The following is a 72,089-nucleotide window of genomic DNA, read 5'->3' as shown; positions in this document are numbered from 1 at the left end:
TAGTCAGGAAAGGGAATAGAAGACTCTAGCCAACTTTCTTTTTCATCTAAGTGATTATGAAAATAGGTTTATGTATGATGGATGTTTTTAGAATAAACAACAAGTACTCGAATGGCTGAGTAAAACAACTCATATACAAGGATTTGAGGAGAGGAATCGAAGGCTTAAGACCATCTCCCTTTTTGTATAGTTTATTGTGAAAAATGATTTGATTAGGTTATAAGTTTGGGAAAATGACAATTGTTCGACTGACCGAGTAAGAGAACTCGTATTCCAACAATTGGGGAGAGGAGTTGAAAACTCAAAACCATCTCCCTTTTCATTTCGCTTATTATGAGAGTGTTTTGATTTAATCGGGTTGAGAAGTTTGTAAAGAAATGACGAGTGTCTAACTGACCGAGTAAGAAAACTCATATTCAAGCAATCGAGGGGAGGAGTTAAAGGCTTAAAACCATCCCCTTTTTCAATTCATTTATTGTAAGAATATTTTGATTTAATTGTGTTTAGGTGATTTAGCAATGATGATTATTTGACTAACTGAGTAAGAGAACTCGTATTCAAATAATCGAGAGGAGGAATTGAAAACTCAAAACCATCCCCCTTTTCATTTCCAAACGAAATGGTATTTAATTGTGATTAGGTATTTTAATTTAATTTAAATAAAAAATACTCGATGTTGGATCGAGGTTTTAAATTTGTTTTTACGAATGAAGTGGATTTTATTTAGTGAATCGGTCATATAATCGATCAATTAACAATCAACTAGGTCTCATTGTAAGAAATCCCAAGAGTAAGCTATGTGAGGTTGACGGCGATGCTAAACACAATCGACTTACAAAGGGTATTCGGGAAATGGACTCGACATTGAGTCTAGAGGTAAGTGGCTTACTGAGATTATAATGCTTGGATTAATTATCAACCGTACATCCTTGAAAAACATAATTTTTAAATAATTGATGCGAATAAATTAATCAAGCAAATGCAATATAAGTAAATCCTATGAACAAATGACCACTAGGATAAGTTAAATAACAACAATTAAAAAAAATGAAAATTATTAATTACACAAAACAATTAAAATAAACCTTAATTACTTGGTCAAATATTAATTAATTAATTATATCACCCAAAATGTCTACCTAAATAGAATAAAAAAATAAGTCATATACAATAATAAAAAAACAAAGCAGTTTTTTGACAGGAAATGGACTTTCTATAGGCCTAATCAAAGTTTATAACAAAAGGTGCCTCCCATTCGAAGATGGGGTGTGGAGACCAAAGGAATGGACTGGGCCCGGACTGGAGGCCCACATCCTGAAATAATTCTATACACGTCCAAAAATGGGAAGGAGAAAATCAACTGACCTAAGGTCCTCAAACGTGACCGCCCGATCCTAGGACCTAATCTGGTCAAAACCCAACCTAACGACCATGATACACTGGAATATCAGAATATTGTGGGCCTCCGCGCACGCTACCAAGAGGCCAAGTCACAGACCCGGTGACAAGTGCCCCATTGGTGAGGACACTTGTCACCGCCGCATCGGGCCAACAAGAAATACATAACTCCCTGTAGAAGGCCTCACGTCTCATTTCTAAAAACGAAACTTCTCTCTAAAACCTCTCTCTAACTCTCAAAGCAAATATGCGCTCTGCAACTCCTTCACCCTTCCCCGGCGAACCTACCGGAGAAGATGGCGATTGCCGACCAATGACGACGGCACCACCTTCTTCTCCGAGGAACCCTCTGATCGCGACTTTATAAGTCTATTGGGGTACTAACTGCAAGTGCACAATCTTATCGCGTAGTTTTAAAAGATATCGATCCCACAGGGACTTATGAATCGATATACCGTTTTCTAAGGTTACTTCGTAAAGCTAAGGCGGATGATACTTTGATGATTTGGGGGAGAAGTAAAACTAAAATTGGATCTAATTTAAATATCAATTAAGCGGATATCGGTATGTAGTTCGTCGTAATTAGGGAATCAAATCTTCGTTGGTTTCTTGGTTTTAAAATAAATCTTTTCAGTAGACACTATTGATTAAAAGTCTTATCTCAAACTCTCGCTATGTTGAATAGACTATGACTTTATATTAACGTAGCTGTCACTTATTAGTTAAGTCCAAAATCACTTTTTGAAAACAACAGAATCTATAGAAACTCTTTTCATTAAAATAATAACCGTTTAAACACCCTCGTCTCAAACTCTCGCTCTATTGACTTAGATTATATAATTAAACTTAAATGCTTAACTTTCGTCCTCACATTTAACCTTTAAAAATACTTTTTGAAAAAGATTAGAATTTAATTAACTCTAAAAATTGCTTTCGCCCTGATTTAGAATTAATGTCCAATTTACACTGTCCAGTTAAAAACTCAAACCGTCGTTCTATTGATTTTAACTTCTTTATGTCTTTTACTCTCGTACAAAAACCTTGGTATTAACTCTGTAAATTGAGACCATAAAAAGAGTGACTTTATTTTTAAATACAATTATACCAACTTAGTTTTGATTCCTTCATTCTGCTTACTTTACATACCGATATCTAAATTATTTAGCCGGACATGCTAAACAGGTCTAAACAATTATCATGCTTAAATAAAACCATATCAGGCAAACAATATAAATAAACAGCAATGCAGAGCATATATAAATTAAAACAATAAATTAAAGAACCTGAATAATTAATAGGAATCTTGAACACTCCACCACATACCGGTTGGATTTGTTCTTGCGCTCTTCAATCGGACAGGAAAATAAAAGCAAAGAGATAAAAAATACTATGATCTAACGTAAGGTTATATCCATTAAAAGATACACAATAGCTTCCGGCGTAGAAACTATTGTGTGAAAAATTAATTAAGTGCTCTGAAAATTGACTGGAAAAGAAAAGGAAATAAAAAATTGCTAATAATAGAAAGCTGTAGAAAATTAGTGTTGTAAATGGTTGCACGGTGGAAAGGGAAGCGAGAGCTTCAGGGTTGGATCTTTGGTTCTATTTATATTAGTCCCCTTTGTAACTGTTTTCCCAAAATGCCTTTAGTAAGTAAGCTTCACGTTTCAACGAGTCAAGCGGAAGAATAGCTTCAACGTGCCTCTGTTACGGTCAAAAAGCCAAAAATATAGGAGTGGGGTGTGACGTTTGTCACACCATGTGTTACGCCCGTAACACAAAGTAGCAGGGCGTAACGCTCGTCACACCTTGTGTGGCGGTCGTCACAGCTTCAGCGCTCCTGGCTTGTAATTATGGGTTGGGCTTTAGTGGAATTTTCTTTCATCCTCTTTTTCACCCCCCTTTTCTTCTTTTTTCACTTATGCTTCAAATAAGTTACCTGAGACAAATAGAAGGGAAAATACCACGTAATATCGAATAATATGAAATAAATTGAAACAAATAATAATTTAATTTAATTAAAGCGAGTCCAAAAATGTGATATTATTTCATATTATCAAACTCCCCCATACTTAGACCTTTGCTTGTCCTCAAGCAAGATACATAGTGGAGTAACCGGTTACTTAGAAGTAACCTGAGTTTAATCTCGACATCAACAACTACCGTCACAACCTCAGATAACCCCACCTTATGCAAACCAGTTCGAGTAATGCTATTATAGCTATCCTAGTTCCTTTACTCTTATTTCACCCGTTTTCATTCTAGCGAAATCACATTAAGCCCTTTATCTTTTCGCGCACATAGTGGATTAACCGGTTAGTGATTCTGATCCCCTTTTTAGCTTGAAGTTCTGGTACATAAGTTGGATAACTTCGTTATTTAGTCCATTGCAGATTGTGGGGGATCGGACCGTAGTCCGCCCTACCAAGTTCAGCACCAGATACCTGCTGAACCAACTCATAATGGATCTTTCGTACTATGCTTTTGTGTGATCTGCAACCTTTAGATTAAATGACCTGGTAAGGATCACCTAACTTAATTAGTGCATTTCCTGATATATATATATTTTTGTTATTTTGGGAATCACTCACTTATATTCATCGGCTCTCCACGTAGTTTGCTATTAAGATGGTGCTGACTTCTTGTATAAACTACTCAGGGTTACTATAAAACTAAAAGTTCAAGGGATTGGTATAATAGGTACTTTTCTGATCTAACATGTTGAGGTTTGTTTAAAGCGTTGGTATGGTAATAATTTTGTCTTGATTTCACTCAAGTTTGATAAAATAAGCAACCTTTATATTTACTGAGTGTGTTGAATTTTTGTTATGGCTCAAGAAAATTGAGGGGAATAGATAATAAGAATTTTTCACACTAGGGACTTAACTTAAAATAAAAATATATTATAATTTTTTTTTTTTTAAACTTGAAAGGGAAATAACAATGAAAGGGAAAATAACATACTTGAAAAGGGAAGGTTGAAAGAACAAGGTTCCCCCCCCCCACACTTAAATGAAACCTGCTGAGCAACTCAGTGAACCGCTGGTCGGTTATTGCATTCCTCGCTTCCTGTTGTTGTTGCATCTGGCGCATTAGTTGTATTACTTCGTTGTTATGCACTTGCGTGGCATCAAGCTGTTGGGTTTGATGTTCAATAGCGTCCATGATGTCTTCATTAGTTGCTGGCCTTCTTCTTCGACGGCGTCGGGAGGATGTAGCATTATCGGAAGGGTTGAGCGGGATTGATTGTTGCTCAGGACCTTGATCCCCTTGCTCCATTTCTTCAAACTCGTCTGGAGGCGGGTTTGCGTGTGTAGGCTCGGTAGCTTCGGGAGCATTCAGATCGTAGATGAAGCGGTTGGGGTTGGTGACATCTGTGAGGGCAATGTTGGGTAAAACAACACTTAGGACTTCTTGGTTGTTTACCATAAGATAGTATCTTCCTCCTACCTTGTTTTTGATTAGGCGGTTGGACTGACAATAGCTTATATCCATAAATAGGGGTGGCAGAGATTGTAAATTTTGGAGTCGGTCCCCTAGATTTAAACCAAGTGCTATTGTGGTTATTAATCCTCCAATCACAAAAGGTTGACGGCCTCTAGCACATAGGGTGCGGATATGATGAAATAAGAAAGAAGCAGCGTTTTCCTTTGTATCCAATTCAAAGACGCAGTGGAGGAAGAATAATTCCTTGGCGTTGACTTTGCTGTTGTTCGGTCTTCCAAAAACTGTGTTTTGCAGGATGCGGATAAAATACCGGATGGTTGGGTTATGTATATGCGAAGCAAGTAGTACATCCCAGTTGTTGGTTTCCACACCAGATATTTTTCTAAAGAGGTCGAAGGCGTTTATGTGCCACTGGGAGTTCGGAGGGATTCTTGGGTGGACTCGGTCTCCTACAGGGAAGTGTAGCATGGCACTCAATTGGTTCTGGGATAGTGAGTATTCGGTGTTGAACATGCGGAAGGTTGCGGTGCCGGTTAAGTACTCGTCTTCACCGGTAGGAGTGTTGTAAGAATAAGAACTTAAAAATTCTAAGGTGAGAGATGGGTAGGTAGGTTGATTGTGTGTGCATAGAAAGGTTAAATCAGCAAGGCGGAGCATCCATTGTATACCTTGAAGTAATCCTAATTCTTGTAAACAATTTAAATCAGGATACCTGGTAGATACGACACCTCGCTGTTGGAAACGCTCGAACTGCTCCCTTTGATAATTATCATCTTCGGATCGGAAGATGATATTTCCGAATTGTTGGTTTCCCGCCATACTGATAAGTGGGTTGAGAGGAGAAGAAGGGATGAAAAAGGATTTTGATAGAGTGGTTTGTTGGAATGATGTAGAAAGAAAGGTATGGTGGATATTTATAGGAAAAGTTTTGGAAGTTTGAAAGGGAGTGGGTGAAAAATAAATAAATGTGGTTTAATGTGAGTAAATGGGTAAGTGAATGGGGAAGTAAAAAATGGGGTGGTGTAACGGTCGTGTCCCCAACGGTTACTAACGTTCACCTAGTCTGAAGGTGTCACGCTCGTGACAGGGGTGTTACGGGCGTCACAGACACTTGGTGTGACGACCGTGATGGCGTGTGTGACGCTCGTCACACAGTCAGCTTGCATGGGTGCTTCATAATTTGTTTTTATTATTATATTTTATTTTCGTTATTTTGTTTTGCTTATGCTTATTTTATTTTGCTATTGTAATGCTTTTAAATTGCCTTGCATGCTATTCTACTACCATAATATATGTATTTCTTTAACAGGCATAGTAATTTATTAGCATATAGTGGATATCATTACTTGTAATTATAGAAATTGCATAGATCAAAGTAAAATAAACCAATAATGCAATAGCTTCATAAAATAATCATAATGTAACATTGGAAAACAAAAGCAAACATGCGAAAGAAAAACAAATACTAATATAAAAATAATGTGAAACAAAACTAATAAATAGCCTAAACTAAAACTAAGTAACTAAGAAAAACAACTTCTAGCCACTTGCAGGATCTCTGGCCGGAGGAGCAAAGGAGTTAACACGGTTTAGCAACTCGTGGAATTGATTTGTCATACTGCTCATGTATCCTAGAAATTCTTGTCCCATATTAGCTAACTCTTCTCTGAGGGTGTCTTGTTCTGACATCAGAGCTTGAATGGTGGTGTTATAATTAGCTCCGGGCATATGATGTCTAAGATCGGGTATTGCCGACTCTTCGGTCGGGATAGGTTGAGGTGGAGGGTCAATATCATAATAACCAGATGGTGTCTAAGGGTCAGACTCAGCATAAGGAATCTGGTCGTCACAAATCTCATAGTCCTGGATGGATTCAGTAGATCTAGCAGGAGAAGGTATTCCATTCAGGTTGTAGAGCCAGTTATTGCGGTTATGAACACTAGTCCTCGGACTAGGCAAGGTGAATAGGCAAAGAACTTGGTTGTCAACTATTAGTTCGAACTCTTCAGGCCCGAGGTTTGCTATAAACATAATGTTGAAAAGGAAGGGTATACTCATAGTCGCAATGCCACCAAAAGGGCTTAGGTCAAGCATAGGTTGACGTAATCCGATAGCATTACCAATCATGGTTATCAATCCGCCTATTTGAATCGGTGCTCGTTCATCTTGGATAAGGCGGTCAAAGTTCGCCAACATAAAAGTGGCACCATTCACTGGACGGTTCTGGGAAGCACAAAATATGATGAAGAGTTTATCACGTGATACTGTAGTAATATTTGACTTCTTCCCAAAAAGGGTGTGGGCCAGGATCTTATGGAAATAACGAAAGGTCGGGTTATGTATGTTTCCAGAAAGAAACTCATGTTCCTCGGGGTCGTCATTTCCAGTCAAACTTCCCCAAAAATGTTCAAGTTCTCTATATTCAAAAAGGTCTTCTTGGCTCACTGTGAATGTATCAAAAGAGGTAGGGAAACCTAAAAGGTTAGTAAAGTCTTGAATGTTAAACTGATACTCCATGTTGAACATTCTGAACTGAATGAAACCTCTGCTTATTCCTTTTCCATGACTGGGTAGATAGATCAGGGAGCTAAGGAATTCTAGCGTTATTCTCCGGTAAGTGACGAATTGTCTTCGAATAGGAGTGGTTTCCCACCCTATTTGACTCAGCAAATACATGACACTTTCTCTTAGTCCAAGGGCAGTCATTGCCCAATCATCAGCATACAAGCTAGGTAGCATCTCTCTCACTGCTAGTTCCTCAAACATTTGTTTCTGAGCTTTCCCTCTGAATTTGATACCCATACGATCAATTTGTCCCATCAGGTTAGTGTTATCTAGAGAAAAGAAAAAACAAGAGTTTTAGTCAGGATTTGGCCAAATGCCGAAAGAAGAAAAGAAGAAAACTTTTATACATTAAAATAAAAAAAGAGTGAATACTAAATAAAATTTAAAAGAATAATCAAAGAAGAAATAAAAATAAAAATATTTATGGGTTGTCTCCCACGAAGCGCTTTGTTTAATGTCGCAAGCTCGACATAAAAACCATCAAATATAATCTATAAATTCTGGAGGCATTACGTCTAAGTGCAGGACTTGCGAATCTTCATTGTTCTCTGCATAATGATAATGTTTTAGGCGTTGCCCGTTTACGATAAATGGTTCAATGGATTTTCCTTTAATTTCCACCGCTCCACTGGGAAAGACATTGGGGACTTGGAAAGGGCCTGACCATCTAGAACGTAGTTTTCCTGGGAATAACTTAAGTCTAGAGTTGAACAAAAGGAATATATCGCCTTGTTTGAAGATTTTTCTTGATATACGTTTATCATGCCATTTTTTCGTTCTTTCTTTGTAGATTCTGGCATTTTCGTAGGCGTCTTGTCGAAGTTCCTCTAATTCGTTTATGTCAAGAATTCGCTTTTCACCAGCGGCCTTATAGTTTAAATTTAGATTTTAAATAGCCCAGTAGGCCTTATGTTCTAATTCTACCGGGAGGTGGCAAGATTTTCCATAAATAAGCTTAAATGGGGTTGTCCCTATGGGAGTTTTGTAAGCGGTTCGATATGCCCATAGAGCTTCAGATAATTTTGATGACCAGTCTTTCCTTGAGGTGGCGACTGTCTTTTCTAATATTTGTTTAATTTCTCTGTTAGACACTTCCACTTGTCCACTGGTTTGAGGATGGTAAGGTGTCGCTACTCTATGTCTTACACCATACTTAAACAGTAGTTTTTTGAGTACCTTAGATATGAAATGCGATCCACCATCACTGACTACTATTCTTGGGACACCAAATCTTGGGAAAATTATATTCTTAAAGAGTCTAGTTACTACTCGTGTGTCGTTTGTTGGAGAAGCTATAGCTTCAATCCATTTTGATACGTAGTCAACCGCTACGAGTATGTACTTGTTACCGAAAGAAGGTGGAAAAGGTCCCATGAATTCTATTCCCCACACGTCGAAAATCTCTACTTCCAAAATGCCCTTTTGTGGCATCTCGTCACGTCTAGATATGTTTCCTGTGCGTTGACATCTATCACATTTCTTGATAGCCGCATGCACATCCTTCCATATGTTTGGCCAATAAAGACCGGCTTGTAGGATTTTAGAGCAGGTCTTGGATGTACTTGCATGTCCACCATAAGGAGCGGAGTGACAGTGTTGGATTATATTTTCTATCTCTTCTTCAGGTATACACCTACGGAAAATACCATCGGGGCCTCTTTTGAAAAGTAAAGGGTCATCCCAGTAATAATGTTTTATGTCATGGAAGAATCGTTTCTTTTGTTGGTATGATAAATTAGGTGGGACTATTCCGGCAGCTAAATAATTGACGAGATCAGCGTACCATGGTGTAACAAATATAGCTAAGGTGGTCTCTACCTGTTTATCAGCTTTATTTTCTTCCAAAGTAGCTATAAGTTTATCGTACGAGAAATCATCGTTGATCGATGTTTTTTCCGGTTCCAGGTTTTCAAGTCTAGAGAGGTGATCTGCTACTACGTTTTCAGTTCCTTTCTTATCTTTGATTTCCAAATCGAATTCTTGTAGCAACAAAATCCACCTTAGGAGTCTAGGTTTAGTGTCCTTTTTTGTTAAGAGGTACTTAATGGCGGCGTGGTCAGTGTAAACGATTATTTTAGCTCCGACCAAGTAAGAACAAAATTTATCTAGTGCAAACACCACTGCTAAAAGTTCTTTCTCAGTCGTGGCGTAATTCATTTGTGCTTCGTCTAGGGTTCTACTTGCGTAATATATGACGTGAAGCTTTTTATCCTTTCGTTGTCCTAAAACAGCGCCTACGGTGTAGTCACTTGCGTCACACATAATTTCGAATGGTTCATTCCAATCCGGAGCCTGCATTATGGGCGCAGAGATCAATGCTTGTTTAAGCGTTTGAAATGCTTCTAAACATTTATTGTCGAAGATGAATTCAACATCTTTCATCAATAATCCGGTTAAAGGTTTAGTTATTTTAGAGAAATCTTTAATGAATCGTCGGTAAAAACCGGCATGTCCTAAGAAGCTTCGTACTTCTCTCACAGTTTTCGGAGGTTGAAGGTTTTCGATTACTTCTATTTTGGCTTTGTCTACTTCAATTCCTCTATTTGATATGATGTGTCCTAAAACAATTCCTTCTTGTACCATAAAGTGACATTTTTCCCAATTAAGTACTAGGTTTACTTTTATACATCGTTCTAGAACTCTTTCTAGGTTTTCAAGACATTCTTCAAAGCTTTGTCCGCATACGGAAAAATCATCCATAAATACTTCCATGATGTTTTCGAGAAAATCGGCGAATATTGCCATCATGCACCATTGGAAGGTTGCAGGAGCATTGCACAAGCCGAACGGTATTCGTCGATAAGCGAAGGTACCAAAAGGACATGTGAATGTTGTCTTTTCTTGGTCATCAGGATGAATTGGTATTTGAAAGTAGCCTGAGTACCCGTCTAGATAGAAGAAATGAGAATGTTTTGCTAATCGTTGTAACATCTGGTCAATGAATGGTAAAGGGAAATGATCTTTTCGGGTTGCTTTGTTTAGTTTCCTATAGTCAATGCACATTCTCCATCCCGATTCGATTTGTTTGGTTATAGTTTCTCCTTTTTCATTTTCAATAACTGTTATACCTCCTTTCTTTGGTACTACGTGTACAGGACTAACCCATTTGCTATCAGATATAGGATATATGATACCTGCCTCTAATAACTTTGTTACTTCCTTTTTCACTACCTCACTCAGGATCGGGTTTAGTCTCCTCTGATGTTCCCTAGAAGTTTTACAGTCTTCTTCTAGCATGATGCGGTGCATACAAATAGAAGGACTTATTCCTTTAAGATCGGTGATGTCGTATCCTAGTGCGGTTGGATATTTTCTTAAGATATGTAGGAGTTTTTCGGTTTCGAGTTTTCCTAGGTCTGCATTAACTATCACTGGTCGTTCAAGTTCTAAGTCTAGGAATTCATATCTCAGATTTTTGGGAAGTGTTTTCAGGTCGAGGTTTGGTTTCTTAAGGCATTGCGTAGGATCCGATGTCATTGCTAAACATTGGTTAAGTCTGTCTTCTACACGATAGTAAGACAATTTGTCATTTTCTAACTCTGTTTCTTTTATGCATTCATCGATGATATCCATGAAGTAACATGTGTCATCTATTGCAGGTGCTTTCAAAAATTGGGAAAGAATGAACTCAATTTTCTCTTCTCCTACTTCGAAAGTGAGTCGTCCTCGTTTTACGTCTATGATCGCACCGGCGGTTGCTAAGAATGGTCTTCCCAATATAATGGGTGTAACTTCATCTTCTCTTATGTCCATAATTATGAAATCAGTTGGAATGTAGAATTGACCTATGCGCACGGGAACGTTTTCAAGAATTCCTACAGGATATCTAATGGAACGATCTGCTAATTGCACAGACATTTTAGTTGGTCTTAATTCTCCCATTTCTAGTTTCTTGCATATGGATAAAGGCATAACACTGATACTTGCTCCTAAATCGCATAGAGCTTTGTCTATGACAAATTTTCCTATGTGACAGGGTATAGAGAAACTACCAGGATCTTTAAGTTTAGGAGGCATATTCTGGATTATAGCGCTACATTCAGCAGTGAGTGTAACGGTTTCGCTATCTTCAAGTTTCCTTTTATTAGAAAGAATTTCTTTTAAGAACTTAGCATATGAGGGCATCTGCTTAATAGCTTCTGTAAAAGGAATTGTGACGTTTAATTCTTTCAGTAAGTCAACAAATTTTTTAAATTGGCCTGCATCTTTGGTTTTAATAAGCCTTTGAGGGTAAGGGATAGGTGGTTTATAAGGTGGTGGAGGTACATAAGGTTCTTTCTTTTCTACGGTTTCCTTATTACTCTCCTCCTTTTCCTTAGGTTTATTTTCTTCCTCAGTTGACTTTTTAGAGTTTTGGTTTTTAATTCTTGGATCAGACGGTCCTTCTACCTCTGTTCCACTTCTTAATATGATTGCATGAGCGTGGCTTTTCGGGTTAGGTTGGGGCTGTCCAGGAAATGTACCAGTTGGGGCAGAAGTAGGCGCTTGTTGTTGAGCTACTTGTGATATTTGTGTTTCCAGCATTTTGTTATGGGTAGCCAGGGCATCTACTTTACTTGCTAGTTGTTTAATTTGTTCGCTAGTGTGTACATTCTGGTTTAAGAAATCTTTATTGGTTTGCTGTTGAGAAGCTATGAAGTTCTCCATCATGATTTCCAAGTTGGATTTTCTAGGAACATTATTGTTAAGTGCAGACGGGGTCGGCTTTTGATATCCAGGGGGTATAGCTGGGGCTTGATTGGGAGCTTGTCCTGGTGCGTATAAATCATTATTGCTCTTATATGAAAAATTAGGATGGTTCTTCCAATTTGAGTTATAGGTATGCGAGTAGGGATTTCCTTGAGCATAATTCACTTGCTCTGCTTGGATTCTTGTTAGGAGTTGACAATCTGCAGGAGTGTGACCTTGGATTCCACAGACTTCGCAATTTTGAGCTGCGGCAACCACGGTGGCTGGAGGTGATACATTTAAACTTTCAATTTTCTGGGCCAGAGCATCCACTTTTGCATTAACATGATCAAGGCTACTTATCTCGTACATGCCACTTTTCGTTTGAGGTTTTTCTACCATTGTTCGGTCGCTTCCCCACTGATAATGGTTTTGGGCCATGCTCTCGATAAGTTGATAAGCATCGGCATAAGGTTTATCCATAAGCGCACCACCTGCGGCGGCGTCTATTGTTAACCTTATGTTGTATAAGAGACCATTATAGAAGGTATGAATTACTAACCAGTCCTCTAAACCATGGTGTGGACAAAGTCTCATCATGTCTTTGTATCTTTCCCATGCTTCGAAAAGAGACTCGTTATCTTTCTGTTTAAATCCATTTATCTGGGCTCTCAACATAATTGTTTTGCTTGGAGGAAAATATCGGGCAAGAAAGACTTTCTTCAACTCATTCCATGTGGTGACTGAGTTGGAAGGAAGAGACTGAAGCCATCTTCTAGCTTTATCTCTTAACGAGAAGGGAAAAAGACGAAGTCGAATCGCCTCTGAAGTGACACCATTAACTTTAACAGTATCAGCGTATTGGACAAATACAGATAAATGAAGGTTTGGATCCTCGGTAGGATTTCCAGAGAATTGATTCTGTTGCACTGCCTGCAACAGCGAAGGTTTAAGTTCGAAGTTGTTTGCTTTGATTGTGGGTGGAGCAATACTCGAATGCGGCTCATCTTGCGATGGAGTGGCGTAATCTCGAAGAGCACGAGCTGGTTCTGCCATCTCGGGTATCGGTGAAGGAAGAAGATTTTTGAGGTCGGGCACTTCGATAGGAGGGAGATTGTTTGCAGCACGATATTCTCGAATTCGTCGTAAGACTCAGAGATATAGTTCAACGTCGTTGATTCGTAAGTAAAACGGCTCGCCTTGTGAGCGAGTGTGTGTCATACAAATCAACGAAAGAAAGAAATAAAAATTGCCTTAGTCTCTACAGCGTAACAGAAGGGTTACGATATCGACTAAATAAAAGTCCCCGGCAACGGCGCCAAAACTTGATCACGACTTTATAAGTCTATTGGGGTACTAACTGTAAGTGCACAGTCTTATCGCATAGTTTTAAAAGATATCGATCCCACAGGGACTTATGAATCGATATACCGTTTTCTAAGGTTACTTCGTAAAGCTAAGGCGGATGATACTTTGATGATTTGGGGGAGAAGTAAAACTAAAATTGGATCTAATTTAAATATCAATTAAGCGGATATCGGTATGTAGTTCGTCGTAATTAGGGAATCAAATCTTCGTTGGTTTCTTGGTTTTAAAATAAATCTTTTCAGTAGACACTATTGATTAAAAGTCTTATCTCAAACTCTCGCTATGTTGAATAGACTATGACTTTATATTAACGTAGCTGTCACTTATTAGTTAAGTCCAAAATCACTTTTTGAAAACAACAGAATCTATAGAAACTCTTTTCATTAAAATAATAACCGTTTAAACACCCTCGTCTCAAACTCTCGCTCTATTGACTTAGATTATATAATTAAACTTAAATGCTTAACTTTCGTCCTCACATTTAACCTTTAAAAATATTTTTTGAAAAATATTAGAATTTAATTAACTCTAAAAATTGCTTTCGCCCTGATTTAGAATTAATGTCCAATTTACACTGTCCAGTTAAAAACTCAAACCGTCGATCTATTGATTTTAACTTCTTTATGTCTTTTACTCTCGTACAAAAACCTTGGTATTAACTCTGTAAATTGAGACCATAAAAAGAGTGACTTTATTTTTAAATACAATTACACCAACTTAGTTTTGATTCCTTCATTCTGCTTACTTTACATACCGATATCTAAATTATTTAGCCGGACATGCTAAACAGGTCTAAACAATTATCATGCTTAAATAAAACCATATCAGGCAAACAATATAAATAAACAGCAATGCAGAGCATATATAAATTAAAACAATAAATTAAAGAACCTGAATAATTAATAGGAATCTTGAACACTCCACCACAGACCGATTGGATTTGTTCTTGCACTCTTCAATCGGACAGGAAAATAAAAGCAAAGAGATAAAAAATACTATGATCTAACGTAAGGTTAGATCCAGTAAAAGATACACAATAGCTTCCGGCGTAGAAACTATTGTGTGAAAAATTAATTAAGTGCTCTGAAAATTGACTGGAAAAGAAAAGGAAATAAAAAATTGCTAATAATAGAAAGCTGTAGAAAATTAGTGTTGTAAATGGTTGCACGGTGGAAAGGGAAGCGAGAGCTTCAGGGTTGGATCTTTGGTTCTATTTATATTAGTCCCCTTTGTAACTGTTTTCCCAAAATGCCTTTAGTAAGTAAGCTTCACGTTTCAACGAGTCAAGCGGAAGAATAGCTTCAACGTGCCTCTGTTACGGTCAAAAAGCCAAAAATATAGGAGTGGGGTGTGACGTTTGTCACACCATGTGTTACGCTCGTAACACAAAGTAGCAGGGCGTAACGCTCGTCACACCTTGTGTGGCGGTCGTCACAGCTTCAGCGCTCCTGGCTTGTAATTGTGGGTTGGGCTTTAGTGGAATTTGCTTTCATCCTCTTTTTCACCCCCCTTTTCTTCTTTTTTCACTTATGCTTCAAATAAGTTACCTGAGACAAATAGAAGGGAAAATACCACGTAATATCGAATAATATGAAATAAATTGAAACAAATAATAATATAATTTAATTAAATCGAGTCCAAAAATGTGATATTATTTCATGTTATCACCCTCAACGAAACCACCGAAACATAAACACTAACCCCCCTATTTTTGGCCCAGGAACACAAATCTGGCCTTGCTTTACTCTAAAAATCCCTCAAATAACCGGATCAGAACTTATCCACACCAAACTAACAAAACCTAGACAAAAAGATCAAAGCCTTTAGGCCAACACAACGAGATCAAAATGGCTAAAGAGGAAGCTTAATAAATGAACCAAAGGTATTCGAAGCTACGACAAGGGTCTTTCGGCGTGATTCTGTTGGTCTCGTTCGGAGATAAATCGCCGGTGATGCTTTCTCCTCCACTCTCTAGATAAGTTTCCTCCTTCTAGCTTCGATTCACTCTCCTCTTTCTATTTTTTTTACTGCGTTTCTGGGTCTGAGCTCGTTTAGGTTAGAGTTTCAGTATGAAAATCTAGCTTAAAACTTGAAATTCTTGAGCTTTAGTGAAAAAGGTTCTTAGGGATTTTTTAGCAGAGTTACGGTAGGTCTCCCTTTTCACATCGGCGTAATCGCTTGTATTTATAGGGTGATTGTGAAGGATATTCCGTGAATGATGAGTTGGTAATCTTAGGATGAATTTGTTAGGAAATCCTCTGTGTATCCTAGATTTTGTGGGGACCATAGTCGCACCTCTCACGGAAAATTCTTTCATATCTTTCCGTTGGGTGATTTCGTTTTGGTGGATTCGTTTTGGATTTATGTGGTCCCCTTGTCCTTGATCGTAATCTTCTTAAAACTTTAATTAATTTTTTTTAAGGTTTTGATGCTAATGCCTTGTTTTCCTACAGGTTGTCTTGATTCAAGAAATGATATGGTAATGGTTCTACAAAGGCTCCGTCTTCAACGGCTGGATTTGCACCATAACGCCTTGGTCTTAACATAGGATATTCATACATTAGGATGTAATACTTGTATTTTCAGACAATATGTGTAACGCTTTTTGGATTAAACTATTCACATAACATCTGCAAGATCCTGGATTTAAACTTGTGTGTGTAATTATTTTTTTAAAACGCTCAACTCTATAGTAGAATCTTATTGAAAAATGTTTGGAGCACAATAAATACAAGAATGAACATTCTAATTTTGGTTGACCTAGTGTACAATTATCGGTGAAAAAAGTATAACAAAAAGGAATAAAATAAACAAGACGTCATAGCGTTGAGAGCTTATTTCCAGCATGAAGTCAACAAAGGACCATGGCACATAAGTGTGAGTAATGTAAAAGTCGAGCTTCAAAATGTTATCAATAATAACGGTTCTCACCTGTAATTAACTTTGGATTAAACCATTCACATACATTCTTCAAAATGCAAACATTAATTTAGAAACTTATGATGGATTAAAACTTGGCATAATTATTTGGGAGATGAAAAAAACGGTGAGCTTGCAAACTTGGCTTGATAGGAAATTATCACGGTGCAAAATATCACTTAACAACAAAATGAATTTACATCATTTATTTCCTGCCAATAAGAAAAATGGATCAAGAAAAAATGTACTCGGTTTGTGTCAACGTTATGACTGAATGTGTCACCATGGTTGAAACCTGGACCCAAAGGCCCCACGTGTAACACCCTTCTAAATACCCCAAAATATTCAATTAAAATAATAACATATCAATCAGAGTAATTATGCACCGAAGGGTGTCACACAATCATTTCACAACAATTATCAAAATATCCTGTCATGCTCATTTATTAAATCAAAATAAGACTCTTTTGCATAATTCGCAGCGGGTACAAAACATCGACATTCAAATCATGTACTACATTACATGTAAAGTTGAATCAACAACTAAATTAAAACATAGTCAAACATTCCCTCCCGATGTTACATCTACCAGAGCATGACCCACTAAGGACGACACTAGACTCCATAGCACTAGCTTCTACTCAACTCACTGCTCGTTACCTGAAAAATAGATGTAAGGGTGAGTTCCTCAATCAATATAATAAGCATTATAGAACAACATGTAATGCTAAGTAAATAACACATCAATTCACCCTAATCAGACTACGCACTCAGCAACGGCAATATCCGTTCAAACATCATATTCAACAGTAACATATAGCATATGTATAATCTCAACCATACTCAACATCAACAACACAACACATAACACACATATAATACTGGAATACATCCATTCATATTATATGCCATACATTCATTATGAAATGAGACTCCACACATGCGGTACCGACTATTCTTGAACATACAGTTCAAGCTCACCGATCAAATCCAGATACGGCTACTAAGCTCACTAGTCCCACTCATTTGAGATCTAATGACTCACTCACCAATTCCTCACCATGGGAATTAGCTACAGCCCCGAAGGCTAGACTATGCACACTAATCATCTAGCATGCAAACATCAACAACAAACCCACCATGGTTCACTCACTAATTCCTCACCATGGGAATTAGCTACAGCCCCAAAGGCTAGAATAAGCATGCTAATCACCTAGCAATGCAACAACAACAGCAACAATTCAAGAATAGACATAAGCTCCCACTCTAAGCCATAAAACAGTCTATTCACAAATGCATACATAACTGATACATTCACAGCATCATGCTTATCATCACACATCATTAATACATTCTATCACAAAAGCATATCACATCATGCCACATAATCAAATACAGTATTAGCACACTCTACTAATACCTATACTACTCAAAACAACGGAAATGATCCCTGCTACATCATACATCAGCTAAGTACATCACTCAGCCTAAACAACCAAAAACTGCACAACAACAGCACAGAAAATCACAATTCTGCCCATACGCGTATTGCCTATGCCCATACGCGTATTGCCCACGCCTGACCAAATCCATACGCGTAATGCCCACGCCCATACGCGTATGCTACGCGTATCACATTCCCATACGCGTACCAACAGAGACCAAAACACGTTCAAAACATCATCTTCCTCATCCATACGCGTATTGCCTAGTGCCATACGCGTACCAGCCATCTCATACGCGTATTGCCTAGTGCCATACGCGTATGACCAGGAACCAGAACTCTCAAATCTGCAATGGCTTTCTCTGTTACGAGATCTATCCAATTTACCCTTCCACAGTCCAAATTTCACACAATATTACACATAACATCTAACACGAATCATACATTTTCGATTTCACAAGTTGTTAACCTTTCTACCTCTAATTCCTACGAATTTCTCATCAATCATCACCCAAATTCGTTCATCAATAAGTCACAAGTTCATCACATATACCATTCAATCAGAGGCAAATTTCAATGGTTTCTCACTACCCATCACATACTATCCCATAATACCCGTTAATCGATGATAAACCCCCCTTACCTGAGTTAATCCGGCACTTCCGTTAGCTTCAAGCTTTTCCTCTTCTCTTGCTCTGCCTCTTTGCCTTTTTCCACTTTCAGCCGCTTCTCTGTTCCTTTTCACGTGAAAACCCTTTTTACCACAAATGGGACTTTTTATTATTCCAACTTATTTTATTCCAATAAAATAATAATCCAATAATGATTATTCCAAAATAATAATAATAATCCAAACTTCCAATTATTCAATTAAATTAATAAATAAAATATTAATTTAAATTAAATAATTATCTTATTTTAATTGGGGTGTTACAACTCTCCCCCACTAAAAGAGTTTTCGTCCTCGAAAACATACCTCAAGCGAACAACTCCGGATAAGACTCCTTCATCTGGCTCTCAAGTTCCCAAGTCACATTGCCACCTGCTGGTCCTCCCCAAGCTACCTTCACCAAGGCGATCTCTTTACCCCGCAACTGCTTCAACTCTCGATCCTCGATCCTCATAGGTGATGTTTCCACAGTCAGGTTATCTCTCACCTGTACATCATCTATTTGGACTACATGCGACGGATCATGAATGTACCTCCTCAACTGAGACACATGAAAAACCTCATGCAAATTCGCAAGCGATGGCGGTAAAGCGATACGATAGGCTACCTCTCCTATCCTCTCCAAAATCTGATAAGGACCAATAAATCGAGGTGTCAACTTCTTCGACTTCAAAGCTCGACCAACACCAGTTATCGGAGTAACACGAAGAAACACATGATCTCCCTCTTGGAACTCAAGTGACTTCCTCCTCTTATCATGATAACTCTTCTGACGACTCTGAGCAATTCTCATTTTCTCCTGAATCATCTTAATCTTTTCCGTAGTTTGTTGAACAATCTCCGGTCCAACCACAGCACTCTCACCGGACTCATACCAACATAAAGGTGTCCGACATCTCCTACCATACAAAGCTTCAAACGGTGCCATACCAATGCTCGAATGAAAACTATTGTTGTAGGTAAACTCAATCAAAGGCAAATAACAATCCCAAGCACCTCCCTTTTCCAAAACACAAGCTCTCAGAAGATCCTCTAATGACTGAATCGTCCTCTCAGTCTGACCATCAGTCTGCGGATGATATGCAGAACTCAATCTCAGCTTAGTTCCCAAAGCTCTCTGCAAACCTTCCCAAAATTTCGATGTAAATCTAGGATCTCTGTCCGAAACAATACTCGACGGAATACCATGCAAACTCACAATCTTCTCAATATACAACTCGGCTAATCTCTCTAACGGATAATCCATTCTGATCGGAATGAAATGAGCCGACTTCGTCAATCTATCAACAATTACCCATATAGCCTCAAAATTCTTACTTGTCCTCGGCAAACCAGAAACAAAATCCATACTGATACTATCCCACTTCCATTCTGGAATAGCCAACGGTTGCATTAGCCCAGACGGCTTCTGATGCTCAATCTTTGACTTCTGACAAGTCAAACAGGAATAAACAAAACTCGCAATTTCTCTTTTCATTCCCGGCCACCAAAATAGCTTCTTCAAATCATGATACATCTTCGTAGCTCCAGGATGAATACTCAGGCCACTACGATGTCCTTCCTCCAGAATACTCTTCTTAAGTTCGGTAACATCCGGAATACACACTCGATTACCAAATTTCAAGACACCATTCTCATCAACTCTGAATTCACCACCTTGACCTTGATTCACTAGAGTCAGCTTATCAATCAAAAGCATATCGGATTTCTGACCCTCTCTGATCTCATCCAAAATACCATTCGTTAACTTCAACATCCCCAATTTAACACTATTGTGAGTACTCTCACACACCAAACTCAAGTCTCTAAACTGCTCAATCAAATCCAATTCCCTAACCATTAACATAGACATATGCAATGATTTCCTACTCAATGCATCAGCCACTACATTTGCTTTACCCGGATGGTAATTCAAACCAAAGTCATAATCCTTCAGAAATTCTAACCATCTCCTCTGTCTCATATTCAGCTCTTTCTGATCAAACAAATACTTTAAACTCTTATGGTCACTGAAAACCTCAAATCTTGACCCATACAAATAGTGCCTCCACAACTTCAGAACAAACACCACAGCTGCCAACTCTAAATCGTGCGTCGGATAGTTCCTCTCATGAACCCTCAGTTGTCTCGAAGCATAAGCTATAACCTGCTTATTCTGCATCAACACACCACCTAAACCCAACAATGAAGCATCACAGTAAACCTCAAATGATTCCGACGAACTCGGTAATATCAGGATAGGAGCAGTAGTCAACCTTTTCTTTAACTCTTGGAAACCTTCTTCACATTTTGAATCCCAAACAAACGCTTGCCCCTTTCTCGTCAACATTGTCAACGGTAACGCCAACTTAGAAAATCCCTCAATGAACTTCCTATAATAACCTGCAAGTCCAAGAAAACTTCTTATCTCAGAAACTGACTTCGGAGCTTCCCACTTAGACACCGCTTCTATCTTAGAAGGATCAACAGCAACACCACCTCTTGAAATCACATGACCAAGAAAACTAACCTCTTCTAACCAAAATTCACATTTAGACAGTTTAGCAAATAACTTCTTTTCTCGTAGAATTCCCAAAACCACTCTCAAATGCTCAGCATGCTCTTCTTCAGATTTCGAATACACCAAAATGTCATCAATAAACACTACCACAAACTTGTCTAGGTACGGATGGAAAATCCTATTCATATACTCCATAAATACTCCAGGCGCATTAGTCACACCAAAAGGCATTACAGAATACTCATAATGTCCATACCTTGTTCTGAAAGCAGTCTTCTGAATATCTTCAGTTTTCACACGTATCTGATGATACCCAGATCTCAAATCTATTTTGCCGAACACACTCGCACCAACCAATTGATCCAGCAAATCATCAATCCTCGGCAAAGGATACCGATTCTTGATCGTCACTTTGTTCAGTTGCCTGTAGTCCACACACAACCTCATAGTACCTTCTTTCTTCTTAACCAACAACACTGGTGCACCCAACGGTGACACACTCGGACGAATAAATTTCTTATCCAACAGATCTTCCAGCTGACTCTTCAATTCAGCTAACTCAACAGCAGACATACGATACGGAGCCATCGATATCGGTCTAGTACCAGGTACCAAATCAATCGAGAACTCAACTTCACGCTCTGGCGGCAATTCATTCACTTCTTCAGGAAACACATCAGGAAAATCACACACCACAGCCAGATCACAAATCACCAGTTTATCTTTAGCTTCCAAAGTCGCTAACAGCATAAACAACTCTGCCCCATCTGCTACTTCCTCATTCACCTGCCTCGCTGATAGAAACAAATCCTTTCCTTCTTCAATCTCAGGGAATATCACAGTCTTATCAAAACAGTTGATAGAAACTCGGTTAAACACCAACCAATTCATACCCAGGATAACATCAATCTGCACTAGTGGAAGACACACAAGGTCTATCCCAAAGTCTCTACCAAAAATACTCAAAGGACAACTCAAACAAACTGAAGTAGTAGTCACTGAACCCTTCACAGGAGTATCAATCACCATACTTCCAAGCATCTTAGATATCTCTAACTTAAGTTTCACAGCACAATCCAAAGATATAAAGGAATGAGTAGCACCTGTGTCAATAATAGCTACAAGAGGAAAGCCATTAATATAACACGTACCTCGGATCAAACGATCATCTGCAGAAGTCTCAGAACCCGATAAAGCAAAGACCTTGCCTCCTGACTGATTCTCTTTCTTCGGCTTAGGACACTGTGGACTGATATGACCCACTTCTCCACAGTTGAAACAAGTCACAGTCTTCAACCGACACTCTGCAGCCAAATGACAACCTTTTCCACACTTGAAACACTTCATCTCAGCACTGGTACACTCATGAACACGATGTCCAGCCTGACCACATCTATAACACTTAACAGGAGCACTAGAGTCTCCCCCACTAGGCCTCTTCATCCCACTCTGCCGCTGGAAACCTTTGCCAGCTGCATACGGTTTTCCACGATCAATCTGATTCTTACCTTTCCTATCAACCCTTTGCTGATAGCTCTCTGCTCTAGCCTTGGAATCCTGCTCGAAAATCCTGCAACAGTCAACCAAATCAGAAAACACCCTGATCCGCTGATATCCAATCGCCTGCTTGATCTCGGGACGCAACCCGTTCTCAAACTTCACACATTTGGAAAATTCCCCAGTAGCCTCACTATAGGGAGTATAATACTTTGACAGCTCTGTGAACTTAGCAGCATACTCAGTAACAGACCGGTTACCCTGCTTCAATTCCAAGAATTCTATTTCTTTCTTTCCTCTGACATCCTCTGGAAAGTACTTCCTCAGAAATCTCTCTCTGAATACAGCCCAAGTGATCTCAGCATTTCCAGCAGATTCCAACTCAGTGCGGGTAGCAACCCACCAATCATCAGCTTCTTCTGACAGCATATGCGTACCGAACCTGACCTTCTGGTTATCGGCACACTCAGTTACTCGGAAGATTCTCTCGATCTCCTTCAACCACTTCTGAGCGCCATCTGGATCGTATGCTCCCTTAAACATTGGAGGATTGTTCTTCTGGAACTCACTCAGTTGACGAGCAGCTCCCATTCCCACAACATTCGGATTTCCTCCAAGTACTCCAGCTAGCATACCCAGAGCCTCAGCAATTGCAGCATCATCTCTACCTCTTCCAGCCATCTCTATTCTGAAAACCCAAACAAACTAAAACAATGAGTACTGATAGGTTACACAACACCTATACCGTACAGGGGAAACAGAATAATTACGACTCGACTCGACCGACTATGCTCTGATACCACTAATGTAACACCCTTCTAAATACCCCAAAATATTCAATTAAAATAATAACATATCAATCAGAGTAATTATGCACCGAAGGGTGTCACACAATCATTTCACAACAATTATCAAAATATCCTGTCATGCTCATTTATTAAATCAAAATAAGACTCTTTTGCATAATTCGCAGCGGGTACAAAACATCGACATTCAAATCATGTACTACATTACATGTAAAGTTGAATCAACAACTAAATTAAAACATAGTCAAACATTCCCTCCCGATGTTACATCTACCAGAGCATGACCCACTAAGGACGACACTAGACTCCATAGCACTAGCTTCTACTCAACTCACTGCTCGTTACCTGAAAAATAGATGTAAGGGTGAGTTCCTCAATCAATATAATAAGCATTATAGAACAACATGTAATGCTAAGTAAATAACACATCAATTCACCCTAATCAGACTACGCACTCAGCAACGGCAATATCCGTTCAAACATCATATTCAACAGTAACATATAGCATATGTATAATCTCAACCATACTCAACATCAACAACACAACACATAACACACATATAATACTGGAATACATCCATTCATATTATATGCCATACATTCATTATGAAATGAGACTCCACACATGCGGTACCGACTATTCTTGAACATACAGTTCAAGCTCACCGATCAAATCCAGATACGGCTACTAAGCTCACTAGTCCCACTCATTTGAGATCTAATGACTCACTCACCAATTCCTCACCATGGGAATTAGCTACAGCCCCGAAGGCTAGACTATGCACACTAATCATCTAGCATGCAAACATCAACAACAAACCCACCATGGTTCACTCACTAATTCCTCACCATGGGAATTAGCTACAGCCCCAAAGGCTAGAATAAGCATGCTAATCACCTAGCAATGCAACAACAACAGCAACAATTCAAGAATAGACATAAGCTCCCACTCTAAGCCATAAAACAGTCTATTCACAAATGCATACATAACTGATACATTCACAGCATCATGCTTATCATCACACATCATTAATACATTTTATCACAAAAGCATATCACATCATGCCACATAATCAAATACAGTATTAGCACACTCTACTAATACCTATACTACTCAAAACAACGGAAATGATCCCTGCTACATCATACATCAGCTAAGTACATCACTCAGCCTAAACAACCAAAAACTGCACAACAACAGCACAGAAAATCACAATTCTGCCCATACGCGTATTGCCTATGCCCATACGCGTATTGCCCACGCCTGACCAAATCCATACGCGTAATGCCCACGCCCATACGCGTATGCTACGCGTATCACATTCCCATACGCGTACCAATAGAGACCAAAACACGTTCAAAACATCATCTTCCTCATCCATACGCGTATTGCCTAGTGCCATACGCGTACCAGCCATCTCATACGCGTATTGCCTAGTGCCATACGCGTATGACCAGGAACCAGAACTCTCAAATCTGCAATGGCTTTCTCTGCTACGAGATCTATCCAATTTACCCTTCCACAGTCCAAATTTCACACAATATTACACATAACATCTAACACGAATCATACATTTTCGATTTCACAAGTTGTTAACCTTTCTACCTCTAATTCCTACGAATTTCTCATCAATCATCACCCAAATTCGTTCATCAATAAGTCACAAGTTCATCACATATACCATTCAATCAGAGGCAAATTTCAATGGTTTCTCACTACCCATCACATACTATCCCATAATACCCGTTAATCGATGATAAACCCCCCTTACCTGAGTTAATCCGGCACTTCCGTTAGCTTCAAGCTTTTCCTCTTCTCTTGCTCTGCCTCTTTGCCTTTTTCCACTTTCAGCCACTTCTCTGTTCCTTTTCACGTGAAAACCCTTTTTACCACAAATGGGACTTTTTATTATTCCAACTTATTTTATTCCAATAAAATAATAATCTAATAATGATTATTCCAAAATAATAATAATAATCCAAACTTCCAATTATTCAATTAAATTAATAAATAAAATATTAATTTAAATTAAATAATTTTCTTATTTTAATTGGGGTGTTACACCAGGAATGAAAGAGGCACGACCAATTTAAAATTTATGTTTTTTAGCAAAAGCCATACAAAAACCGGCATAAATCATCAAACTAAGACACAAACCGCATACCTGAAGTAGTTAGATGAAATGCGCACAGATGGGGGAAAACAGGTGGAATTCTTATGGGACCAAGGGCTTAGACTGGAATCAATGGTCATAAATAAATGCAGGTTCCATCACCCCGCGTAACTGAAAACAAATTATGAAGGATGAAGAATTTAAGGTTTGAGAGACTACTCAAAAAAGGCTTGACATGATTAGGGTTGATGAATTTTTGATCAAGTAAAAGCCTTCCCCCCATGTTTTGAGTCTATGTCTCGTGTTTTTTTGTTATGGATGCTTAACGAAAGTTTTTAAACTACCCGGGCAAAATCAGGGTATGACAAGTACCACCTCCCATGGTTCATATTGTTCCTTAAGTCGAAACACATGTCTGTCATGCTGGTCATAGCGAGACTATTGGTGTTTATGAAAGAATGGACGAGTTCCAAGATCAGTTTCAGGATATGCAAAAAAAGATTCAAGCTTTGAGGGGGAAATATCTGTTTGGGAAGAATGCTCATGATTTGTGTTTAGTTCCTAGTGTGAAGATTCCGCATAAATTTAAGGTTCCAGATTTCAAAAAGTATAAAGGTAACTCAGGTCCTCTGAGTCATCTGGTGATATACACTCATAAGATGTCAACTCAGACTGATAACCATTAATTGATGATCCATTACTTTCAGGATAATTTGACTTGTGTTGCTCTAAAATGGTATAATGGACACGATAACACTCAAATCTGAACGTTCAATGGTCTAGGTAAGGCTTTTGTTCGCCAGTACAAATATAATGCTGGCATGGCATTGGACAGAGATCAACTCTGTGCTATATCCCTAAAAGATAAAGAAACTTTCAAGGAATACGTGTAGAGATGGCGCGAGATCGCTGCACGGGTCAGTCCTCCGTTGGAAGAAAAGGAGACGACAAAACTATTTTTGAAGACGTTAAGGACGATTGAGGATATAGCCTAGTGAATTTATTGAAATGGTAAATATGGGATAAATATTAGAAGAAGGTTCTTCGTGAAGGACGATCGAAAGAAAATGGTTAGGCGGAGAGTTCTAGAAAGTATGGGAATGGGTTACCCAAGAATAAAGAACATGATGCTAATGCTACCTGGAAAGAGAAATGTAGGAGGCTTCCTAGGAATAGTCAACGGCATCATCATGTGGCATCTGTAACTTCAATGATTAATTATGCTCTGGTTGTTCAAGCAGCATCGGGTTATCAACCGCGTTTCCAAAAACATACAAATCAACAGAATTAACATAATTGTGCCCAGAGGCCTGCACAATTTGACCCAATTCCAATGACCTATACAGAGTTATTTCCTGCTTTAATTCATAAGAATTTGTTGCAAACAAGAACTTCACTAGGTATTCCGAAAGAGCTTCCGTGGTGGTATAAACTGACCAACATTGTGCATTCCACCAAGGAGCACCTGGCCATGATATTGAGAATTGTTTCGCTTTGAAATCTAAGGTAAGACGGTTAATACAAAGTGGTATCTTGTCATTTGAAAATTCTAGTCCCAATGTACAAGCTAATCTATTGCCCAAACATAGCAATGCAACTGTGAATATGGTCGAAGGATGTCTAGGAAGGTACTGAGTTTTTGATGTCAATCTAATCAGAATATCCTTGGTTGAAATGCATACTACTTTATGTGAGTTGAGCTATTATGAGCATGACTATGCTTCTTTCCATGTTTATTCCAGAGATCCCCGAGGATACGTTGTTGTGAAAAGAGACTTACAAGAAATGATGGATCAAAACATTATTCAGGTTACAAGGGATATAAATGAAGATGAGCATGAGGTGAACGTTAAAGTTCCCCGTTTAAATCTCCCGGAACCGATTGTGATTGCATATAATGGTCAGAAGATTGTTGTTTCTCCATTGGTTATTCAATTGGCGGGTCCTATGCCTTACAAATCTGATAAGGTTGTTCCTTACAAGTATAATGCTACTATGGTGGCAGACGGTAAAGAGGTGCATATTCCTATTTTCCCGTATGTTGTAAACAACGCCGATGTAAGTGGTGTAACCCAAAATGGTCGGGTATTTACTGCTGCAAATCCTATAGGAAGTGAAAATGTGGTGATAGAGAAATCAACTCAAGAGAAAACTTCTGTTATACAAGTTGGCCAATCCAACATTGGGAATCAAAATGTTGATCAAGACGAAATTCTGAAATTGATTAAGAAGAGTGATTTCAATGTGGTGGACCAGTTGTCGGACACCCCGTCCAAGATATCCGTATTGTCTTTATTGATGACTTCAGAAGCACACCGAGAGGCTTTGCAGAAGGTCCTAGAGAAATCCTATATGGACCATGACGCGAAGATCGATCAATTTGATGGAATTGTGGCCAATATTACCGCATGTAAAAATCTGAGCTTCAATGATGAAGAGCTTCTCGACAAGGGGAGGAACAACAATTTGGCCATGCATATCTCTATGAATTGTCAAGAAGATGCCTTGTCTAATGTTCTGGTGGATACTTGGTCTTCTCTGAATGTTATGCGTAAGTCCACGCTATCTAAGTTTGCTTACCAAGGTGCTCCGATGAGATTCAGTGGAGTTGTTGTGAAGGCCTTCGATGGCTCAAGGAAGACCGTAATTGGGGAATTTGATCTCCCAATAAAGATAGCCCCGTGATTATTTCATATCACTTTCAAAGTGATGGATATTCATCTCTCAAACAGTTGTCTCTTAGGACGTTCGTGGATTCATGAGGCCAAGGTAGTTACATCAAGTCACACCAGAAGTTGAAGTTTGTGAAGAATGGGAAATTAGTGATCATGGGTGGCGAGCAGGCCATGTTTGTGAGTCATCTCTCTTCATTTTCATACATTGATGTCGACGAAGCTGAGGGAGCGCTGTTTCAAGCCCTTTCTGTTGATAATATTGTTGTTAAGAATAATGGTGAATCCATGTCATTCTTGAAGGACGCCCAACACGTGTTAAAGAATGGTCAATCAGCTAAGTGGGGACAAGTTGTTGAGCTTGCAGAGAACAAGAACAAAGTTAGTTTGAGTTTTTCACCTGGTGTAACCCAAAGAGATCTAAAGCGAATCCAAGAAGTGTTTCCCAATGCTGGCTTTATTCATTCTAGAGATCAATCTACTGCTGTAATGTTAGAAGATGTTGAAGAGCAAGCAGTGCTGCACTTTGTGATACGTGGATCGATGTGCCAAAACTGGATTGTTGTTGATGCTCCTTCTGTTATTCACTTATATAAGTAATATGTCTTTTTGTTATTTTCAAAATCCTTTCGCTATGCCCAAGGTGAAAGTGAATCTATGTGGGCTTTGTTTCAAATTTCATTATCATCAATAAAATGTTATTTCGTTTATCCATATTATGTTTCTCCTTTTATATTTTTCTGGAAAAAGTGGTAACATAAAGAACAAGATAATAATCGCTTTTATATCTTCATCACAATGTGTGTTTATTTGTTCATATTCTAAAATCAAGCATAAAATCATCGTGCAGATTAATTGTTAAACCCATTGAAAACAATGACCTTATGCCCTTTCCCAACATTGAATACCTTGTGTTCGAAATGGAAGAAGAGGATGATGAAGAGATTCCTGATGAGATTTCTCAGTTGCTTGAGCACTAAGAAAATACCATTCAACCTCGTAAAGAGCCGTTGGAAGTGATTAATTTGGGTTCCGAAGATAACAAGAAATAGGTCAAGACTGGGGCACTGCTTTGTCCAGATGTTAAGAAGAGGATGGTAGAGCTTATTAGAGAATATGTGAATGTGTTTGCTTGGTATTATCGAGATATTCCAGGTCTCGATTCTGATATTGTAGAGCATCGATTACCGTTGAAGCCATAATGTTTGTCGGTTAAGTAGAAGTCGAGAAAGAGTTACCTTGATATGGCTATCAAGATTAAAGAGGAGGTGCAAAAGCAGATTGATGTTGGATTCCTTATTACTGCTGAATACCCTAAATGGATGGATAACATTTTACCTATTCCCAAGAATGATGGTAAAGTTCGGATGTGTATTGATTACAGAGACTTGAGCAAAGCTAGTCCGAAAGATGATTTTCCTCTACCACACATTGACATGTTGGTAGATAATACAACTAAGTTCAATGTCTTCTCCTTTATGGATGGGTTCCCTAATTATAATCGGATCAAGATGGCGCCCGAGGACATGGAAAAAACAACATTTATTACACCTTAGGGAACATTCTGTTATAGAGTGATGCATTTCGATTTAAAGAATGCTGGTGCAACGTACCAGAGAGCCATGACAACTCTTTTCCATGACATGATGCGTAATAAAGTAGAAGTCTATCTTGATGATATTATTTCTAAGTTGAAGACTGAAGAATACCATGTTGAGTATTTGTTGAAGTTGTTTCAGCGGTTGAGAATGCTTAAACTCCGGTTGAATTGTAATAAATGTACTTTCATTATCCGTTCAGGAAAGCTAATAGGTTTCATTGTCATCTAGAAAGGTATTAAAGTAGATCCTGATAAAGTCATATCTATTCAAGATATACCTGCACCAAAGACAGAAAAGCATGTAAGAGGGTTCCTCGGGCGTCTGAATTACATATCCAAATTCATATCTAAAATGATTGCCACATGTGGGCCAAGATTCAAGCTTCTCCACAAGGATCATGGTTGTGTTTGGACAGAGGACTTCCAGAAAGCTTTTGACAACATCAAGGAGTATTTTCTTGAACCTCATATATTGTCTCCTCCAGTGTAAGGAAGACCTTTAATCATGTATTTGAATATGTTAGACGAGTCCATGGGCTGTGTGCTTGGACAACAAGATGAAACTGGTAGACAGAAGAATGCCATCTACTATTTGAGTAAGAAGTTTACAGACTATGAATCTTGGTATCCTATGCTTGAGAAGACTTATTGTACTTTAACTTGGGTTGCCAAATGTTTACGCCAGTATATGATCAATCATACCACTTGGTTGATATCGAAAATGGATCCAATCAAGTATATTTTTGAAAAGCCTACTTTGACTGGAAGGATAGCTCGTTGGCAGATGTTATTGTCTGAATATGATATTGAGTACTGTACTCAGAAAGTGATTAAAGGGAGTATTCTTGTAGATCATTTGGCTCACCAGTCGATCGATGATTATCAATCCATCAGGTTTGACTTCCCTGATGAAGATGTCATGTACTTAAAAGCTAAAGTTTGTGATGAACCGTTGCCTGATGAAGGGCCAGAGCCTGGAATAATAAGATGATGAAAGAGCTTTGTGACGACTTCAAGATTGAACATCACAACTCTTCTCCTTACAGACCTAAGATGGATGGGGTTGTTGAAGGTGCGAATAAGAACATTAAAAAATTTATATAAGCATTATGTTTTGATTTGTGTTCATGACAATTGTGATGTATGTAAGGTCGAGCCAAATAGATGTGAAATAATCAAGGGTTGTGTCAAAGATTTGATGAATTAGGGGGTCTTACAATTTGCAAGAGCTAGAGCTAGAAAATAAGTTTATGTCATTAAGCCAATCGAGATTATGTAACACAAGAAGAATATTGAGGCTTCAATGAAGATAATGAAACCCATCAATATCCGTGTTCCCACTCCTTTTCGTTACCAAGATTCCAAGGTAGTGCCCTGGAAATATGATGCAACTATCTCTATTGGTGGAAAAGAGATCCTATTTTCTGATGCAGAAATTTTCAACATAGCTAGTATAGGTGGAATGAACCGCAACAATTATGTGTTTGCATCGAAGTATACTACTAAAGTCATCCCAACACCAGTGGTGGTTCCTACTCCTCCTCCTTAGGCAAGGGCGTCTGTGTAGGTTTCCACTGTTCCAGTTGAGACACCTAGTTCCGCCATCTCAAAGGGTACTTCCAGCAGCAGAGCTTAAGCAGCCACTTCTAAGGGCAAAGATGTAGCCAAAGAGAAATATAAGCTCATTATTACAAAATAGGGAGAAGAGTTTTCTAAGATGATTAAGAAGAGTGATTTCAAGATTGTTGACCAGCTGGGTGAAACTCCTTCCAAGATTTCAATCTTATAATTGTTACTCAGTTCAGAGGCTCATCGCAAGGCTCTGTTGAATGTTCTCAACACTGCTCATATCATGCAAGACATTACAGTTGACTAATTTGAAAATGTAGTGGATAATATCATTGTAAGTCGGTACATGAGTTTCAATTAAGCATAATTTACTGTTGAGGGGCACAATCACAACAAGGCTTTGCACATTTATGTTACTTGTGAAGAAACTTTAGAATCTAGTGTCCTGGTTAATATGAGATCTTCACTCAATGTCTTTCCAAAGAGCACATTGAGTTAATTGTAGATTGAAGGACCATAGATGCGAGCTACTACACTAATTGTATGAGCTTTTGATAGATTAAGGAGGGAAGTCATTGGAGAGGTGGATTTGTCAATTTGTGTGGGTCCTCACCACTCCATTATTACTTTTCAAGTAATGGACACTCATCCTCCTTACAGCTTCTTATTGGGGAGGCATTGGATTCATGATATCGATGCAGAAAAATCCACTTTGCAACAGAAATTAAAATTCATGGTTAGAGACAAGCTTGTGATTGTGTGTGGTGAAAAGAATTTTGCGATCAGGGAGTTATCACCCTTTGGATATCTGAAGATAGAGGAAGGGATAACTGAGGTTCCTTTCCACTGTTAATCAAAGCTAATCAACAACTGCAGTGTTGTCCTCAGTAGAAAGTGATAGGGAGGCTCTTGAGAGAGACCCTCTCTCTTGTTGGGTTCCAGTGCCGATAGAAGTGATAAATATGGGTTCTAGTGAAATCAAAAGGGAAGTCAAGATAGGTCAATCTGGGTTCCGATGTACACAGTGATTTGGTCATGCTACTTTGTGAGTATGTTAATGTCTTCCCCTTGTATTATCAAGATATGCCTTGGTTGGATACCAATATTGTTGAACACCGCTTACTGCTCAAGCCCTAAGGTCCTCTAGTTAAACATAATCTTTGTAGAAATAGACCTGACATGGCAATGAAGATTCGAGAAGAGGTTAAAAAGTAGTTTGATATTGGATTCTAATATATTATTTAATATCGTTCAGGTTCTGAAGAAAGATGGGAAGGTTAGGATGTGTGTGGATTACCGAGCTCTTAACAAAGTGAGTCCAGAGGATGGATTTCCTTTGCCTCATACTGATATTCTGGTAGATAACACTACTTAACACTCATGGTACAATCAAATAAAGATGGCTCTAGATGACATAGAGAAGATGAATTTCATTACACCTTGGGGAACCTACTGCCACAAAGTCATGCCATTTGGTTTGAAGAATGAATGGGAAACATGTCAGCATGCTATGATGACTCTCTTTCACGACATGATCCACAAAGAGATTGAAGTTTATGTAGACGATATGATTCCTAAATCCAAGGCTGAAGACGACCACTTGGACCATTCGAGAAATCTGTTTTCCAGACTATGGAAATTCAAGCTAAGGTTTAATCCTGCAAAGTGCGCCTTTGGGGGCCGATCCAGCAAGCTGTTGGGGTTCATTGTGATTAAGAAGGGTATTGAAATTGATCTTGACAAAGTCATAGTCATTCAAGACATGCCAACTCCCAAAACAAAAAAAGAAGTATGAGGCTTCCTTGGACGGCTTAATTACATTTCAAGGATCATCTCGCATTTGACGGTTACCTGTGAACCAATTTTCAATTGTTAAGAAAGAATAAAGAAATCGTGTGGAACAATTATTGTCAAGAGGCATTTGAAAAAATAAAATAGTACTTTCAAGAACTACCGATCACAAAACCACATGTTCCTGGTAGGCCACTAATCATATATCTTACCGTGTTAGATGAATCAATGGGTTGTGTATTGGGTAAACATGATGACACAGGCCGAAAAGAGCATGTAATTTACTACTTAAGTAAGAAGTTCCTCAAGTGTGAGACCATATACTCACTATTGGAGAAGACTTGTTATGCCTTATCTTGAGAGGCTCGACGCCTAAAATATTATATGATTTTCCATACAACTTTGTTGATATCTAAAATGGATCCAATAAAGTACATTTTTGAAAAGCCCGCTATAATGGAAGGATTGCCTGGTCGTAAATGTTGTTAACTGAGTCCAACATCCAATATGTAACACATAAAGTTATCAAGGGGAGCCTCTTGTTTGACTACCTTGCCCATCAACCCGTGGAGGGTTACCAATCGATGAAATTTGAATTCCTTGATGAGGACATCATGTTCATTCGAGATTGCAATATCCCAGGCCCTGACGAAGGACCCGAACCATGATCCCAATGGACGCTCGTGTTCGACGGTGCCTATAATGAAAAAGGTCATGGGATTGGAGAAAGTATCACATCTCCGATTGGTTTTCACATTCAATTCCCCGCTAGATTATGCTTTGAGTGCACCAACAATATGGAAGAATATGCGGCATGTATCTACGGTATTGAAGCAACAATTGACTTAAGAATCAAGATTCTTGAAGCGAATGAGGACTTTACTTTAGTGATCAGTCATGTTCTAGGAGATTGGGAAACTTGAGATAAGAAGTTGATTGCATATAGAGAGCACATGGTGAAGCTGATTCCAAATTTTGATGAAATCACTTTTCATTACATCCCAAGGGAAGAGAATTAGTTAGCTGATGTTCTAGCTACTCTGGCATCCATGTTTAAAGTCAATTGGAAGAACAAAGCACCTTTCATCGACATTGACCACATGGATGAACTGACGCACTGTCTAGAAATTAAGAGATCATTGTAAAAACAAGAGTATCCCGAGGAAACATCCATCACTTATAAAAAGGCTTTGAGAAGATTTTTTGCTAAGTTCTTCCTGAATGGGGATGTGTTGTACAAGAGGAATTATGATTTTGTGTTGCTCAGATTCGTGGATTGATAAGAAGCAAACATGATCACAAGGTCCATCTAAGAGGGTTGTGAAGGCATACATGCTAAGAGGCCTGCCATGACAAAGATGATCTTCGGTCAGGTTACTATTAGACAACCGAGGAGGTCGATTGTTAAAACTTTGTCAAAAGATGTCACAAATGTCACATATTTGGATATAAGATCCATATTCCTCCGACTCCATTTAACATTATGACCTATCCTTGGCCTTTCTCCATGTGGGGTATTGACATGATTAGCATGATCGAACCGAAGGCTTCTAACGATCATTATTTCATCCTAGTTTCCATTGACTACTTCACAAAATGGGTTGAAGTTGTTTCTTATGTGCATGTGACAGAGATAACTGGTTACCCGATTCATAAAGAAAGAAATAATTTATCGCTACGGTGTTCCTAGAAAGATTATTACTGACAATGCTAGTAACCTCAACAACAAAATGATGAGTAGTTGTGCTAAGAAATCAAGAATGAGCATCACAACTTTTCACAATACCAGCGCAAGATGAATGGCACCGTCAAAGTAGAAGCATATCAAAATAATCATCCAGAAGATGATCAATACGTATCAGGACTAACATAAGATGCTTTATTTTTCTTTGCATGGCTATAGAACTTCTGTGCACACTTCTACCAGGGAAACTCCTTATTCACTTGTATATGGGATGAAGGTTGTTTTTCCTATTGAAGTTGACATTCCCTCTCTAATGGGTGCAAACCTCGTTAAAGAGAAGCGTTTGACGGCCGTCTACCATGGTCAACTGTACCAAACATGCCTCAAGAGAGCTTTTGATAAAAAGGTTCTCCCTCACGTATACCAAGTGTCGCAACTCGAAAAATACGATTCCTCGCGATGGTCGCGGGAAATATTTAGTTCGAACAGAGTCGCCACCGAACTTTATTTATACAAATGAAGGAATAGGAAAATATCGATAAAACCTTTAGAAAATTGAATAATGGTCGTTGCAACCATATTCGGGTTCGGGAGTCGATTACGAAAGGGGAAGGTATTAGCACCCCTCACGTCCGTTGTACTCAACGGGAACCTTTTAGTTTAATTTGCGGTTTGAATGTTAGTTAAATGTTGTTTGTTTTCTTAGAATGAATAAAGGATAAATAGAGATGGATGGAAACCTCAGAAAGGGGGAAAAGGGAGGTTTTTCATTAGTGTGCTCACCAAGACCTTGCAATCTCGTGCCTACGTATCCTTATAGTGTTGGTGTAAGCCCTAAAGGCCAATACTTTTGGTACTTGTATCGAATTATTTATTAATAATAAAACGCTTTTTCTTTATTATGGTTGTTTAATAAAGTCCCTAGAATAGCTAGTCCGTTTAATGTATCAAGTGTGACTTAATCATGAGATCATATTAAACATAAGGACACTATTCTTAAAGTATTTGTAGTCGAGCCTTATTGTGAAGTGGGATAACATTAAAGCATTAAGACTATTATGTATATAGACTGATGATCACATCTCATGGGTCATGGATAAGGAGTTATCAAGTCTTAAACATATGTATGAATATGAAGAGTAATATTTATACTGGATTGACCCGCTATGAGAATACTATATAGAATGTTATGCAAAGTGTCATAAGTTATTCTCATGGTGATAATGGTGTATACCACCCTTCGACCTGAAACCACTATGGACCCTAGATGTAGAGTCGAGTGCCTTATTGCTGATCAAACATTGTCCGTAACTGGATGACCATAAAGACAATGAATGGGTACTCCAGGAAGCATGCTAAGGGACATGAGTGACCTAGATGGAATTTTCCCATCCCGCGTAACAGGATAAATGTCTATGGGTCCAATATTGAACTGGAGAAGGATGACACGGTCTATGCCCTGTGTTCAATATAGACATAACGGCAAAAGGGTAATTGTACACATAAGTATTATCACAGAAGGATTTGTCAGATCACATGACATTTTAGTGTCTTGGGTAGCAGTGATGTGTTGCTAGATACCGCTCACTGTTTATTATGTTAAATACGTCATTTAATATAATTGCCAATGCCACGAAAACCTACAGGGTCACACACAAAATGACGGATTGATGAGAGATAGAGTAACTAAGAAACACCGTAAGGTACGGTGCAGTTAAGTGAATTATAGGACATCGTAAGGTACAATGTACTTAAGTAGAATACGAAATATGGTAAGGTACCACGCGCTTAAGTGATTTTGGCATATTATAAGATATCGGACACATACACTTAAGTGGGCCTTTTAGCTTGCAGCCCAAACAAGTGGTTCTATAAATAGAACCCTTGTGCAAAAGCATTTGTGAAGTTGCAATTTCGTTTCTCTCTCTCTCACACACTCAAAGCCTTCATTCGTAGTAGCTAGCACTAAGATTGAAGGAATCCGTTCGTGTGGACTGAGTAGAGGCGTTTTCATCGTTCAACGTTCGTGATCCCTCCGTAGATCTACATCAAAGGTTTCAATCATCACAAGAGGTAACGATTCTATCACTGATCATGTCCATTCATAAGGATCACTAAAGGATAATTTTTTTAAATTCCGTTGCATTTTGGATCGCCCTTCTCCTTCATATGGTGCAATAAGGAAATCAAAGCATTCGTAGTTCGGGGAACTACGGTTGTTTAGATTGCGTTCTAAAGGCTAAACGTTGGCTTGTCTACTCTCGGCGGAGGCTTAAGCACTAGTTTGTTGTGCGCATTAGAAAGGATTAAACATTGTTCTTTCTGAAAAGATTTTGATCACACGGGGGTGACAAGTTGAGTTAATATGTTTGATGTTTTGTTTGATTGGTTTCGATCGCACGTGGGCGAGAAAAGATAGATTTTATGTGTTGAGACATTTTGTTGGATGACAATTACTCGGATAGTCGAGTAAGACAACTCGTATCCTAATAGTCGAGGAGAGGAATCAAAAGCTCTAAACTATCTCCCTTTTCATCCTTAATTGCGAAAGAATTTGATAATGTTAAGAAGTTTTAAATGGATGACGAATACTCGGATAGTCGAGTAAGACAACTCGTATCCTAATAGTCGGGAAAGAGAATAGAAGGCTCTACACCACTTTCTTTTTCATCCGTAATTGATTATGAAAATATTTTGATAAAAGTTAATGTGTTTTGACTCGACGATGAATACTCGGATAGTCGAGTAAGGAAACTCGTATCCTAATAATCGGGAAAGGGAATAGAAGACTCTAGACCACTTTCTTTTTCATCCTAGTGATTGTGAAAATAAGTTTATGTATGGTTGATGTATTTTAGAATAAGCGAAAAATATTTGAATGACTAAGTAAGACAACTCATATCCAAATATTTGAGGAGAGGAATCGAACGCTCAAGACCATCTCCCTTTTTGTTCAGTCTATTATGAAAATGACTGATTTAATCATGTTTAGAGGTTTTTTAGATAGATGACAATTGTTTGACTAACCGAGTAGGAGAACTCCTATTAAAATAATCGAGGAGAGGAGTTGAAGGCTCAAAACCATCCCCCTTTTCAATTCTTATGATTCGACTTAATTATGTTTAGGCGGATAGAGATTACAATTATTTGACTAACTGTAAGACCCTAATTTTGACTCTAAGATCCCTCATGCTACCTCATCATATGCATTAGCATTGGGATCATACCTTGGCATCCTCCTTACCCCTCATTCATTGGGTTTGTATTGGGAGAGATCACCAAGCACTATGTGATTGTATCATACTTGTTATTTTATCATCAACTAACCAAAATACCAAAAATATGTCTTTGCATTTGCCTACCTCTTTTGTAGGTAGGGCACATGATCACCTTTGATTCATCAAGTTCACATTTAGGGTTTAAGACCGTCATCGCTAAGAGCTCAACAAAAAAATGATCCATAATGGCTCTAGGCATCATATATGAGTCCCTATGATCTTTACGTAGTATCGTGGTCAAGAATCCTTCAAGTGTTTGGAATTGGTTTGCCTTGGAAACCCTAGTTTATCTAGGTATCTTGAGTAACTTCTTCAATAAGCTTCTTTAATAATTGATCAAATATTTCAAGGGATACTCCAAATTTCATCATCCTATGCATATATGTCTCCCATGAGTCCCAAAAGTCAAGAGAATTGCAAGCTAGCAAGTTGGTTGATGGTGGTTGACAAGAGGAATTCATCTGATCAAATTTGGGGTCCCCTAGACCCTATATCCTACAATTTTTGTCATATGAGAATTATTCCAAGATAAAAGTTACTCCAAATGACATTCCAAACAACTTTCATGTTTAGGTCCAGAGCTAGTTTTTCTTGGAAAGTCATTTTTTATGGTGAACGATTATAGGTCATTTTGTCTAAACCCTAATTTGGAGGTCAACTTCCCAAGGCCATAACTTGCTCAATTTTTATAAGATGAAATATTTCCAAGTTTCACAATCAAATTCAAGGTGTCTACTTCAACACTTATGTTTCTAGGAAGAGTTAATTCAACTTTTATGAGCATGTGATATGAGGATACATTATAGGTCATTTTGGAACAATACCATTGAACAAGTGATTTTCCTCAACTTCAAAAATGCATAAGTCATTCATCTCAAATCCAAATGAGGTCTAATTTGTGACAATTTTGAAATAGCTACAACTTTTATGAAGTTACGTTTCTCATTTGAAGCTCACATGAAAAGTTAGCCAAGGTGGAATAAGTGAACATATGGCTTGACACATAGAAATTTTTTTGATATGTTTAAATTTCCAAATTTCCACCTCAAAGTTAATCATGCTACAAGCTTCAAATGAAAACGTGTTCAACATAAGAGTTGTTCATATTGATCTAACCTTTCCAAAGAGTCCAATTTCATTCATTTTGGACAAGGTTTGAGTGGTTTGTGCATGGCTTGAACATGGCATCATCATTTGGCAAAGATCAAACTTCAAACAGCTCTACACATTTGCCTTGCATTCCAATTCACTTTCAGACTCATTTAAACTTGATTATGGACCTAATTGAGTGACTTCATGGGCATGTACATGCCCATGCAAGCATGCATCATCCATTGCCAAATTTGGAAATTGAATTTCAAGGTGCAAATATCACAAGCTGCCGCTCTAAATAGAGGCCTCTAGCATCAGAATTGAGGACCCTTGCGCGGCAACTTTGCTCCAATATGTCAAACCCTCTCATTTGAAAGGAGGAACCAGAGAATTTTCTTTGAAAATTGAGTTTGAATCTCACTGTTTTGAGATTCAAAACTCCAGGGATCCAAAGCTTTTGTTCAATTCTAAACCACTTCTCCAAGCTTTCTGAGTGAGATCAACTAAGAATCAAAGAAAGAGCAATCGAGTTCTGCATAAGATTGAAGGTATTTTCCAGATTTTTTCTTCTCTTTGATTCTCTCTCAATTCTCATCAATTCTCTTGGATCCTTGGTTGTCTGAAGTCCTACCAATATAGGCAAGAAGATTGAGTTGCTTTAAGGTCAAATCGAAGCAACTCAGTTTATGTACTTCAAATTTTAACTCCATGTATCTCTCAATATGCTTGGAGTTAGGATGAATGGAGGTCAGATTCGTGATCAGTACCATTTTTACTTTAAGATCATGTCCTTCTTTTTCATTTTTGTGATGGTGATGAGTCGACCAGTCCGCCCAAGGCCGCCTGAGAAGATGACCGGTGTTTTGCACCGGTGATGAGCTGGACTGTCCAGAGCCACATGATCATTCCATTATGTTTTAATCACGAGCTTTAGTTTTAAATACCATTTGTGTGACGCACTGACTCGTGTACATGGTGGAACGCACATTTGGATCCACTTGATCTGCCACCTCAATTAATGACGGAGATCAAGTGGTCCACGATTTTTCTGAATATTTGAATTTCATTTAATTTCCTTTATTTTCATTAATTCATATTAGTTTTAATATTGATCCAAAAAATATAAGAGTTTCACCAAAAAATTAAATAAAATCCGCTTTCATTTTCTGAATTAAAATTATTTTTTGGATCATTATTAATATTTTTCATGATTTAGTTGATTTTGTGAATGTTTTTAATTGTCTAAAAATACTTTTAAGTTTCCATAAATTATGAATTTTTTTTCTTCAAGGTCCTTTGGCCTTGTTTGACCAATCATAAATCTCATGGCCATTTCTTTGGTGTTTTGATGAGGTTTTAGGAAATTAACCAACCATTATTTAATTTAATGCATATTTTTATTATTTTTAATTGTTTAAATGCCAAATTAATTGTGTAGAGCCATTTTAATTGACTTTGTGACTTTGACTTGTGTTGTTGGGCCTTGGTCAAGGTTAATTTGACTTTGTTAGGTTAAGATCATTGGATTTAGGTTAATTTGGTAAAAGTCCTCCTTTGACCAATTTGTGTTCAATCCATCCCCCCTCCCTCTTTATCTCATTCCCCTTCTTTATTCATCCATGTCATGGACCTATGATATCTCTATATCCTAAGACTAGTTGATTGCAAATTCAACATGAGTATGGATGAGATTAGGTCCACCTCTTTGCATATTCTTTTTGCGTGTGGTATGTTTCATGAGCATAGTCCATTATACTATGTCACTAACATGCAATAACACCAAAATTCTATTTCCCGACCTCAAATAATTGTGTCTTCTACATAAATCCAGTTACGATCGCTTAACATATTGCTAAATTTGTGACACAAAAAGGCATAACATTCTAGTTAGTGAGATTGTAAGTCTCCCCTCTTTCATGGTATTATGTGGGAACTTGGCCTTTTTTCCTTCCTTTGGAAGATGTCTTAGTTCAAGGACCCATGCTTGTGATAAATGGGTTGAGTGTTCTCCAAAGAATGACTTAAACAAAATAAAAGCAAAAGCAATACTAACTTCTAATCAACTAACAATTAACATTTAATTTCAAGTCATTTAATTTTATGAACTTTAATTTTAAGCTTTTATTTCATTTTCTATTATTCATAACATTTAATTTGTTTACTTTAATTCCATTTTCACTTTGCCCATTTGGGCCCTATTTTGTGATATATTGTGTGCTTGTGTATACTTGTTTGTTTGTTTGGTCTTTTGACCTTAATGTACATAATAAGAACAAAAACCCTAAAAGCATTTTGTGTGGACTGTTGGTTTGATCTGAGACTATTGGACTTAAAATTTAGGTAACACTACCTATGAAAAGGACTTGGACAATGCCAACTTTCATGAAACCAAGTGCTTGTGAAGTAAACATTCATCTGATACAATATTGAAGATCCATTTGAGTTCATCTGCAACATGATCATTGTGAAGCTGTTATTATGAACCTGTGTCTTATGCCATCTTTGAAATCATCTGATACATGGGAAATTTTGAAGAAGAACATGGAGTTGCTAAGCTTGGATATGGCTATCTTTATTTGATGTCTTTCTCTTCATCTTGCTACTTGTGTATTAATATTGCTTGATTCTAAAGTCCAAGGGAATTTTGGGTTTTTATATGACATTCTTGTCTACTGGATTACAACCCATCGGTCATATCTTTTCAACTCTTAACTTTTAATTTTTTCTTAGGATTAGTCTCTTCATCTTCTCTGATTTCAAAATCTCTCCACCTTTTTAAAAATCTTCTTTGCTTGTGTTTGTTTTCTAAATTTTGACCATATTACAAATTAGAAACTTTGGCCTTATGTCATTGCAATTTCAAACTTTTTTTCTTAAATCAAACTTGTAAATAAACTTAACTATACTTGACTTAAACTTTCAAAAAATCCAAAAAGAACTAACACATTCAAATCATTTCAGGCCTTAGTGCCTTTCAAATTTAAATTTTGTTAAAAGCAATACACTCATTTTGAAATTTGTATCACAAACTACGAGGTTTTGATCCCTCATTTTTATGTTGGCACGTAGGCAGTGGTCTGAAGGTCTTGCCAAACACAAAAATATAATTAATGAATTCTTTTCTCATACCCCCATTCTATTTATTGCAAACATCACTTGTACACAAACACATGCACATAAAAAAGGGCTCCCTAGGTGTACCTAGGACACTTTGGGTGCTAACACATTCCCTCTATGTAACCAACCCCCTTACTTGTAATCTCTGGCATTTTATTAGTTTTGATTTGAAAACTTCTTATTTTTGGGTTTTGCTCGTACTCTTCCCTTTTTCCCTTGGAAACAATAAAAGCGCGGCGGCGACTCTGGTTTTATTGACGTCTTGCTTATCCATAACTTGATGGTCATGAATTTACCGCTACAAAAATTAAGTGGTGTCTCTGCTGGGGAGTAGTCTCCAATGGGTTTAGCCTACTTTTTTGTGTATATATAATTGTATATTTGATGTATGTATATTTGTTTGTATGATATAATCTTCTTGTTGTGCTTGGTGATCTCTGAGTGGTGAGATAAGTTCTAACCCGAACTTGAGTGCAATTAAGATAGGAGGATGGTATAGTCATGTTCGGATTGTGTGGAGTAGTCCTTAACAAGTTGGCTTGAGACTCATCTACTTAGTGGAGACCCTTTTGGAGTTAGGAATGTCACACAAGTTATTTGTGGTTAGGCACTACTATCCCTAATTTGGGGTCCGAGAAGCTGAGGACCGTAGAACATTTAACCCCTCTTGGCCTATTTAGGACATAGTACGGAGATTGTTCAAGTGTATACTTGATAACAGTTGTCACGCAAAACTACACTCAGACGAGTTTCTCTTGAGAATATTATGGGTTGATGAGTCAGTCATCCTAACCTGTAATATCCGATAGATGGAATTAAGACTCTGGGAACTTTTTAGAACATAATCTACAGGGTTTTATCCTTAGTTCACTACTTTGGGATGGTTCTTACTCAGACTCCATGCTCTTGACTCACAACAAACCCTTGATTCCTGGTTGATCCAATCAAGTGTTGTCAATATCAATGGAACTTGGGTGTTGATAAGGTGTACACCATAATCCACCAAAATGGATAATTGATCTTGACAATGACTTGATTCATCCCTTGACCTTTGTTTGTTTGCCTTGTGTGTGATCCCTTATTTGTGATTGTTGCATTCATGCATTCATGCGCATCATGACATTCATCACATGAAAATTTCAAGGAACTGAGGTCTTATTTGCAAATATTTGCAGACCATGGATTGTGGACGAAGGAACACTAAGAAGTATAGCTTCATATGTCCCGACTTGAAGGAGTTAAGGAAGCTAGCATCTTTTGTATTAGATCCCTTGGACTTCAAACAACGTCATGGGAAGCTTCTGTCAATTTTATCTGCTGATATGGTTGAAGGGCTCTTGAGTGTGTTGACTCAGTTTTATGACCCTCTCTTGGGAATATTTGTTTCTAACGAAGTGCCCTTTGGTGGATTGGAAGAGATTCCCAGATCTCATCTTATTACTGAAGCCCTTCACTTGAAGAAGTCTGAGATAGAGGCTCATTGGGTGAAGAAATGAGGATTGTTTGGGTTGACTTTTGAGTTCCTCATCAAGGAAGCTACTGCCTTTGCTCAAGCCAGTAGTGTGGATTCTTTCGAAGTTATCTTTGTGCTACTAATCTATGGTTTGGCTTTGTTCCCTAACATTAACGTGTTTGTTGATGTTAAAGCCATTATAATTTTCTTCATTGGGAATCCTGTGCCTACTCTGTTAGGAGATATAGTTTGGTATGATCCTTCATTGAGCAGTTTGGATATTATTGATTATTATGGTGAATTCTCTAATGTGCCTCTTCTTGGTACACAAGGAGGAATTAACTACAACCCTGCTTTGGCTCGTCTACAACTTGGTAACACTTTGTTAGAAGGTCTTTTCTATCAAGAGGGTAAAGATACCAAACATTTGAAGCAGAAGATTGTGCATGCTTGGCATAATATGCATAGGAAGGGAAGATCCGAGCTTGGTCTGTGCAATTGTGTAGCTTTGGAAGCTTACACTCTTTGGGTGAGAAGAGAGCTTTGGAGTTGAAGATGTTGTATTCCTGTGAAAGACCGATGTCTATGGTTATGGATGAGCCATTAACTCTCCCTAACCAAGATATAGAGGAGTCGGAAGACGCGCTCGCCAAGCTGAAGCAAGAGAAGGATATATGGGAAAAGCGTTTCCATGCTTTGAGCTGAAAGCATAAGGAGTTGCAGCTTGAGTCTAAGGACAAAGATGCACTTATTGAGATACTTGAAGACCGAGTGACGAAGAGACAGAGAGAGCTAGAGGTTTCATCTTCCTCTGGTATGCCTCAACCTTCCGTTACTTGGAAGAAGATTGTTGATCAGCTTGTCCTCGAGAAGACTCAAATGAAAGCTTCTTTTGAGACTGAGATCCGACGCATTCGAAGGAAGTACGTGCCTGCGGCCAGATCTTCCGATGTTGTTACTAGGGATCCTTAGAATGACTAGTCTCCTTTTCTCTTGTATTTTCAATTGGTTTTTGAAATTTTACTCAATGTAATCCTTTCAATTATATAAATAAAAGAGATTTTTGTGGCCTTATCAAAGTGTTAAAATATATATATATATATATATATATATATATATATATATATATATATATATATATATATATATATATATATATATATATATATATATATATATATATTTGCAAATAATATAGTAAGTTCCTTGAAAACAAATCAAGCATTGTATTTCATGCATGATTTGTATAAACAGGTTTCGCTTTCGCCATATGTTTCATTGGTATTTCTTTTGTGCTTCAGCCAAGCTGACTCATCGATACAATACCCGTGCCAATCACTCAAAGATTATGGAGCATCTAGAGCAAGAGAACAGAGATTTGATGGAAGAGATTTCCCGTCTGACTTCCATGATGGAGTCAGTCCTAGCTGCTTAGAGCCAATCTTCTCCAACACCTGCAACTCCTCCTCCTCAGAGGACTGTCATTTCCGAGGTTGCTACACCTACCATTCCTGCAACTGCTGCACACTTTGCGCCAAATATGCCTGTCGGATTCCCATGGGGAGTGTCGCCTAATTTCATGCCTGAAGGATTCGCGCCTACATTCGCTTCCATGATGGCATCTAGCCCGGTCATGTCTGTGCCTCCACCTGTTGTGCATACTCTACCCTGTGTTGAAGAAACCATCTATCACTCTGAGCCGTCTGAGGGCCCTGATGTGTATGAGAAGATGGATGAGATGAAGGATCAATTCCTTGAGTTGCGCAATGAATTGAAGACTTTGAGGGGTAAAGATCTGTTTGGTAAGAGTGTTGTAGAACTTTGTTTGGTTCCAAATGTGAAGATCTCGGTGAAGTTCAAAGTGCCTGAATTTGAAAGTACAAGGGGAATACCTATCCACCCAGTCATCTTGTGATGTACGCCAGAAAAATGTCTACTCAAACCGATAATTATCAGTTATTGATCCATTATTTTCAAGACAGTTTGACCGGTGCGGCTTTGAGGTGTTACATGGGATTGGATAGTGCGAGCATATGCACATTCAATGATTTGGGCGAAGCATTTGTGAAGCAGTACAAATATAATGTTGATATGGCACCAGATAGAGATAAGTTGAGGTTGTTCTCTCAGAAAGACAAAGATACGTTTAAGTAGTATGCTCAGAGATGGAGAGAGCTTGCCGCTTAGATTACCCCTCCTTTGGAAGAGAAGGAGATGACCAAAAAATTTCTCAAGACCCTGAGCTCATTTTATTATGAGCGGATGATTGTCAGTGCCCACGCTGATTTTACCGATATGGTAAACATGGGGATGAGGCTAGAAGAAGGTGTCCGAGAGGGACATTTATCTAAAGAGGAAGTGTCATCCAGCAAGAGGTATGGAAACAATTTTGGTAAGAAGAAGGAAAGTGAAGTTAATGCAGTATCCATTGGGAGGCAAAGGAAGCCTCATGGGAGAAGAAATCAACCACCCTGTCAACACCACCATCAAGTATCATCTGTGATCCCAGTATTTTCCAACAATCAGTCAACACCAATTCAACCATAACAACATCAACAACAACAGCCACAACAACGAACAAACACTTACAACAATTACAATACCAACAATCATCAACAACAACGAAATTTTGAGAGGAAGAAGGTCTCTTTCGACCCAATTCCTATGACATATGTAGAATTGTACCCATCGTTGGTTCTCAAGAACCTATTACAACCAAGAAACCCACCTCAAATCCCTGAACCACTTCCCTGGTGGTACAAACCGGAACTCCGCCAAGCCTTTCACCAAGGAACTCCCGGTCATGATATCGAGAATTACTACCACCGAAAGTATGAAGTCCAGAAGCTGGTTAAAAGTGGAAAGGTGTCCTTTGAGGACCGTGCACCGAACGTCAAAGATAACCCACTACCTTCCCATGGAAATTCATCTATTAATATGGTGGACGGATGTCTTGGGGATTTCAAGGTATTTGATGTATTCTTTATTAGAAGGTCCTTGGTGACGATGCACAAGGATATTTGTTTGGTTAGTGATTGTGAGCATGATCATGACGGTTATGCTATTTGTAGGGTCAATCCCAGAGGTTGTATGGTTGAAAAGAAGATGAAGGTTTGATTCAGATTGTCCAGTCCCATCATGTAGATGACGATGTGAATGTTATAGTACCAATTTTCAAGATTCCTGAGAGAGTAGTAATCCATTACGACAGCAACAACAGTAACAACATCAATAATATATCGGTATTGCCGTTGGTTATACGGTTAGTGGGCCCCGTCCCGTATGCATTCGATAAAGATGTCCCATATCAGTACAATGCTACCATGCTAGAGAATGGTCAAGAGGTTTCTTTACCAACGACTAGTTCTGTTGTGAGCATATCTGATGTTATTAAGGTGACCCAGAGTGGTCGAATTTTTGGGTCGGTGTTCCCAAAGAATGTAGAGGATATATCTGTTAACAAGAAGGTTGAAGCTAGCAAAAATATACCCGAACGTATCGCACGCTCGAACATACAACAGAGTAGCCATCGAACATTATTTATCCCCAAAGGGAAGGGAAAACATCGATAAAACCCGAGAGAAAGAGATATACTGGGTAAGGAAGTCGGTTATGCAAGGGGGAGGTATTAGAACCCCAAACATCCATGGTGCTCCATGGGAACCGTTTTGATTGTTCTCGCTCGAATAGGTGTTATTTACAGATTACTCGCAAAAGAATTGAGGGAAAGGAAGAGAGATAGATAAAGTGCTCGGTGAGGATTAGGGCCCTCATGCCTACGTATCCTCATAGTGCAATGAGGAATTCAGAGCTTCATAGTTCAAGGAACTAGAAGTGGGAGGTGAAAAGGAGTGTGATAGAATGTATGATTTTAGCCAAAGAATAGTGCGATTTGAGCTCCAAACGTGGGTGAAAACGTGAACCCAAGAGTAAACAGGTTGTTTGAACCGACAAGTGAGGGCGTAGAGCACTTATATCACAGTATTGGAACAACCAAAAAGAGAGGAATTAGGTGTTTGGAATTAGAGCCAAACGACTCTTGGTTCACGAGGAGGCGCAAGAAGGAGCACAAAGGTATAGTGTATTAGGATCAAAGATAACTGGTATATCACATGGAGTGAAGGAGGGTAAACTATGAGTATATCACGAAGTGAACAGAGTGAAGTGACCGAAGTCACAAAATTGGGTATCTGGAGTTAAGTGACTGAAGAAATATTGTTTGAAATCGAAAGGTGAAAGGGTATTGGAATCCATAAGAGAAATGTGATTTCTACCATAGAGGGAAACATCGTTAACCAATACGTGGACTAGCAGGCCGCCACCGTAGGGTTTTGGCTAAAAAGGAAGGAATTAAATGTTTGGGATGAGAGCCAAACAACTATAGGTATGAAATGCGGATTGTTCGTTAGGCTTCCTAAGAGGGTGTATATGGAATTCCAAAGAAAGTGTATCTCGATGTGAAAGAGACAGTATGTCACTGGGTGAAAGATTTATGATAGAAGATAGATAATGGATAGTGAAAGATATGAATGATGCCCTAAGGAGAAGGAGAAATAATTAGAAGTATGCTCGCCAAGGATTCGCATCCTCATGTCTACGTATTCTCATTGTGTAATGAGAAAGTCAGAGCAATCGTAGTTCGGAACTACGAGAATAGAAAGAGAGATATTTGTCTAAGTAACAGGGACTCATAAGACAAACACCAAGTCAAGGAAGGATTGTAGTATTGGAATGCAAGGAGTAGTGTGTCACTTGCTAGGAAATTGACAGTTCGAGATCAAATCAGGATAGTATCTTGGATCCAAGAGAAGGATATACTCTTAATCGAAAAGAAAATTGGCGTGTTAGTTGAAGAAGATTGAATTGAATGTTTGGGTTGAGAGCCAAATAAGAATGAATTGAATGTTTGGGATTAGAGCCAAACAAGAATGAATTGAATGTTTGGGATGAGAGCCAAACAAGAATGAATTGAACATTTGGGATGAGAGACAAATAAGAATGAATTAGATGTTTGGGATGAGAGCCAAACAACTCTCGATTGAAGAGATGGATTGTCATCATGACGTCCTAAAAGGATAGACAAGGAGTCCAAGGAGAAATATGATTGATCTCAAAAAGATGGTATTGGTGGAGTGAATGGATAATTGGATAGATAAAGTAAATTGATAAATAAGATAGCTCGCGAAGAAACTGGGTTCTCCTGCCTACGTACGCTTATAATGCAATAAGGAAATCAGAGCTTTCGTAGTTCAGCCCACTAGGACTGAAAAGAGATTGATTGAAAGCAAGAGGAAATGGATGATTGAGATTGAAATGATTTGAATGGAATGATTGAGAATCGAATGGAATGAATAATGGATAGACTTGATAGTTATTGGATGATGAGAATCACACTAACTTTCAAGTGGAGAGAGAAGAGTCTTTGTAGTTGTTTCTTGCATGGTAGATGAATACTTTATCAATCGTTAGATTCGAATTATACTAAAGTCTATGAAAGGAGGTGAATACGATGAGTGTTGGGTCATACGTCCCATACCCAAAAATACTCAGAATAGGGGTAGGAATACTCCAGTCCCACTCCTTCTCCATTACTTAAGGCTCGTATCGTATAACTTGATTCATGATTGATAAGTTGTTGAAGTCCTTTCTTTTTGTGGTTTTTGCTTTGTGAAGATAGACTTGTCAATTGTATGATTAGAATTGTGCTAAAGTCTATGATTAGAGGTGAATACGATGAGCGATGGGTCATACGTCCCATACCCAAAGATACTCAGAATGGGGGTAGAAAGACTCCAGTCCCACTCCTTCTCTATTGCTTAAGGCTCGTGTCACACTCTTCTAACTTTGAGTTAACAAGTGTTGAAGACGCCACCTTTGATGTGCTTGAATAAGTTGAAGACGCCACCTTTGATGTGCTTGAATAATCTGCTGCTTGATATAACTGAGGATGTGTTGATTAAAGATCTTGACTTGAGGCCTTGAGCTCCACAACTTGGAAGAAAAGTCTTATTAAGTGACCAAGGGTCTTTTGGTCACTCAATTTAGACTGCGGGATTATACAAGTTCAAAGGATTTAATTAATCAAAATTGCTTTTGATCAATTTAATCAGGGGTTTTGTTTTATTTTTGTGGGGAACTAAGTTAGGATCTAGTTGAAGTTAGTAATTGTTGGAAACTATCCTAAGGGATCATGCATTAGAATTTGATTGAACATTCTATGTTAGAAGTTAGAAATCCTAAGGGAGCATGTCAAAATATTGATTAAAAGGCTTATGTTAAGTCCTACAATTATTGGGAAATTATTGAATTCTAATCCTAAGGGGAGCATGCAATTTTAACACAAAAATACCAAAATAAGCCTAAAAGGGTAAAATAGTCAATTGCAAAAGTATGTCTAATTTCATTCATGGCCTAAAAAGGATTCTAACCTAAAGTTGATTTCTAATCCTAATGTTAAGAATAGTGTAATTCTAAATTTAAGCCAAGCACTAATTGTTTCTAATTACCATCTAATTAAAATTCCTAATTAAAATTCTAATGAAAAAACCTAATTAAATTCTAAGGGAATTAATCTAATATTGTGCTAAACAAATTCTAAAATCAAGATTTAATTCCTAATTGCCAAAATTAATCTAATTAATCTAAAGTTGTACTAATTAGTCTAAAATTGTAAAAAAAACAATTAAAAGTGACAAAAGAAATGAATTTGGTTGGAGAGGTGTGAGCTGGAAATGGTGGTGAAAAACTGAAATGGTCTTGTGGGCTTCAGACCAAGCCCAGATCTAGATTTTTTTTGTCACAGAGGTGCATGTCCAAAAACAGTGTGAGAAGAAAAATGGAATGTGGGTTGCACTCAAGCCCATTATCGCATGGTTCAGTTTCCAAGAGGTGCATATCCAAAACAAGGTGAGAGGCATCAAACTGTAGTGTGGGCTTCGTTAAGCCCAACAACATTTGGCATAAGGTTCATGGGGGTGTATGTTTAAATCGTGTGGTGAAACAAGTAAAATGTCAATGAGCTTGGTTAAGCCCAATTACATTTCTTTCCAAAGTCTTTGGGGGTGTATCAGCAGCGCAAGGTGTGTCAAAAGCAAATCCAATGGGCCTAAACTAGTTAAGCCCAAACTTCTCTCTTCTGTTGACTTGTCTAATTCAACAGATTCAAAATGAAGTTCAAAACGCACGCTAACTTCTCCCCTATTTTCACCGTCCGTCCGCCTTGAAACACTGCGCCGACGTTTGTCGCTGGTGCCGGTAGTGGCCTACCACTAAGATATTACCACCACTGGATGCACCAAGATAAGCTAAACACAAATATGGGAATGGATTTGGGAAATGGTTCTCGGATTGGTCGAATCGATCCTAAATAGTGGAGGAACCCTAGCCTCTCAAAGTCAAATTAAATTGCGCTTGTCCTGAATCAACCTCTATCACCATGGGGCTTTGACTCCCTAGCCTAAATGCTACACTCCAGTATGCTCGATGTAAGAAAATGTTACAGAAGATAGAATGGACTTACCAGAGAAGACGATGGGAAACTTCAACAGGTGAGTTCTTGATCTCGTTTTGCACAATCCTTCTTCCTCTTTCTTCTTCTTCTTCTTCTTATGGACTGATAATGGTGAGCAATGCAGTGGTTAAGCTCAAGCTAAATTGAAGCTTCAAGGTGAAGCATAAATGAATTTTCTGTGAGAGGGTGAGAGGACTTTGGTGAGGGTGAGGGAAGATATTGCAGAGAGAATTTGCTCAAATGCCAAGGCCCAAAAATGAGAGAGGTGAATCTCTTAAATAGATTTTAGGTTTGGACATTGTTAGCTTTGGACTTAGGTATGGAGTTGGTTAAACATGGTTTGGAGTTAGTTGGACTCAACTCACTGAGTTAATTGAGAACTCTGTTAGTTATGTTAGGGAAACTCAGTTAGTTATGTGAGTTGATGTTGGTTAATGAATAATTGAATTTGAAGTTTGACTGGCCACTAGAGGTTATGGTTAAGTCGCAGTTATGTTGAAATTATTTTGAGTGACCTATTATTAAAGTTACAAGTTGAGTTTAAGTGACCCTGGCCTTGGCTTGGAATAATGAAGAATACATGTTAGTAGCTTTGGTGCACCAACTGGCTGTAGCAGGTAGCATTAGAATTAGGATTAACTAAATGAATTAAATGTAACTAGTCATTGTTACGTGCAAATTTGTTTTGGTTTGCATTTCTGAAATGATGAATGTGGCGTTTTGGTTCAATGTTTACTTGTTTCTCTTGCTGTAGTAAACTTGGCTATGGTCATATAATGCCCACTATTATGGATTCTGTTGTGGATTATGGCTTATGGAGGTTTACACTACCATCTGTTTAGAACCCATTGCCATGCTTGAACTAATATGGGGTATTGGTGATGCCAGTTGCAGGTATGTAGATGGTTTTTCATTTCCTTGGACAATGATGCTCTTGATGCAAGTTGGATGGTTGAGCCAAAGACCTCTCCTGGACCTCTCTTAATTTCAAGGTTTGTTCACTTGTTTGGATTGATTGCTACAAGGCTAATGTGCTTGACACAGGATATAATTGATAGTGGAGGCATTTTGGTGCAGGCTTGGAACAAGGTGTTGCCCACTGTTGTGAGGATGCACTGTTGTTGAGATGCATCTGCTTTGGATTCAGACTTGGTCATATGGTTGTTACTCGTAGTGCACCTGCATGAACCATGTTGAATCCTCCTACCAGGTAAGTTATCATGTCTGCTACTTTGTTGAGGCGTAATGTAACAAACATGTAGGCTTAAGTTGGAAACAAGTTTTGTATGGTCATGTTCTGGTTGTGCAGGGTGGTGCTCATGAATTTGTCCTCAAGGTGCTTGATCATGTGGTAATCCTGTTTGTGGCCTGTAGGTTGAACTTGGTTTCCAGTTGCCTTGTCAGCATTAGAGCAAGCGTCATGCAGGTATGTTGTAGCAGGTCATGTCTGCATTATTACTTATTCTTTTTGTCATATGGATCCTGAGCATGAGGCTTAATAGTTGTTGTTTCCAAAGAACAAGGTGTATTTTCCATCCACCAGCTGGAATATAATGTGCTTGCTATGTTGGAGAATGTCATCATGTAGGTAACTCTCTTCTTGTGTTGGTATGTGTTGGTATGTGCTGGTAATGTCTATCTAGGACCATGGTGTGCCTTTCTCCATTTTGGGCTCATGTTTTGATGTTAGCTTGGAAACATTAAATGTGGACCTCCACAAATGAGCATTGGCACTAAAAACTGGGTTAATTAATTAGTTGTGATCATGTTGATTGTTATGCATTGCTTGATGACAGGTTTTGGTGTTTTATCCTGTAGGTTTTGGTCATGATTTCCCTTGCCTTGGTCTGCAGTATTGCTGTAGGATGGTGTTTAGCAATGGTTTTGCAGATTTTGTGCAAGGTTGTTATGGTTTGGTTAGCATGACTTAGGTGGCAGTATGCTTAGGAGTTATTGATTGGTACAGGTCAAGCAGAACCACTTTAGACTCCTGGTTTTGTTGCCTTGCAAATCATAGTTTTACTTGCTTCATCATTTGGCTAGTTTTTGGTTGTGAGTTGGCTTTCCTACAGGATTTATACAAGTTGGACTCAGTTGTGCATGCTGATTCAGTTGATGGACTGCTGCAAGCAAGTTTCCTCCTGGCGTGGATAAGTACCAGATATGCTGCCAACTATTTTTGCAGGCTTGGTTGTAATTGTTGCAGCAAGAGGAATGAACTTGAGCTGTTTTTGGTAGCCACTCACATGGAGTTCTACGAGATGTTAGGGGGCTGTCATGATTGAACCATGTTAAGTGTTTTCCACCCTTGAATTCGTTTGCTGCTGTTATGCCTTGATATTATTTTGTGTGACTATTGTATGTTGTCTTAGCATGATGATGATGGTACAACAAGCAAAGCAAAGGGAGAATAAGGCAAGGTAAAGACCAATCTCTCTATTATATCTTGCATTGAATTAAGCATTGAATGCTGGATTCATTGGTGTTGCATTGTGATGTATTAGGACCTAGTTCAGGGTAGACCAATACCAAGATTTGATGAGCCAACATGTCAAACTAGGCATGGTATGCATGATGTTGAAACAAGACCATTTGCTTGGAAGTGAAGCAACCAAAAGAAGACACAACCCACCATGGAAATTGGGTGAAGAATCAAGGCAAATTAGGTTAGGTTAGGTTTTTGGTGGTCAAATATGGGGAGGTTGACTTTGGTCAAAGTTGACCAAAAAGTCAATTGTTGACCAAAGTCAACAATAGGTCAAAACTTCATTTTTGGGTATTTTCTTTGTAAATGGAAAATGTATTGATGATCATGATAACATTTAGGGTATTAGGGTCTTGGGTTGACTTTGGTAAGAGTTGACCTAAAAGTCAATTGTTGACCAAAGTCAACAATTGGTAAAAAGTGTCAATTTTTGTATTTTCTCATGTAGGATCACATGTAATGGTTTAAAATGACATGAAATGGATTAAATTGGATTACCAAATGGTTTGAAGTTGGTTTCCAAATTGTTTTGTTTTATGACTTGGACTTTTGAAAAATAACTTGACTGATAATGTACATCAATAAAGCCATCAAGTGAGATCATAAGATTAGGGTTTTGACATAGTGTCCATGTACCAATGGCATGACCACCAAATGCCTTGAAGCATAAGGAATTTGGATATTCAGATGATAAGGACCAAAGGCATATCCCTAACCATATAGATAGAATCATTGACTTGGGACCAAGACCAATGCTCCAAGAAAGGCTAGGACAAGCAAAGAGTAATGATTGAAGGGTCATGAATGCACAATGAAGCCACCAAGTTCATATGATTCCCATCTTTTGATTAGGGTTTTGGAGATCAAGATAAGGCCTGGGGGAAGCTCCATAAAGTCATACCTTGAGGAATTAGGGCTTTGAAGGCCCTAGACTGTCTGGCAACACCTTTGTTGAAATCAAACCTTCACCACCAACATTAGGGTTTCACAGCCCCTATGCTGATGATGTGATTAGACCATGCCCTTGTACTTTGATGTATATGTAAACCCTAGCTTTATGGACTCAAGTTTCTTTTGAATCCATGTGAAATGATGCATGTGGATGAATTATGAATGTATGCAAGTCATCTCCTGATTAAGTGATTGGATGCATAGGTGAGGAAGGGGAGGGCAAATTTAGGGGTACAACAAAGGTTGATGCAGCAGTGGTAGATTCTGCTAGTGTTCCAAAGTGTCAATCTGGTGAATCTAGCGGTTTGAATCGTAGTAATGATGATAAGGTGCTTCGTCTGATCAAGATGAGCGAATTCAATATGGTGGAGCAGCTGCTCCAAACTCCCTCTAAGATTTCAGTATTGTCTCTGCTAATGAAATTAGAAGCACACAGAGAAGCACTATAGAAAGTTCTAGAGCAAGCATATGTGGAACATGATGTTACAGTGGATCAGTTCGATCATATTATGGCTAACATCACTTCCTGTAACAATCTCAGTTTCTATGATGAAGAACTCCCCGAGGAGGGTAGAAATCGTAATTTGGCTCTACACATTTCGATGAATTGCAAGGAGGACGCTCTATTAAATGTTTTGGTTGACACCGGTTCTTCATTGAATGTACTTCCGAAGTCAACTCTTTCCAGGTTTTCATATCAAGGAGCTCCTATGAGATATAGTGGCGTGATCGTCAAAGCTTTTGACGGTTCTCGCAAAACTTTGATCGGTGAAGTGGACCTTCCTGTGAAGATAGGTCCGAGTGATTTTCAGATTACTTTCCAAGTAATGGATATCCACCCGGCCTATAGTTTTTTTTTGGGAAGGCCATGGATACATGAAGCAGGAGCCGTTATTTCAATGTTGCATCAGAAATTGATGTTTGTCAAGAATGGCAAGTTGGTTATTGCTGGGGGGGAGAAGGCATTGTTGGTCAGCCACCTGTCATCTTTCTCTTATGTAGAAGCTAAGGATGAGGTTGGAACTCCGTTCTAAGCCTTGTCTATTGCTGAGGAAAAAAGAGTTGGGGCACTTATGTCCTCATTCAAAGACACATAGAAGATTGTTGAAGATGGTTAGCCTGATCAGTGGGGACAAATGGTAGAGGTCTCCAATAACAAGAGTATAACTGGTTTGGGTTTCCAACGAGGTTCATCTGTGATTAAAGCTGAAGATGCACGACTCAGTATCCGTAGCGGAGGGTTCATTCATGGTAATGAACAACACTTAGTTGTGGTGCTAAAGGGTGATGAAGACGAAGACTGCACCAATTTTGTGATGCATGAAAAAGCTTGCGACAATTTGACTGTTATTGATATTTCTATTATTGTGCATCGATCTAAGGGAGAAGTGAACATTGTTTAGGAATTTTCAAATTTGATCATTAATAAAATATAATTTTATTCATCCACATCTATGATGTTTTATTTTTACTTTTTGCTTTATTCTGAAAATGGTAATCACAAAAAGTATAAATAAATAATATAATTATCCATCTGCATAATATTTGGTCATAAGTTCACTTCTCTAAAATCAAAATATCAAATCATTATGCAGGTTGGTTCCTAACCCCATTGAATACAATGATCCTTCTTCTTCTCCAAAATTTGAATTCCCAGTGATTAAGGCTAAGGAAGGAAGTGATGAAAAAGTAAGTGACGAATTATCTCGTCTTCTTAAGCACGAGGGAAAAACCATCCAGCCGTTTGAAGAGCAGATCGAGTTAGTCTACTTGGGCTCCGAGGATGATGTGAAGGAAGTCAAGATTGGATCTCGATTGTGTCCCGAAATAAAGAAGGGGTTGATTGATCTTCTCCAAGAATATTCAGATGTGTTTGCTTGGTCCTATCAAGACATGGCTGGGTTAGATTCTAAGATTGTGAGGCATAGATTCCCGTTAAAGCCAGAATGCCCGCCAGTCAAGCAGAAGTTAAGGAGGTCTCATCCTGATATGGCAGTGAAGATCAAAGAAGAAGTGCAAAAGCAGATTGATGTCGGTCTCCTTGTAACTATTGAATATCCATAGTGGATGGCCAATATTGTACCTGTTCTGAAGAAGGATAGGAAAGTCCGTGTGTGTGTTGGTTATAGAGATTTGAATAAAGCTAGTCCAAAAGATGATTTCCCTCTGCCACACATTGATATGTTGGTAAATAATACAGCTAAGTTCAATGACTTTTCATTTATGGACGAATTTTCCAGATATAATCAGATCAAGATGGCACCCGAAGATATGGAAAAGACCATATTCATTACACCTTGGGGAACATTCTGTTATAGAGTGATGCTATTCGGTTTAAAGAATGCCGGTGCAACTTACCAAAGAGAAATGACTACTCTTTTTCATGATATGATGCATAAAGAGATTAAAGTCTATGTCGATGACATGATTGCTAAATTTATTGATGAAGAGGGACATGTTGAGCATTTGTTGAAGCTATTCCAGCGTTTGAGGAAGTATAAACTCCGCTTGAATCCCAATAAGTGTACTTTTGGTGCTCATTATGGTAAATTGTTGGGTTTTATTGTCAACGAGAAGGGTATTGAAGTTGATACTGCCAAAGTCAAAGCAATACAAGAGATGCTTGCACCCAAAAGTTAGAAGCAAGACAAAGGTTTTCTCGGCCGCTTGAATTATATCTCAAGATTCATTTCACACATGACTGCCACGTGTGCGCATATATTCAAGCTTCTTAGGAAAGATCAATCTTGTAATTGGACCGAAGATTGCCAGAAAGCTTTTGACAGTATCAAGGAATGTCTGCTTGAGCCTCCAATTCTGTCTCCACATGTTGAAGGAAGACCGTTGATCATGTATTTGACTGTACTTGAAGAGAGTATGGGTTGTGTTCTTGGTCAGCAAGATGAGACTGGAAAGAAAGCGTATGATATTTACTACCTCAGTAAGAAGTTCACCGATTGTGAGACTCGGTATTCTATGCTTGAGAAGACTTGTTGAGCATTATCCTGGGATGCTAAGCGTCTGCGCCAGTACATGTTAAATCATACCACTTGGTTGATATCCAAAATGGATCCAATCAAGTATATTTTTGAGAAGCCTGCTTTAACTGGGAGGATTGCCCGTTGGCAGATGTTGCTATTAGAGTATGATATCGAATACCGATCTCAGAAAGCAATCAAAGGTAGTGTCTTGGCTGACCACTTGGCTCACCAACCGATTGAAGATGATCAGTCAGTGAAGTATGACTTCCCTGATGAAGAGATCTTGTACTTAAAAATGAAAGATTGTGATGAACCATTGCTTGAAGAAGGGCCAGAGCCTGGTTCCTATTGGGGCATGGTATTTGATTGAGCTGTTAATCAGTATGGTAATAGAGTTGGGGCAGTGATCATTACTCCTCAAGGCACTCATTTTCCATTTACAGCTAGATTGAATTTAAATTCTACAAACAATATGGAAGAGTATGAAGCTTACATTATGGGGCTTGAAGAGGCCATTGATCTCAGAATCAAATATTTGGACATCTATGGAGATTTAACTCTGGTTGTGAATCAGATCAAAGTTGAATGGGAGACAAATCAACCCGGTTTGATACCATATAGAGATTATGCGAGGAGGATTTCAACTTTCTTTACAAAGGTTGAGTTTCATCATATCCCTCGAGATGAAAACCGGTTGGTAGATGCTCTTGCAACATTTTCTTCAATGATCATATTAAAATATTGGAATGAGGTTCCCAATTTAACTATGATGCCTCTTCATAGGTCAACTCATGTGTTTGTTGTTGAAGAAGTCAAAGATGAAAAGCCGTGGTATTTTGACATCAAGTGTTTCCTCCAAATTCAGATTTACCCGCCTGGGGCATCTTTGAAAGATAAGAAGACTTTGAGAAGATTAGCCTGTAATTTCTACTTGAATGGTTATGTGCTTCACAAGAGAAACTTCGATATGGTTCTGCTCAGATGCGTGGATACACACGAAGCAAACCTATTGATGACTGAAGTACATGAAGGTTCCTTTGGTACTCATTCTAATGGACATGCAATGGCAAAGAAGATGTTGTGAGCAGGTTACTATTGGCTGACAATGGAATGTGATTGTTGCAAGTTTGTGAAGAAATGCCACAAGTGTCAAATCTATGCAGATAAAATTCATGTTCCTCTGACACTGTTGAATGTCATTTCCTCCTCGTGGCCCTTCTCCATGTGGGGAATTTATATGATTGGTATGATTGAGCTCAAAGCATCGAATGGACATCGTTTCATTATGGTGGCAATTGACTACTTCACAAAATGGGTTGAAGCAGTATCGTATGCGAATGTAACATAGAAAGTTGTTGTGAGGTTTATCAAGAATCAGATCATATGTCGTTACGGTGTGCCAAGTAAGATCATTACTGATAATGGATCGAACTTGAATAACAATATGGTGGAAGCTCTTTGCAAAGACTTCAAGATTGCACACCATAATTCTTCTCCCTACATGCCTAAGATGAATGGGGCTGTTAAGCTACAAACAAGAACATCAAGAAGATTATCCAGAAGATGGTTGTGACGTATAAGGATTGGCATGGGATTTTCCCATTTTCTTTGCATGGGTATCGTGCATCCATCCGCAATTCAACAGGGGTAACCCATTTCTCTCTTGTATATGGTATGGAAGTTGTGCTCCCCGTAGAGGTTGAGATCCCATCATTGCGTGTGCTGATCGAAGCCAAGTTGACTGAAGTTGAATGGTGTCAGACCAAGTATGATCAGTTGAATTTGATTGAAGAGAAGAGGTTAACTGCCATGTGTCATGCTCAGTTATACCAACAGAGAATGAACAAAGCTTTTGATAAGAAGGTCATACCTCGTGTGTTTAGAGAAGGTGATCTTATGCTCAAGAAGATCCTATCTTTCAAACCAGATTCTAGGGGAAAATGGACTCCTAATTATAAAGGCCCATATGTTGTTAAGAGAGCCTTTTCAGGAGGTGCTTTGATTCTTACAACTATGGATGGTGAAGAGTTTACTCGTCCTGTAAATGCAGATACAGTCAAGAAATACTTCGCCTAAAAAAGGAAAAGAACAGCTCGCTAAGTTGAAAACCCGAAAGAGCGACTTAGGTAGAAATGAGCGTCTCGGTGGATTGAATACCCAAAAGGGCGATTTATGCAAAAAATAGGGATTATGGCAAGTAATTGCATCCTGCTGATCTCCAGTCTGGAAGACTTTCTTTAGCACATTGTCGAATTCTGATCCCTGGTAGTCGCCAAGAGCACAGTGGATATCAAGAGTTGGTAGAAGGATTAGTGATCATTGTATTCAATGTAGCCCTTTTCACATGTAAATTACCATTCTCAAACTTTTGTAAAAAATCTATGGAGTCTTGTCATTTACAGACTACCATTCTATTAAATAAAGTTGAGCTTTTATCCAATTGTTTCTACTCTTATTTAATTCATCCAAATAGTTTTAAATTTTAATATGATCATTTTTGAAATTAAAACTTTAAGAATATTTTCTTAAAAATATAAAAGCATTAATTTTAAGCAATCGATTTCATTAAAAGGAATATTAACAATGGTTTGAAAGCAATAAGCCCTAAGTGTGGAACATTATTGTTCTCCCCAAGCAGTATGTGCGATTCCTCTTTCATCCTCGGCAGCACGATTAACACCCGGTGTTTGGTGATTTCCTCAGCTATTAATTCACCGTTGTCCCCAGGTAATTTATAGTTGTTCCCCAGCTAAATGAGGGCATTTCATTGTAGCAGTTTGCATCAGTTCCGACAGAACTTTGGTTTCCTCGCAAGTCGCCATCGGATTCGCTCCCAGCCATAGTTTCCTCCTGGTTTCTGAGCAACTATTTATGTTTGCTCCCCTGTAGGGTTGTTCCCCATTTGATATGGTGTTGACCTAAAATTCCTTGCAGAATTGGTAGCAGTTTCCTCAGCAGACCTCCTCTTTTCTTCCCCATCTAGGGTCGAGCCTTTGAGATGTTGATCTCTTTTCTCCAGCAGTTATTTCCCTCCTTGGTGGATTGGCTGAGAATTGTATCGATGATATGTTCATCCTAAACGATGACAAATATTTTCTTCCCTTTCAGAGTCTATCCTTGATATGTTCATCCTAACCGGTGACATATATTCTCTCTTTGTTAGTAATCTACCTAGTAAAAAGGTAGTTGTAATCCCTATTTGTTTCCCAGAGAGTTAATCCTTGATATGTTCATCCTAACCGATGACAGGTTCCCTTCTCTTTGTGGTCTTCTGCCCAGTAACCGGTAGTTGTAAATCCTGCTTTTTATCCCCTTGCAGAGTCTATCCTTTATATGTTCACTTTAACCAATGACGGATATTCTCTCTCTTTGGTCTTCTATCCAGTAACTGATAAATGTAATCCCTATTTTTTGCCTCGGAGTCTATCCTTGATATGTTCATCCTAACCGATGATGGATATTCTCTTTGATGGTATTCTATCCAGCATTTGATATATGTAATTCCTACTTTTTTGTTCAGGCGATTTATCCTTGATATGTTCATCCTAATGTAAGACCCCAATTTTGACCCAAAGATCCCTCATGCAATTTCATCATAAGCATTAGCATTGGGATCATACCTTGGCATCCTCCTTACCCCTCTTTCATTGGGTTTGTTTTAGAAGAGATCACCAAACACTATGTGATTGTATCATACGTGTATATCATCATCTTACTAACCAAAATACAAAAATATGTCTTTGCATTTGCCTAACTCTTTTGTAGGTAGGGCATGATCACCATCGGTCTATCAAGTTCATATCTAGGGTTTGAGACCCTCATGACAAAGAGCACAACCATGAATTGATCCAAGAATGGTTATGAGCATCAAATATGAGTTCCATTGATTCCTACATGTTATATTGATCAATTTTTTTTCAAGAGTTTGGAGGTGATCTGCCTTGGAAACCCTAGTTTAACTAGGTATCTTGAGTAACTTCTCCAATAAGCTATCTCACCAATTGATCAAATACCTCAAGGGAAACTTCAAAATTCATCATCTTATGCATATATGATCTACCATGAGGCAAGAAAGTCCAAAGAATTGGAGGTTAGCAAGTTGGGTGATGGTGGTTGGCCAGATGACTTCATTTGATCAAAACTGGGTCTCCCTAGACCCTATCTCCTAGAATCTTCACCATATTAAAATTATTCCAAGAGAAATGTTACTCCAAATGACATTTCAAACAACTTTCATGTTGATACCTAGAGCTAGTTTTACTTGGAAAATCATTTTCTATGTTGAAACATTATAGGTCATTTTGTCTACACCCTAATTTGAAAGTCAACTTCGTAAGGCCATAACTTGCTCAATTTTTATTATATGAAATATTTACAAGTTTCATAATCAAATTCAATATGTCTACTTCAACTTTAATGTTTGGAGTAAGAGCTGATTCAACTTTTATGGGCATGTGATATGATGTTACATTATAGGTCATGTTTTACCTATACCATTGAACAAGTGATTCATCCAAACTTCAAAAATGCATAACTCTATCATTATAAATCCAACTCACATGAAATTGGTAACCATTTTTAATGTCTTTCAAAGAGCTACAACTTTGATTAAGACATGTTTCTGATTTTAAGTTCACATAAAAAGTTAAGCAAGGTGAAATATTGAGATATATGGCTTGACACTTAGAAAAAATTTCAACATGTTGAAATTTCCAAACTTCCACCTCAAACGTATCCATGTTCCAAGCTCCAAATGAAAAAGTGTTTATCATCAAACTTGTTCCCCTTGATCCAAGCTTTCCAAAGAACCCAAGCTCATGAATTTTGGATGAGGTTTTCTAGGTATGCGCGTGCCTTTAACAGGGCTGCATAATTGGAAAGAATCAAACTTCAAAACTTCAGTTCACTTTGCCTTGCCAATCAAGCTTCCATTCAGACTTCATTTGGAATCATTTTGGACCTTTTTGCATTGCATCATGGGCTTGCACATGCCCATTCACTCATGCCATCAACATTGCTAAAATTGGACAAAATTTGAAGTGTGCAAATATCATTCATTCATGCTATAAATACATGACCTCTCTGCTCATTTGAATCATACCTTGCGCGCCAGCTTTGCACCCCATTGAAACCCTCACATTCTAAAGGAAAACCTGAGAAATTTCAATTTGAAATTTAAGTTTGAAGCTCAAATGTTGGAGATTCAAGAACTCCAGGATCCAAAGCCTTGCAACCTCTCTAATCACATCCTGCTAGCTTCTCAAGTGTGATCAGATCGTGTTTGAAGCAAGCAACACCTAGAACTGCATATCCTTGAAGGTAATTTTCAGAAAACTTCATCTCTTCGGTTCTCTCTCAATTCTACTCAATTCTCTTGGATCTTTGGTTGTCTGAAGTCCTACAAATATAGGCAAGAAGATTGAGTTGCTTAGAGGTCAAATCGAAGCAACTCAGTTAACACACCTCAAAATTCAACTCCTCATATCTTACTATATATGTGGAGTTAGTTGAAATTGAGGTCAGATTCGGGCTCTACGCCATTTTTTCTTTCAGATCATGTCCTCCTTTTTCATTTATGTGATGGTGATGACTGAACCAGTCCGGTGAGCCTCTCCGAAGAAAGGTGAACGGAGGTCCAGCAACGGCGGAGGTTTTAGGAATTTTAAAAACTATATTTAATTTAAATGTATTATTTTAGTCTTTTTAATTTGAATAAATGCCAAATAATTTTGTTGACGAATTGTGATGACTTGTTTGAGTGTGACTCTTGTTGTTGGGCCTTGGTCAAGGTTGATTTGACTTTGTCAAGTTAATATCATTGGATTTAGGCGATTGATGGAATTTACATTCCATCTCCCAAAATGAATGGATGATATTAATTTGGTAAAAGTCCTCCTTTGACCAATTTGAGTTTTGATCCATTCCCTTCCCTCTTCATCTCATTCCCATTCTTTATGCATTCATCTCATTTGGCCTATGATATCTCAAAGTCCTAAAGCTAGTTGAATGAAAAATTAACATGAGTATGGATGAGATTAGGCCACCTCTTTTGCATATTCGTTTTGTGTGTGGTATGTTTCATGAGCATAATCCATTATACTATGTCTCTAACATGCATTAACACCAAAATTCTATTTCCCGATCTCAAATAGTTGTGACTTCTACATAAGTCCAATTACGATTGCTTAACATATCGCTAAATTTGTGACACAAAAGGCATAGCATTCTAGTTAGTGATATTGTAAGTCTCCCCTCTTTCTTGGTATTGTGTGGAAACTTGGCCTTTTTTCCTTCCTTTGGAAGATATCTTTGTTCAAGGATCCATGCTTGTGATAAGTGGGTTGAGTGTTCTCCAAAGAATGACTTAAAAATGAAAAGCAAAAGCAAAACAATACTAATTTCTAACTCATTAACAACTAACTTTTTACTTCAAGCTATTTACTTTAATGTCATTTAATTTTAGTCTTTATTCATTTGCCATTATTCATACCATTCTAATTGTTTATGTTAATGCAAATTTTCACTTTGTCCATTTGGACCATATTGTGTGATATATCTTATTTGTGTATACTTTGCTTGTTTGTGTGGTCTTTGACCATTAATGTACATAATAACAACAAAAACCCTAAAAAACATTTGTGTGGACTGTTGGCTTGATCTTGGACAAATGGACTTAGAACTTAGGCAAGATTCTTATGCTAAAGGACTTGGCCAATGCCAACTTATTGAGAAACCAAGTGCTTGCAATTTGAAACTTCATCTAATACATCATTCAAGATCCCTCTGAGTTCATCTGCAACATGATCATTGTGAAGCTTTTATTTTGAACCTGTGACTTGTGGAATTCATCTGTTACATGGGCTAATTTGAAGAAGATCATGTAGTGGCTAAAGCTTGGATGTGGCTATCTTTATTTGATGCATTTACTCTTCAAGATTGATATGATTGTGCATTTGTGTGTTGCCCGATTCTAAATGTCCAAGGGAATTCTGGGTTTCTATTGACATTCTTGTCTATTGGATTTCTACCCATTGGTCAGATCTTTTCAACTCTTAACATTTAATTTTGTGCATAGGATTAGTCTCTTCATCTTCTCCCCATTTCTTTAATTTCAAAATCTCTCCCTTCCTTTTCAAAAAAAATTTTGATTGAACTTATTTTGTTCCAAACTTTAACCACCTTTGCAAAAAGATAGAAACTTTGGTCTTATGCCATTGCATTTTCAAACTTCTTTTCTTAAAACAAATTTGTAAATAAACTTAACTATACTTGACTTAAACTTTCAGAAAATCCAACAAGAACTAACTCCTTCAAACCATTTTTAGGCCTTTGTGCCTTTCAAACTTGAATTTTGTTAAAAACAATGCATCCACTTTGAAATTTGTATCATGAACTACGAGGTTTTGATCCCTCATTTTCATGTTAGTACGTAGGCACAAGTCTGAAGGTCTTGTCAAACATAAAAATATAATTAATTTAATTCTTTTCTCATCCCCCCATTTTATCTGTTTGTAAACATCATTTCGTACCAAATACATATGCACACAAAAGGGCTCCCTAGGAGTACCTAGGACACTTTGGGTGCTAACTCCTTCCCTCTGTGTAACCAACCCCCTTACCTGTAATCTCTGACATTTTATTAGTTTTGATTTGAAAACTTCCTACTTTTGGGTTTTGTTTGTACTTTTTCCCTTTTCCCTTGGAAACAATAAAAGCGCGGTGGCAACTCTTGTTATTTGATCTCTGACTTATCCTTAGCTTGATGATCATGAATTTATCGCTACACCTAATGTAGCGGGGTATTCGTTACCATTAGAGATATTGACTAAATCCAAGGTAAGCCATACAAGTCGAGTCGCCACCGCACTTCTATTTATCCAAAGGAATGGTTAGAAAGTGAACAAAAACCTAAAAGTTTTATCAAATCAAAAACTAGTAAAAGAGAGTCAGAGATCTGTGTAAGGGGGTTGGTTATGCAATGGGAAGGTGTTAGGCACCCAAAAAATCCTAGGTACTCCTAGGGAGCCCTTTTCATACTTGTTGTAAGGTTGGTGTTTTGTAAAAAATTTGTTTGTGCAAACATGATTGAAAAGAGGAGAAGAGAATATACAAGTTTATTTACATTTTTGTGTTTGGATGGATAAACCCATTGCCTACGTACCATCTTAAAAAAGATAGGATTAAAACCTCGTAGTTCGGGGTAAAAAATCTCAAAAATGAGTTGGTGAATTGATTGGTTCAAAAGCCTTAAGGTCTTTTGTTATCCAAGGGAGAAAACTCAACCTAAAACCACAAATCCACCATGTGAGGATGGCTTCAACATGGTAGTGAGGGGTTAACCCTATAATAAGCATGGAAGACTCATTGTCCACCACTAAGGATATAGGTGAGTATTACATCTACCACAAGGATAACTCAAACCTAATAGCTAAAGGTTATGAAAATGTTTTGATTAAGAGGGTGGCCATTGAAACCACAAAAGACATTTGAGTGGGTTACATTTACCAATGAAAAGTATGTACAAAATATGGTCAAAGTTGACTTAGTATTCAATTCAAAATAAGTGTTATGAAAAGAAAAGTTTGAAAATCAAAAGCATAAGGCTTAGGTTTCTAATGTTGAAAACAAGTGTTAGATGTTTGCACAAAAGTTTTGGCTTGGGTTAGAGTGGAGAGAAGAAGAAGAAAGGCTAAAGTCCTAAGCATACAAAGAGGTGAGGGATAAAGAATAAGACCACAATGGAGTTCCTCTCTTGAGATCATATGGATGATCCAAGTAGCTCCCATCCTTTGGAATAAGCAATCACATAAGCATAAACTCAAGCAATCATCAATCAAATAAACTCTTGGAAGGTTCTTCAAGGCATCTTGTAACTCTTTCTCTTAGAAGCTCATGGCAATGGTTCCTCAAATTTGAATCAAGGTGGAATTCCGAGCAGAAGAACACACACATCAAAGAGTTTTATGAAGCAAATCAAGAATGGACAAGAGTGAGTTTAGAGGTTTGGTCCTTCATGAATATCTTCAACATTAAGGTCCTTTTACTCCAATTTTTGCATAGGGAATGTCTTAGAACTAAGTCCATTTGTCCATTTCTTTGCATTTGGTCCACAACAATCAAATCAAAACACAAGCGCAATAATATATTCACAATTATGTGCTCAAGTGAGCAAAAGGCAAATTGCATTAACATAAACATGTGCTCAATTGAGCAAAAGGAAAAAGCAAATGGATAATATGTGCAAGAATAGTAAATTGCATGAAAGTAAAGAGCAAAAGTAAATGTTAATGGTTAATAGTTAGTGTTAGTAGTTAGTGTGCCATAAGGCAAATTTAGCGCTATGTTAAGCAATCGTAATTGGACTTATGTAGAAGTCACAACTATCTGAGGTCGGTCAATAATAATGTAGGCAACAACACAAGTTAGAAGTCTTGATTAGTGAACCAAGTTCCAACAACTTGCCATGCCAAAAAGAAGAAGAGAATTGATCTTGTATTGGTTTAAGTCTTTTGCATGATTTAGGAAACAACCTATCCTTAATGCAAAGCCATTCACTTCACTACAACAAACAAGACCTTAGACAACGCTTTTTTTAGCCTTAGACAGCGCTTTAAAGCGCTGTCTAAACCTCCGCTGCTAAAGGTTTAGACAGCGCTTTTTTAAATCTTAAAAGCGCTGTCTAAGCCCCCCCCCCCTTAGACAGCGCTTTGGCCAAAAGCGCTTTATAAGACCCTCTTATTTTAAAAAATTTAGGTATACCTTAGACAGCGCTTTTGAAAAGCGCTGTCTAAGCCCCACCCCTTAGACAGCGCTTTGGCCAAAAGCGCTTTCTAAGACCCTCCTATTTTAATTTTTTAGGTATACCTTAGACAGCGCTTTTCAAAAAGCGCTGTCTAAGCCCCCCCTTAGACAGCGCTTTTGCCTAAAGCGCTTTCTAATCCCCCCCTTAGACAGCGCTTTTTACAAAAGCGCTGTCTAAGGTAAACGAAATTTTTTGAAGCTTTTGTTTTAAACCACATTTTTTCCAGGTTTATAAACCAGAATATCTACCTGTTTTCAACCAGATTTTGACAGACAATTATCACATTTTATATATGCCATTTTGGCCTTTTTTCTACCAATTTTTGGCTAACAAATATATATATATACCAATTCAAACCAATTTTGCCTTAAATGTATCAAAATATATACAAATTTATGTACACATTTACAAGTCATTACATATACTACAAATGTACACATTAATTACACAAATTTATGAACAAACATTGAGCTCTAACATGAATTGACATCACTCCTCTTTGATTTCGTCCACTTGATCCTTTGTATAAAATGCACACTTGAATTCCTCAAAGTACTACATAATAATATAACATATTTTGAATTAATTCCAACTATTTAATTATATGAGATATGTGTAAATATAAAAATAACTCATAAGTTAGAAATACATACATCGGTGGGAATCTTTAATTGGCCCAAAGCAAGAGTATCTCGCATAAACCTCAACATGAAATACCCGCAATCTATTTGATTACGTTGTTGAGGACACTACATATGAAAAAAATATATGGATTATAAATCCTAAGTTTTATCAAGTGTCATCACTAATATAATAAAACATGTGGTAATTAAAAATATACCGCCACATTAATCCATGTAATGGAGTTGGCGCCCCTCCTTGAGGTTTGGATAACTCGTTGGGCCCGAAAAGCTTGTAGGACGCTAATAAAATAAAAATGAAGCAATTAGAACAATTCACATAAACTAAGAAAAATTTTGAACATTCTCACTTACGTGTCAATTAGGACCTTCATATCCGGGTATGTTGTCCAATCATTTCCTAACGAGTCAAGATAATACACAATTTCTCGGATAGGATTGATTGCGAGCAACAACCAATGTCCACTGTAATGATTAGGCAAATGTTAGATGGTAACTTGGAAAATAATTATAATAGATGAATTTAGAATGAAATGCTAACCCGGTATTAAACGGTATAAAAAACAACTTCTCCGCATCTTTATTGTCCATGAGGATCCGAAGAACGTACTCCGTCACGGTATCCGGTCTATTTAAGATTAAAACTAAGTTGACGGTCGCGGGTGCTAAGAATCCGAATGACACGTCCAAACCATTGGGGCGCATCAATTTGTCATACAAAAACCTAATATAAAAACATCATTAACACCTCTTTTGAAACATAAAGTAAACCGGATTAACATAAAGTAAACATCATTAACATAAGTTGTTTAATTAATAAAACAAAGTAGACCGGATTTACCTAATATATGTATTGACAACGTTGACGCCGATTTCTTCATGACTAAAAACTTGCATGAAGTCTTCATTACCAATCATTTGGTCGTAATCAAAGCCGAAAATCCCTACCTCCATATGTAGGGTCCGAACACCTCCAGTCGGTATATCGGTCATCTCTAGAAATGTCCTGAGGCACGACCTATACTTGGTGGTAGTTTTTTTCCTAGCTACGGTCTTCTTAGCACCAGAACTTTTTACCCGTGCGGAGGCGTTGCTAACCTCCTTTTTTTGTTGTGCGGAGGCATTGCTAACCTCATTTTCTTGAAGCTACATGTCATATAAATAGTTAGATCAAATTAAGAATGTAACAACTTCCATGAATATATGTCATATAATTGTATATTACCTCTTTTCTTGAAACCGTGGACTCGGTATGCCGTGGAATCGCATTATCTTTTGATTTGGATTTTGTGGGAGTCTATTTAACATAACCAAGGAAAATATGTAAGTAAAATTTTAAGCATAAATTTTAAACTTTGAATATACACATTAAAGTTAACATAAGTTTTAAGCATACCTCATATCCTACGCATATGAGGTTTGTCGGCCATGCAACAAACGAACCTACTGCTTCGTGCACCGTTGTTGCATCCGAATCATCGCTAGGATATGGTAATGCTGCATTCGGCTCAACTGCAATATCAACTGATACCTTCAAACATCCAGCAGGGAGCTCTCTAGTGTGGAGTAATACTCCGCTAACGTTATGCACTTTTCCCTTGCCAACCATCCGATAGTATGGTGACGACAAATACAGCTGACAATGGGAAATGCCCTAAAACCAATAATAACAAGAAATCGTTAATGTGTATATATGTCAAATACATAATTTAAGCAAATAGTTCAATTTAAGACAATTATATGTAATTACCTCTGGAATGTTCGGCTGAAAGGTACAGTTGATACTGTTTTTGTCCGAAGCATCTCTGTATACTGTTGAGGCGCTAGCCTCTCTTTCTCTCCTCAATGCATAAAGCTCAGCTTGCATGGCTTCCAATCTTGCATGAAGCTCCCGATTACTAGGAGCCTTTCCTTTTTTAATACTCAGGGAGGTCGGAGTGACTCCAAATCCCTTACCCCTCACCCGACCAGAATACTCAGGGACATCTAATGCCCGACTAAGTATGCCCTTAGTATCATCGGGAGATAAAGACTGAGATAGCTCCTCCTGAAAAATCAGATGAATACCGTATACTTGTCAAATATTTGTGTATAAAAATGTTATTCAATTAATGAAAAAATGTTATACTTACACATTTCTGGTATACGTGTAAAACTTCTTCTTGAGGAACTCCAGATTTGCCCACACGGGCTTCCTTCCACAAAACATGTGCAGGAAGAGATGTTTCTGAACTTTCCTCCTTCTGCAGCTACACATTAAGTCATACAATTTGATCAGATAAAACTAATATATGATGAACAAATTTGTTATCGCAATTTATAAATACTTACCATGGATTGTTCTAAGCGTCCATATCCGACACGTCCTTTTCGGTACGGATATGCGGGACTTGATGCTCTTTCCCGATTTGTAGCACTTATTCTTTGAAAAACCGGGTCTTGTTATTTGGATTTGAAAGCTTCCCATTCTTCAGCCGATATCAAACTTTCATATTTTTTAGAAAGCTCCGCATCCACAAAATTACCATCCGCATCCTTAAGGAACTTGGATGATAAAAATGTCCGAAACCCTCTTAGAAGCTTTCCGGCCAATTTCATACAAAAACCTCTTCTTTCTTCTTCGATGTTAAAACATCGCTAAGAAAAACATACAGATTGATAGTTAGTATCGGTAATTGAAAAAACATAATTGATACCGTATAATTAAGGGCCAAATGATTGTACCTTTATCTCACTCCAAATTTTTTCTTTGGACTCATTCAGCTCTTTGTTTCTCCAATCATCACATGTAATGGGAATTTCATTCCTTACTAGTGCACCGATAAAACTAGTTAAGGTATGCCCATTAGGTTCTATAAGCTGTCCCTGGTTGTTCCAATAGACATCTAGTATGATGCCTCGAGATCTTCCTTGGACCACCCTTCTCATTACTGTGATGCCTCTTCGAATTTCTTCTTCCGCGGATACTTTTTTACTAACTTCCTCATGTTGGTCATCAGCCATGTCTAACCTGTAATAAACCAAGGAAACCATCAAATATCAAATATAACTTATAATCAAAGCAATTGAAAACAAAAAAATAAAGAAATCATGCATTATCAGATATAACTTATAATCAAAGCAATTGAAAACAAAAATATAATGAAATCATGCATTATCACATATAACTTATAATCAAAACAATTGAAAAAGAAAAAATAAAGAAACCATGGATAATTTACCTAAGTCACTAACATCTCTTTCTTTTCTTTGTTGGAATATTAATCACTTCTTTCTTAGCAATGCGTACGGATGAATTGATCCAAATTCCCTCATTATGATCGTTTCTTATATATGACTCATCCGGTATAAGATCCTCAACTTCATCATTTCTATTCAACTCATTCCGTCTAATGCATGACTCATTCTCAACATCAATATCACATTGATCGACACCGCTATCATCAGTCACTTTGTTAGAGAAAAGCACTATAGACCATTTTGTACTCTTCGGGTCATTCACATAGAACACTTGTTTAGCTTGAGATGCTAGAATAAAAGGTTCATCTTTGTACCCCACCCTAGTAAGATCAACTTGCAAAAATCCGGACTTATCCATTCGTATGCCACTACTATTCACCCACTTGCAACCAAAGATGGGAATCTGAAACTTCTCGTAATCAAACACCCAAATGTGCTCAATAACTCCAAAATATGACAAATTTGCATATTTGGGGTTTAAGTCCTTCATACTTGATATATGCATTGCTTCAGCTAGCACGGTGACACCACTATTTTGCATAGTACTCTTATCATCTTGTTCTTTGGTATAAAATGTGTATCCATTAATTGAATATGCGCTATGAGAAAACACATGCAAACTTGGACCATATGCCAAACATCTCAACCTTTCTGTTACCGAAGAAGGATCTGAAGAGCGCTTCAAATAAATATGATCCTTCAACCATTGTATGAAACTTTGATTGTGCTCTATAACTATCCAATTTTCATTTCTGTTCGGATTTAACCTTCGGAGTACATCCTTGTGCATTTCAACATATGGCTCAACCTCATTATTATTGTGCAGA

At 38.0% G+C, this 72,089-nt stretch overlaps 2 protein-coding genes and 1 non-coding gene across 3 annotated transcripts; 2 read left to right on the top strand and 1 right to left on the bottom strand.

The window, feature by feature from the left end:
* The first annotated feature begins 12,649 nt into the window (after positions 1-12,649).
* LOC127077853 (small nucleolar RNA R71) lies at positions 12,650-12,756 on the top strand. The gene has a single exon (XR_007787621.1). It is a non-coding gene; the product is annotated as a small nucleolar RNA R71 (small nucleolar RNA).
* Positions 12,757-25,854: 13,098 nt separating this feature from the next.
* Positions 25,855-28,081, top strand: LOC127137625 (uncharacterized). Its single transcript, XM_051064071.1, has 3 exons — positions 25,855-26,011; positions 26,856-27,024; positions 27,139-28,081. The coding sequence occupies exons 1-3, from the start codon at positions 25,855-25,857 to the stop codon at positions 28,079-28,081; spliced, it is 1,269 nt and encodes a 422-aa protein (XP_050920028.1).
* Positions 28,082-33,059: 4,978 nt separating this feature from the next.
* LOC127137624 (uncharacterized) lies at positions 33,060-68,990 on the bottom strand. The gene is made up of 5 exons (XM_051064070.1): positions 68,864-68,990; positions 68,564-68,746; positions 68,377-68,487; positions 68,255-68,304; positions 33,060-33,088 (listed from the first exon to the last, which is right to left on the bottom strand). The coding sequence occupies exons 1-5, from the start codon at positions 68,974-68,976 to the stop codon at positions 33,060-33,062; spliced, it is 486 nt and encodes a 161-aa protein (XP_050920027.1). The 5' UTR covers positions 68,977-68,990.
* Positions 68,991-72,089: the final 3,099 nt, after the last annotated feature.

Source organism: Lathyrus oleraceus, chromosome 4, assembly GCF_024323335.1.
Source record: "Lathyrus oleraceus cultivar Zhongwan6 chromosome 4, CAAS_Psat_ZW6_1.0, whole genome shotgun sequence".
NCBI classification, from domain to species: domain Eukaryota; kingdom Viridiplantae; phylum Streptophyta; class Magnoliopsida; order Fabales; family Fabaceae; genus Lathyrus; species Lathyrus oleraceus.
This window is presented reverse-complemented; position numbering and strand designations above follow the sequence as displayed.

Excerpts from the sequence above, each read along its gene's own strand:
- LOC127137624 (XM_051064070.1), bottom strand. The coding sequence starts at position 68,976 with ATGGAGGTAGGGATTTTCGGCTTTGATTACGACCAAATGATTGGTAAT. Across the intron at positions 68,747-68,863 it reads GTTGTCAATACATATATTAG|GTTTTTGTATGACAAATTGA; the intron begins GTAAATCCGGTC and ends TTTTTATATTAG. Across the intron at positions 68,488-68,563 it reads TTTATACCGTTTAATACCGG|TGGACATTGGTTGTTGCTCG; the intron begins GTTAGCATTTCA and ends TAATCATTACAG.
- LOC127137625 (XM_051064071.1), top strand. The coding sequence starts at position 25,855 with ATGGACGAGTTCCAAGATCAGTTTCAGGATATGCAAAAAAAGATTCAA. Across the intron at positions 26,012-26,855 it reads AGATTTCAAAAAGTATAAAG|GAGCACCTGGCCATGATATT; the intron begins GTAACTCAGGTC and ends CATTCCACCAAG. Across the intron at positions 27,025-27,138 it reads GTCGAAGGATGTCTAGGAAG|AGATCCCCGAGGATACGTTG; the intron begins GTACTGAGTTTT and ends TGTTTATTCCAG.